This window comes from Indicator indicator, chromosome 3 (assembly GCF_027791375.1).
Source record: "Indicator indicator isolate 239-I01 chromosome 3, UM_Iind_1.1, whole genome shotgun sequence".
NCBI lineage: Eukaryota > Metazoa > Chordata > Aves > Piciformes > Indicatoridae > Indicator > Indicator indicator.
This window is the reverse complement of record NC_072012.1, coordinates 45,574,147-45,644,943: the sequence shown is the minus strand read 5'-3', so window position 1 is coordinate 45,644,943 and position 70,797 is coordinate 45,574,147. Positions and strand designations below refer to the sequence as shown.

General features: G+C 47.2%; 2 protein-coding genes across 2 annotated transcripts; both read left to right on the top strand.

Moving 5' to 3' along the window:
* Positions 1–29,490: 29,490 nt before the first annotated feature.
* On the top strand, positions 29,491–43,551 carry LOC128981187 (elongation of very long chain fatty acids protein 4-like). Its single transcript, XM_054399859.1, has 7 exons — positions 29,491–29,548; positions 31,439–31,626; positions 33,668–33,748; positions 34,627–34,683; positions 37,351–37,465; positions 41,546–41,673; positions 43,381–43,551. The coding sequence occupies exons 1-7, from the start codon at positions 29,491–29,493 to the stop codon at positions 43,549–43,551; spliced, it is 798 nt and encodes a 265-aa protein (XP_054255834.1).
* Positions 43,552–55,961: 12,410 nt separating this feature from the next.
* On the top strand, positions 55,962–57,959 carry LOC128981237 (potassium voltage-gated channel subfamily A member 5-like). Its single transcript, XM_054399941.1, has one exon. The coding sequence runs from the start codon at positions 55,962–55,964 to the stop codon at positions 57,957–57,959; it is 1,998 nt and encodes a 665-aa protein (XP_054255916.1).
* Positions 57,960–70,797: the final 12,838 nt, after the last annotated feature.

Below are 70,797 nucleotides of genomic sequence, written 5' to 3'. Positions count from 1 at the left end.
GAGGGGTGGGTGTCAAGTGGAGGGGGCCAGGCTCTTTTGGGTGGTGCACAGTCATAAGACAAGAAACAACAGGTTCAAACTTGAACATAGAGGATTTCACCTCAACAAGAGGAGAAACTTCTTTGCAGTGAGGGTGACAGAGCACTGGAACAGGCTGCCCAGGGGGGTTGTGGAGTCTCCTTCTCTGGAGACTTTCCAAACCCACCTGGATGCATTCCTGTGCAGACTGCCCTGAATGATCCTGCTCTGGCAGGGGGTTTTGGACTCAATGATCTCTTGAGGTCCTTTCCAGCCTCTGATATACTGTGACACTGTGATACTCAACTTTTAAATACCACCAAGGATGGTCACTCCACCACTTCTCTGGGAAGTCTGTTCCAGTGAAAAAAGTGTTTTCCTGGCACCCAACCTAAACCTTCCCTGGCACAACGTTAGGCCATTTTCTCTTGTCTTTTTGCTTGATACTTGGGAGGACAGACTGATGCCCACCTTGCTTCAACCTCCTTGCATGTAAGTCACAGTATCACAGTACATTAGAGGCTGGAAGATACCTCCAGAGATCATCAGATCCAACCCCCCTGCCAGAGCAGCATCACTTAGGGTAGTCTGCACAGGAATGCATCCAGGTGGGTTTGGAAAGTCTCCAGAGAAGGAGACTCCACAACCCCCCTGGGCAGCCTGTTCCAGTGCTCTGTCACCCTCACTGGAAAGAAGTTTCTCCTCATGTGGAGCTGAAATCTTCTGTGTTCAAGTTTGAACACATTGTTCCTTGTCTTATTACTGTGCACGACTGAGTTGTAGAGACAGAGAAGTTTTCTTCTCAGCCTCCTTTTCTCCAGATAAAACAACCCCAGTTCCTTCAGCCAGCCCTCACAGAACTTATGCTTTACAAAGTATTGCCTTAAAATACACAGGCAGCCTGAGTAAATAAATATCTTCTAATATTAAAGGGATGTGTGCAAACCAATAACTACTAAGAACAAAAAGAAATCACAGCCTGCTCCTGAGAGCTGGAGGCAGATTAACATCTTCCTGCTGCCCACTGTTTTGTGTGTCAAGAAAGAGACTGATTGACAGGTTCCTCCCAGAAGTTATTCTGGCTACAGGTAAAAACCTACCATTTGCAGACACCTCCCTTTGGCACACCACCTTGGTTTTGACCAGTGATTGATGTTTTAAGCTAATAGACCATATCTAAGCAATGGCAGCCAAAGAGCTAACATATTTTTTGCTTCTGATTCACTGCTGCGGGCAAACTAACCTTTGAATGCAGCATGGGTGCTGGCAATATCTTAATCATAGCTGATCTAATGGCATCTCCACAGACCAAAAGCATAGCCAAGCACAAGCACAGTGGTACTTAGACCTTCCCTCCTGTAGCAAGGAAGGGAAATGGTGTAAGACTTCCTGTACTTCACCTACCTAAATTGCTGTGAGATGACCTTTCCAATGCTAATTAAGCTGAGTCAGAGTATAAGGTGTGATATGAATCATTCTTGAGCACAGAGAAAAACCCAATAAATGCATAGACAGACTTCTGAAGGCTTGAATTGCTTCCCCTGATGCAAAGAATCTGAGTCCTCCCTGGTAAATGCCACCAAACAACGTTGGATTCCTGCCAAAGAGGCAGCTGATGGCCATTCTGGGGGTATGACTACCAATGGCTCTGCATCTGACAGCTTGGCCTTCTTTTCTTCTGTGGGATTCAGGCAGCATTTCAAGTTGGCCTCTCTCAACAGAGTTCATTCCAGAGACTGAGGAGTGGAAAATCCCTCCCATGTAACATACATTTGACACCCCAAACTTCCATCTTGCCTTGTAAAACTGGAAGGTGTCCTGTGCTTTGATTTCTGCATAGGAGGTGATAGCACTTTCCTGGCCCCCAAACACCACAAAGTCATTCAATGCCCTTTTTTCCTTTTTCTTCTTTCCTTTCCTTTCCTTTCCTTTCCTTTCCTTTCCTTTCCTTTCCTTTCCTTTCCTTTCCTTTCCTTTCCTTTCCTTTCCTTTCCTTTCCTTTCCTTTCCTTTCCTTTCCTTTCCTTTCCTTTCCTTTCCTTTCCTTTCCTTTCCTTTCCTTTCCTTTCCTTTCCTTTCCTTTCCTTTCCTTTCCTTTCCTTTCCTTTCCTTTCCTTTCCTTTCCTTTCCTTTCCTTTCCTTTCCTTTCCTTTCCTTTCCTTTCCTTTCCTTTCCTTTCCTTTCCTAACACGAGAGCACAAATTTGACGTTTTCCTTTTGTGTGTGGTTTCTGACTTTTGTCCTTTTCACAAACAACAACCATCAAGATGAATGGGCAAGTGCTTTATTGATATTGTGTTTGTGACCATGCAAAATCCATGGGGTGCTGCAGAACTCTGCAACCAAGCAGAGTGACATCTGGAGTGCAGGAGAGGGGACTTGATAAATGTTTATAAATATCTGAGGGCTGGGTGGCAAGAGGGAGGGGACAGCCTCTGCTCAGTTGCACCCTGGGATAGGATAAGGGGCAATGGATGGAAACTACAGCACAGGAGGTTCCATCTCAACATGAGGAGGAACTTCTTCATTGTGAGGATCACAGAACACTGGAACAGGCTGCCCAGAGAGGTTGTGGAGTCTCTTTCTCTGGAGACTTTCCAGCCCCATCTGGATGTGTTCCTGTGTGACCTGTGTTAGATTCTATGGTCCTGATGTTGGACTTGATGATTTTTGAAGGTCCCTTCCCACCCCTAGCATCCTGTGGTCCTATGATCCTATGAATGTGAAGAATATCACAGCATCCTAGAGAGCAGCCTTGAACCTGCAAAGAGGATCTGTTCCATTACAAAGTTAACTGAAGATTCTGGGAAAGACATTAATCACATGAAGTGAGAGCAGGGTTAAGTTACCAATTCAACAGACATCATTTGGAGGAATGCATCTCTGAGTTGAAAACAGATTGCAGCAGCAGGGTGAACCAGAGTTCATCTGAATTACGGGGCACAACATGTGGAATTAACTGAGCTTTATGCAGAGCATTTGAATGAATTGGGCAGGCAGGAAGACCTTGTAGAATTAGAGTAGTTGTAAGGTGTTGATGCACAAAGCAGGACAATAGGTTGTTATTCTTTGGGTACAAACTTGACCGAGTTGCTGGGCTGGATCTTAGGCATAGTGGAAAGAGGACCACTGCTTCCTGCAGCAGAACTGACTTGTAGCTTCTACTGTGGCACAAAAGTCACAGCTGTGCTCCCTCAGGAGGAAGAGGTGCATTGGGAAAAAGATGCAGCAATGACAGGATTACAATAATGCTTGGATGTTAAGAACAAGTTCCTTTTCATGAGGTTAGTGGAACACTGGGGCAGGTTGTCCAGTGAGGTGGTTGGGACCCCATCCCTGGAGGTATTCAAGGTCAGGCTCAACAGAGCTCTGGGCAACCTGATCTAGTTGAGGATATCCCTGCGGAGTGCAGGGTGGATGAGCTTTGGAAGTCCCTTCCAGCCCAGACCATTCTATGATTCTACTGTGGGACATATGCAGGTCAGGTAAATGTTGTTGGTTATCAGTGGACTTCCATCCACCTCCTGTTTCTCATGGGCAAACAGACTCATTCCATCTACATCGTCTTCATCCACTGCTCCCAACCACAGCTTGGTCGGTGCCACTGTATTCCAGAGAGAGACAGTTTGTTTCCCATTGGTGTTCTGATGTTTGGAAAGGTGAAGCAGGGAGAAGAAATTCATTTAGGCATATTGCTTGGTGGTCACATTCTCTGATGGGAAAAATCTGCACAGCCTCAATAAATTCAATACTGACATTAATGAATCTCTTGCTTTGAGTACTACTGCAACATGCAGAAGATCTAAAAAGAGCAATTTAACTTTATTTTTTCCCTCCCAGTTTTTCATAGGCAGCATTCAAACAAATGCTACAAAACCTGTCAGTCTTTGGGTCAAAGCTCTTGAACCAGCTATGGGATGAGCTTCAACGAAGTCAAAAGCCAAGTCCTGCACTTGGGCCACAACAACCCCAAGCAATGCTACAGGCTTGGGGCAGTGTGGCTAGAAAGCTGTCTGGCAGAAAGGGACCTGGGGGTTCTAATGGACAAGCAGCTGAAGAGGAGCCAGCAGTGTGCCCAGGTGGCCAAGAAAGCCAAAGGCATCCTGGCTGGGATTAGAAATGCTGTGTCCAGCAGGAGCAGGGAGGGGATTGTCCCCTGGTACTCAGCTCTGGTATATGAATATGTTGAATATGTTTTCAGTTTTGGGAACCTCAATACAAGAGAGATGTGGAGGTGCTGGAGCCAGTGCAGAGGAGGGCAAGGAAGCTGGGGAAGGGCCTGGAGAATAAATCTGATGAAGAGTGACTGAAGGAGCTGGGGATGGTTAGTTTGGAAAAGAGGATGCTGAGGGGAGACCTCTTTGCTCTCTACAACTACCTGAAAGGAGGTGGTGGAGAGGTTGGTGCTGGTCTCTTCTCACAGGTAATTAGTGATAGAACAAGAGGGAATGGCCTCAAGCTGCAACTGGGTAGGTTTAGACTGGATATTAGGATTTTTTTTTTCAGGGCAAGAGTGTTCAGGCATTGGAATGTGCTGCCCAGGGAGGTGGTTGAGCCCCCAAGCCTGGATGTGTTTAAAGGTGGTTTGGATGTGGTGCTTGGGGCTCTGGTTTAGGGGTGAGCCTTGTAGAGTAGGGTTGTGGGTTGGACTTGGTGATGCTGAGGGTCTTTTCCAACCTGAATGCTTCTGTGATTCTGTGATTCCATAACTATCAGCTGCTCTGGACATTCCTCTTGCCCTGCATCTCAGAGCAACCCTTACTGTAAGCTCTGCCCTGGCATCTTTAAAGGACTGTTTTCACACTAAAAAGCCCTTGAAGTAGATTAACAAATAACCAATAAACTAGTCCAAGTTTTCCTGGCAATCCTACAGGATATAGCAGTGTGGGGACATGTGAGGACTCTTGTGCCTTCTTAGAGGACATCCTGTCACCTTCTATGCATAAAGAATTGCAACAGAAGTGTCCATATGGATTCACAATGGAAATGCTTCCTGTGCATTTGAAATAGCAACAACAAACAGGATTCCCTCTTACTACTGGCACAGGAATGTCCTTCTGTAAGTGCATGGAAGTGCCAAAAGCTCTTGGTGTCCAGCACTTTGATTTTTAATTTTACGTTTTGGGTTGGGTTTGTGGGTTTGGGTTTTTTTTTGGTTTGGTGTTTTTTTTTTTTTTTTTTTTTTTTTTTTTTTTTTTTTTTTGAGTGGTTTAATTTTTTAGTTTCCAACTGCAGCAGGTCCCTTCCTGGTCACTGATAGTCAGAAACTCAGGAAGCCTGGATGTGGTTTACAGTCATTGACCATAAAGAGGGAAATGAGAGCAGCCCCATGGAGAAGGACCTGGGAGTGCTGGTGGACAGCAAGTTCCCCATGGGCAGCACTGTGCCCTTGTGGCCAAGAAGCCAAATGGGATCCTGGGGTGCATTCAGAGGAGTGTCTCCAGCAGATCCAGGGAGGTTTTCCTCCCACTCTACTCTGCCCTAGTGGGGTCCCACCTGGAATATTGCATCGAATTCTGGGCTCGCAGGTTCATGAGGGACAGGGATCTACTGGAGTGAGTTCAATGGAGGGCTACAAGGATGCTGAAGAGACTGGAGCACTGGCTGATGAGGAAAGGCTGAGAGCCCTGGGACTGTTTAGTGACAGGACGAGGGGCAATGGTTTGAAATTAGAGAGGAGCAGATTTAGATTGGATAGTAGGAAAAAATTCTTTAGCATGAGGGTAGTGGAACACTGGAACAGGTTGCCCAGGGAGGTAGTTGAGGCTCCATCCCTGGAGATACTCAAGGTGAGGCTCAACAGGGCTCTGGGCACCCTGCTCCAGCAGAGGATGTCCGTGCTGACTGCAGAGGGGCTTGGACTGGATGACCTTTGGAGGTCTCTTCCAACCCAGACCATTCTATGACTTTGGCAGTGCTCTGTCTCCGTAAATGCAGCATATCCTCCTGCCTCGTATGACTTTCAGACTGGGCTTTAGGATGCATTTCTTTACTGAGAGGGTGGTGAGACACTGCAACAGGCTTCCCCTAGAGGTGAACAATACCCCATGTCTGTCAGTTTTTAAGAGGGATTTGGACAATGTCCTTCAGAACATCCTTTAACTTTTGCTCAGCCCTGAAGTGGTCAGGCAGTTAGGTTAGATGACTGTTGTAGCTCCTATCTGACTGAAACTACTCTGTTGTAATTTTTTTGCTGTCATTGTTTCCTCTCTGAATCTGGAGAGTGGGAGGAAAGGGAGGGAGCCTTCCAAAGGGCACAGCTCTTCATTGAGGCTGTGAGTTGCAGATTTCAAGTGAAGCAGATGCCAGAACACTCCACACATGCCAAGATGTTAAGTGCAGCTCAGGAATGAAGAACATTAGCAGCACTGCAGAGGCTCCTTACCCAGCACTTGCCTGCTTTGAACCTGGTGCAAGTCAAAGACAGAATCACAGAATCACCCAGGTTGGAAGGGACGTCTAAAGGTCATCCAGTCCAACCTCCCTACAGTGAGCAGGGACATTCTCAACTAGATCAGGTTACCCAGAGCCCTGTCAAGCCTCACCTTGAATATCTCCAGGGATGGGACCTCAACTAGCTCCCTGGACAACCTGTCCCAGTGCTCAGTGACTCTCATTGTAAAGCAGTTTTTCCTAACATCCAGTCTGTATCTCCTCATCTCTTTGGCTGCTCACAAGCTATAAATCTAGCACTTAGTTTTGGGAGCCCTGTGGGAATTTGCCTTCCCTTCCCTTCCCCCCTCTCCAAGCTTTTCACTTCAGTGACTATGCCGTGAGGGCTTGGAAGCAGGGATGCTGGAAGCAGGATGCTGAATTTCTGCTGCCCACTCTGCTCCCAGATGGGAACAGGAAGGCTGCCATCATGGCAGGAGTACTGTTGCTGCCCTGTGCAGCTTCCATTTCTGATAGGAACAGAAGCTGTGTTTGCATGCAGGGAACCTCTGTGTTTCACATCTCTGTTTGGTTCAGCAGCTGCACCCTTCTGAGTCTGTGTGCTGAACAGAAGGCTGGTAGAAGCAGAACTTCCATCAGTGGAAGAAGAATGGTTCCTTAGTTACAACTGGCAGCTAAGAAATGGAAATGGGGGGTGGGGAGGGATGTGAAACTTGCCATTTTACTGCATGGATTCCTGTTATTAAATCATAGAATCATAGAATGGTCTGGGTTGAAGGGACCTCCAAAGGTCATCCAGTCCAAACTCCCCTGCAGTCAGCAGGGGCATCCTCCAATAGATCAGGTTGCCCAGAGCCTGTAGAGCCTCACCTTGAGTATCTCCAGGGATGAGTCTTCAGCCACCTCCCTGGGCAACCTGTTCCAGTGTTCCACTACCCTCATAGTAAAAAACTTGTCCCTAACATCCAATCTAAATCTGCTCTTCTCTAGTTTGAAGCCATCACCCCTCACCCTATCACTGCAGACCTTTGTAAACAGTCCCTCCCCATCCTTTCTGTAGGCTCTTCTAGGAACAAACTTTCCCTTCTTTTGTGTTTATGGTCTGGATTCATTCTGTGTAGCTGTGAACTCTAAGCAGGCTAATGACTCCTTGCCTTTCTGTTGCCTCAGAGGAAAGAGAAGCATCTGCAAAGGGCAGCTCAGACCTCATTTGTTTTCCCACCAGAGGTGTTTGCCTCCCTGTGATGGCAACCCAAGGATCTTATCTTGATCCAGTGGCTGATTGAAATGCCTCTCAGGGGTGGCAAAATCCTCTGCAACAAATAAGGGTTCAGATTCCCAACTCCCTGGTTGGTATTTTCATCATCTGTGTTGATGTCCTAATTTTAAAGCCATTCATAAAATTGACATTGAAGACTTGGTTTGTTCTGCAGAGACTGAGGAACAAGGAGATGTCTCCACAATACAAACACTTAAGCTGGTAGTCTCCAGTGAGACAGGGTGAACATCTGCCCTCCCAAAGAAGGTGAACAGAAGCAGAGGAAGTGATGCTTGCACATCAACCAGTAGTGCTTTGAGTGTGAATATCCCTCTCTGTGAGACTTCTACAAGTCCTAAAGCAAGCTGGTTGCAGAGCTGGTAAAAATGAAATTTGCAATGGCCAGCAATGTGATCTTGTGGCCAAGAAGGCCAAAGCCATTCTGGGGTGGATTAGAAGGGCTGTGGTTTGTAGGTCAAGAGAGGTTCTCCTCCCTCCCCCTCTACCCTGCCCTGCTGAGGCCACATCTGGAATATTGTGTCCAGTTCTGGGCTCCTCAGTTCAAGAAGGACCTCAGGGAACTGTTTGAGAGAGTCCAGTGCAGAGCCACAAAGATGATGAAGGGAGTGGAACATCTTCCTTATGAAGAGAGATTGAGGGAGCTGAGGGCTCTTTATCTTGGAGAGGAAGTGACTAAGGAGTGACCTCATTCATGTTTACAAAGATGTGCAAAGAGTGAGTGCCAAGAGGATGGAGCCAGGCTGTGCTGGGTGGTGCCCACTGCCAGGGCAAGGGGCAATGGGTGGAAGCTGAGGCATAGGAAGTTCCATGGAAACAGGAGGAAACATTTTTCTCCCTGTGAGGGTGACAGAACACTGGAACAGGCTGCCCAGGGGGGTTGTGGACTCTCCCTCTCTGGAGATATTCAAGAGCTGCCTGGATGTGTTCCTGTGTGATCTGCTCTAGGTGATCCTGCTCTGGCAGGGGGGTTGGACTGGATGATCTCTCAAGGTCCCTTCCAGCCCCTAACATTCTGTGATTTCATGCCTGGCCCTGGTTGCTGAAGTGTTACCCCCTTCCATTCACCTGATGGCTCCCCATGTTTATTTTAGTGCAGCATAGAGAGGGGGACAATTCGCAACTGATGTGTTCTGTCTCCATGGTTGGAAGTTTAAGTTTGCTTTTTATTCAATAAAACGGTTTAATTTTTTTTTTCATTGACTATTTAAATGCAAGAATACAGCACAGGTGGCCTGTGGAACATATGGGACCAGGAGAAAGGTCTGACCTGAGCCTCAGCTGGTGTCTCCTGACGTCAGACCAACTACACCTGCTCAGAGCAGCTGAGGGAGCTAAGTCTCTTGTGTGCAAAGCTAAGCTGTTTGCTGAAAGGGCAGCCTTGGTATAGGGCTTGGTTTAGGATAAGAAAATGGATGGGTCTGTACTCCTCATCTGAATAAGCAGCTGAATAGGAGCCAGCAGTGTGCCCAGGTGACCAAGAAAGCCAATGGCATCCTGGATGGGATCAAAAATGCTGTGTCCAGCAGGAGCAGGGAGGGGATTGTCCCCTGGGACTCAGCTCTGGGGAGGCCACACCTTGAGTATTGTGTCCAGTTTTGGGCACCTGAATACAGGAGAGATGTGGAGGTGCTGGAGCCAGTGCAGAGGGCAAGGAAGCTGTGAAGGGCCTGGGGAATAAATCTGATGAAGAGTGACTGAAGGAGCTGGGGATGGTTAGTTTGGAAAAGAGGAGGCTGAGGGGAGACCTCATTGCTCTCTACAACTACCTGGAAGGAGGTTGTGGAGAGGTTGGTGCTGGTCTCTTCTCCCAGGTAATTAGTGATAGAACAAGAGGGAATGGCCTCAAGCTATGACTGGGTAGGTTTAGACTGGACATTAGGAAATTATTTTTCAGAGCAAGAGTGTTCAGGCATTGGAATGTGCTGCCCAGGGAGGTGGTGGAGTCCCCAAGCTTGGATGTGTTTCAAGGTGGTTTGGATATGGTGCTTGGGGCTCTGGTTTAGGGGTGACCCTTTTAAGAGCAGGTTTGTGGGTTGGACTTGGTGATGCTGAGGGTCTTTTCCAACCTGAATATTTCTGTGATTCTGTGACCCTCATGTTGTTTTGGGTTGTTTGTTTTTTTTTGGCTGGTTGGGGTTTTTTTTGGTGGTTGGTTGGGTTTTTTTGCCATGTGTGCATCTGCTTACTCATCTAATCTTGAGAAAGGGAGATTGTGATTCTGTGATTCTGTGAAATGTGATGCCCATCTACAAGGGCTAGAGGAAGGATCCAGGGAACCACAGACCTGTCAGTCTGACCTCAGTGCAGGGAAAGCTATGGAGCAGATCATCTTGAGGGCTACCACACAGCACATGCAGAACAGCCACAGGGGATCAGGCCCAGTCAGCATGGGCTCTTGAAGGGCAGGTCCTACTTAATTAAATCTGATCTCCTTCCATGACAAGGTGACCAGTGGTCACCTGTCAGTGCTGGGTTAATAGCTGGGCTTGGTGATCTCTTCCAACCAAAACAATTCTATGATTCTATGAAAGCCAAACCTTCCCTGATGACAGCAGTGGTGCTGGCTTCCTATGGTGGAAATTTATTGGAGTTAGAAGCTCAGCAGGGTCACTGAGTCTTCTGACTCTTCTGCACTGTCAGAACAACTAAACACACAACAGTGCCAGGGACACCAAGACTTAGATGGCCTCACTTCCCTCAAGTTACTGCACCAAACCTACAGCTGGGCACGGGCAGCATAATTGTGTTTTGCTGCCTTCTCCTGTTTAAAGCTTCAGCCCCAAGGAGCTGTTTATCACCCATATTTCAATATGAAAATGCAGCATGCTAAAATCCTGCCTGGAATGACGTTTAATTTTAGAAGACACCTCCTTTTCTGTGTGTAGGAAGACGGGTTTTGCTGTGCAGTGAAGCACACCACAAGGCTCTTATCGAACATGCCTGTGCTGGTGTGAATTAGAAGCAGCACAGTGGTTTAAAATCTGCAGAGCTGCATCCACTTTAAAACCAGTCTGCTTCCAAAGTTGGGTTTTTTTTGTGGGATTTTTTTTGTTTGTTTGTTTTTTACAGGGGTGTTTTGCATTCACAGAGTTGTTCAGGTTGGCATCACCAAGGCCAACCATTAACCCTGCTCTACAAGGCTCACCCCTAAACCATAGCCTCGAGCACCACATCCAAACCGCCTTCAAACACAGCCAGGCTTGGGGACTCCACCACCTCCCTGGGCAGCACATCCCAATGCCTGAACACTCTTTCCATGAAAAAACTTTTCCTAATGTCCAGTCTAAACCTACCCAGTCATAGCTTGAGGCCATTCCCTCTTGTTCTGTCACTAATTGCCTGGGAGAAGAGACCAGCCACAGCCTCTCCACAGCCTCCTTTCAGGTAGTTGTAGAGAGCAATGAGGTCATTGTCTCAAGCGACCAAGTGAGTACTGAGGGTCTTTTTTTTTTTTTTTTCTCTGAATCCACATCAATTTCTATCTGCTGAGAACCTAACTCTGTGTATTCTACCAAGGGTGTCAGATTTGCTGTGTTGTTTTGCAGTAAATGCCTGAAGGCTCCTATGGTGCCTGGAGCAACGCACAATAACAGGACTTGGACACCATGCCAGGTGACTTTCTGGGGAAGGAAGGTGAAGGCAGTCATTCCCAGGGAGGAGGACTTTTTGGATCTCCTCTGAGAAGAGGGAGGGAAAGGGGTAGGAAGGAAAGACTGGCGCATGAAGCTCCCTTGTGCAGGAGCTGTGCAAGAGCTAGCGCAGAGGAGGATGAGTCACCTTCAGGCTTTGGCTTGGGTGGCAAGGGAGGTGCTTCCACCTCCCAGACTCCCCCTCCTTTGGCTTTGTCACTGCCTTTCTGCTCTCAGACTCTGCAGTGACCCTGGATTCTCTGTTTGGAGAGGGATAGTGGGATAAGCAGAGCAAGGAAGCGCAGCGCCTGCTGCGGAGATCTCAAAGTCACAGCTTCACCCTGCCTGCACTCCCTGCCTCCACTCCCTGCCTCCACTCAACTCTTGGAGGGCTGGCCCAGGGGAGGTGGGGACGGATGACTCTCCCATATTTTCACAGAATCACAGAATGTTAGGGGCTGGAAGGGACCTCCAGAGGTCATCCAGTCCAACCCACCTGCCAGGGCAGGGTCACTTAGAGCAGATCACAGAGGAACACATCCAGGTGAGTCTTGAATATCTCCAGAGAAGGAGACTCCACAACCCCCCTGGGCAGCCTTTTTCAGGGTTCTGTCACCCTCACAGGGAGAAAAATGTTTCCTCCTGTTTCCATGGAACTTCCATTGCCTCAACTTGCACCCATTGCCCCGTGTCTTGTCACTGGGCATCACCCAGCAGAGCCTGGCTCCATCCTCTTGGCACCCACCCTTCACATCTTTATAACCATGAATGAGGTCACCCTTCAGGCTTCTCCTCTTCAACCTAAAGAGCCCTCAGCTTCCTCAGTCTCTCCTCATAAGGAAGATCTTCCACTCCCTTCATCATTTTCGTGGCTCTGCTCTGGACTCTCTCAAGCAGTTCCCTGAGGTCCTTCTGGAACTGAGTGGCCCAGAACTGGACACAATATTCCAGATGTGGCCTCACCAGGCAGAGTAGAGGGAGGAGAACCTTTCTTGACCTACTGACCCCAGCTCTTCTAATACAACCCAGGACACCATTGGCCTTCTTGGCCACAAGAGCACATTGCTTTCATTTTATGAAGTCACTTACACCCACAGAAGTGGGGGAAGAAGCACCAGCAAACCAAAGCTTCTCCATCTCCCTGTGCCAGACTTTGCTTGCTTTGCATTTTGTTCCACAGAGAGAAATTACTGCACAGAGCCCTAAGCAGAGAGCTCTCAGACCTCTGAATTTGGGTGTTGCTGTCAATGAACACAAGTGGAGGCAGCAAAAGGGACTTTTCACCTGGTTTGAACTGTCTAATACTTAGACATAAAGTCTGAGCTAATTGTCTAGGCTCTTTCTGTTGTAAGTAAAAAAAAAACCTAGGCATTGTTAAGGGTGATTCATGCCACCCTATGGTAGATCTGACAGATAGGCAGAGTGACTCACCTCCTAATAACACTTGTATGTCTCCAGTGTGGCTGTGGGTTCGCTGAAGACATCTAACTTCCAAGTGGGTAAACTTAGGTGAGATGAATCTTGTCTCAGAAAACTTTTTCTTTCTTTTTTTTTTTTTTTTTTGCTGCCATTTCTCACCTTCCTCTGCAAGAACTTCCAGTGAAATATGTGTGGTGACTTGTAAAGAGAGAAGCTACTCAGTAGGAAGCAGAAGCTCTGAAATTGATATTGTGAAATGGCAGTGGCTCTACCCATGGACCTGTGGCTATTTCATGAGGGAGTAATCATCAGACCTGGAGTGGCAGCCTGAAGCATCTCAGGAGTAGAAAACCACCAGTCAGCACTCAATTTGCTTTCACCCACAGAAATCCAGTTGCAGACTTGAGATCTCAGTGGTTCCTCAGAAATCCACCAAAAAGTTTTGCCAATACCTGAGGGAAATGTTGTCCTGCCAGAGCAAAGCAGAGTGAGTGATCAAATGGCCACATCAGCATTAAAAACCTAAAACCCAACAGAGCAACCGCTGGAAAGAGCACTATCATTTTAGAAGTATCCATCTCAGGACTGCTTCAGAAGAAAAACCTAATGGCATTAAGTGTAACCTTCATGCACAGCTGAAGTACTTCTCTTCAGACTGCTAGCAACAGGGAAGATGTCATAGAATCCTAGAATGGCTTAGGTTGGAAGGGACCTTAAGACATCATCTGCTCCAACCTCCCTGCCATGGGCAGGGATGGCTCTCAACTAGATTCAGCTGCTCAAGGCTTCATCCAACCTGGCCTTGAAAACCCCCAGGGAGGAGACATCTACAACCCTCCTGGGCAGCCTATTTCAGAGTCCTATCACCCTTGTAATGAAGAACTTCCTAAAGTCCAGTCTAACCCTACTCTCCCTCAGGTTCAAAGCATTACCCTTTATCCTACTGCTAGACACCCTCATGAGAAGACTTCCTGTAGGATCCCTCTGGGTCTTGGAAGGCAGATGTGTTGTATCTTCAAAAATACAAGATTTATTCCTGATCTATTTGTTACTAACTTGAAATTAGGTGGTTGGATATCAGTCCAGTGGATCCTAATCAATATTACACAAGGGATCAGTCCATGAGTTTTAAAGAGAACTGAAGCAAGTTGCTCATGTGCATGAATAATAAATGATTTGATTATTAAAGGTCTTCTTCTAGGGTTGTATTAAACTGCTGAAGAGTTGCTTGTTTAAACTTGTTCTGTCATTGGCAGGCAGACCTGAAGGTTTTGCTGCCATTCAGCAGGACCTAGACATGTTGGACAGATGGGTGAGGAGAAATCTAATGCAACAAGGACAAGTGTAGAGTCTGCCATCTAGGAAAGAACAATCCCCATGGGCCAGTAGAGGCTGGGGCTGACCTGTTGGAGAGCAGTGCACAGGAGAGGGTCCTGGGGTGTCCTGGTGGACAGAAGGATGACCATGAGCCAGCAATATGCTCTTGTGGCCAAGAAGGTCAATGGCAACCTGGGGTAGATTAGAAGAGCTGTGGTTAGTAGCTCATGAGAGCTTCTCCTCCTGCTCTACTCTGCCCTGGTGAGGCCACATCTGGAGTATTGTGTCCAGTTCTGAGCCCCTCAGCTCAAGAAGGACCTCAGGGAACTGCTTGGAAGAGTCCAGCACAGAGCCACAAAGGTGCTGAAGGCAGTGGAACATCTCCCTGTGAGGACAGGCTGAGGGAGCTGGGGCTCTATAGCTTGGAGCAAAGGAGCCTGAGGGGTGACCTCATTCCTGTTGATAAAGATGTGCAGGGCAGTGTTGGGAGGACAGAGCCAGGCTCTGCTCACGGATGTCCAATGACAGGACAAGGGGCAGTGGGGGCAAGCTGGAGCAGAGGAGGTGCCATGGGAACAGAAGGGAAAACTTTTTCCCTGTGAGGGTGCCAGAGTCCTGGAACAGGCTGCCTGGAGAGGTTGTGGAGTCTCCTTCTCTGGAGACTTTCCAAACCCACCTGGATGTGTTCCTCTGCACCTTACTCTAGGTGCTCCTGCTCTGGCAGGGGGGTTGGACTGGATCATCTTTTGAGGTGCCTTCCAACCCCTAACATTCTGTGATTCTGTGGCTTCAGAAGTTGAAATTGAGTATGTAGAAAGTTCTTTAAAATCCTTATGAAGATTTGTATTGAAGATAGTGTTGTGACACTGCCAGATAAGGTGGGTTTTGTGAAATACACAGCACATGACAGGCCTCTAGTGGTAGAAATATATATATATATGTGTGTGTATATATATATGTGTAAGGATCTGTCCCTGTAACAGTTCCTGAGATGATGCTCAATTCCAGTCTTAATAAATTGCATCATGCTTTCTGTTTATAGAAAGTTTGCTCACTTGAGGGAAGGGAAAACCCTGCAGAGGTCAGAGAAGTCAGTGACAATTTTTCTGTTCATCATAGAATCACAGAATGGTCTGGGTTGGAAGTGACTTCCAAAGATCATCTAATCCAACCACCTAAATCAGGGTGCCCAAAGCCCTGTTGAACCTCACCATGAATATCTCCAGGGATGGGGCCCCAACCTCCTCTTTGGCCAACCTGTTCCAGTGTTCCACTACCCCCATGCTAAACAACTTGTTCCTAACATCCAATCTGAACCTGCTCTTCTCTCATTTCAAACCACTGCTCCTCATCCTGTCACTGCAGGCTTTTGCAAACAGTCCTTCTCCATCCTTCTTGTAGCCTCCTTCAGGTACTGGCAGGCTGCTATTAGGTTCCCCCTCCCCCCCCCCCCCAGAGCCTTCTCTTCTCCAGGCTGAACAACCTCAGCTCCCTCAGGCTGTCCTTACAGCAGAGGTGTTCCAGCCCCCTAATCATTTCTGTGGGCCTCCTCCTCCACTCTATCAGCTCCATGTCCTTCCTGTGCTGAGGGCTCCAGAGATGGAGTTCTTCAGGTGAGATCTCCCCAGAGCAGAGTAAATTGGCAGAATCCCCTCTCTCCATCTGCTGGCTACACTGCAGCCCAGGATGCCATTTGCCTTCTCTTCTCCAAGCTGAACAGCCCCAACTCTCCCAGCCTGCCTCCATAGGGGAGGTTCTCCAGCCCTCTGATCACCTTCATGGCTCCCCTCTGGTCCAGCTCCATGTCCCTCTTATGCCTGGGGCACCAGAACTGCACTCAGAACTCCAGGTGGGCTCTCCATCCTTGTAGAGGAGCATCCCACCCTGCTAGGCTCATCTGAGAGTATTTAACACTTCATCCATCCAGCACAAATTTATTTCTCCTGCACAAAGCACAGAGCAATGACTAATGAGCTCCCAGAAGGTTGTTGGTTTGTTTTAGTGTCCTTTTTTTTATATATATAGAATTAATTTTTTTTTCTTTGATGCTAAGAATAATACTCTGAAACATAGCTTCCCTTCTGAGATAAACATGATGTGGACTTCCATGTCCCAGGGATGGACTTCTGTGTCATTTCCACTACCTTCCTGGTTCTCAAAAAAAAAGAACATAGAAGTGCAGGTGAAGAACAGGAAGAGTGATGATTTGGAGGATGTGATGAAGTTAATCACAGAATCACAGAATGTTAGGGGTTGGAAGGGAACTTGAAAGCTCATCCAGTCCAACCCCCCTGCCAGAGCAGGATCACCTAGAGCAGATCACAAAGGAACTCATCCAGGCAGGTCTTGAATATCTCCAGAGAGGGAGACTCCACAACCCCCCTGGGCAGCCTGTTCCAGTGTTCTCTCACCCTCACAGGGAAAAAAATTTCCCTCCTGTTTCCATGGAACTTCCTATGCCTCAGCTTCCACCCATTGCCACTTGTCCTGTCATTGGGCATCACCCAGCAGAGCCTGGCTCCATCCTCTTGGCACTCACTCTTTGCATATTTATAACCATGAATGAGGTCACCCCTCAGCCTCTTCCTCTCCAAGCTAAAAAGCCCTCAGCTCCCTCAGTCTCTCCTCATCATGACTCCTGTGTTTTGCACAGTAGCAAGTGGGAAGTGACAATGAGACTCCAGGAGGCTTGGTGATGTGGGGAAATCATGTCTGCTTGGTAGAACAGAGGTAGGATCCCTTGTGTGTGTGTGTTGAACACTGGTGGTGACAAAGCTCATGTTGTTCCACAGTGTCTTTGAATGGCAGCATCTCCAAATGCTGCTCCAAATAAATGTTAGTGAGCACTCAGATGTCACCTTAGGCCCTGCCTTTGTCACCTTCTACTGTGGCAGCTGAGGTCTGGCTAAGCTGTTCCTCTTGGGGGACAGGGCTGTGCAGGTGAAGCTGTGAAATCCCAGCGTGGATCTGTTTGTAAGTGGAGTGGGGGGATGAGAGGACAATTGTGCACAAACCAACCTGATGACTACTTGTGCTGGCAATGTGCTTCCACTACGAGAGTCCTAAATGCATACCTTGGGATATGCTTTTGCAAGGAGCAGCAGGAAACCTGGAAACCTGTGCTTCTGCCTTACCTGCTTGAGATGGAACTAGATGGAACTTCTAGTGTGAGGTGTCCCTGCCCATGGCAGGGGGGTTGGAACTAGATGATCCCTGTGGTCCCTTCCAACCCTGACTGATCCTATGATTCTAACTATGAAGCCTAGGGCTCAGCATGTTCCAATTTGAGTGCAACTATTCTTTAACCTTAAGGAAGCTTGTGACTTGTGAAAGTATTTTTCTGTTGTTTGGCAAAACCAGGTCCTTTCTCTTCTGTCTTCTTTCTTCATATCATTAGTTTGGGAGTTGCTAGCTATACAGTCATTAGGTCATGTTTTAATTGTCTAAACCTCCTCACAACAGAAAATCATTTGAAAGGCTGTCTTTTGTGTTAGACATGAAGGGAACAAGCTGTATGCCATCTGTTTTTCAGTTTTAACAAGCAAAAGAGGCAGAGGTATGTGATTTTGGAGAATAAATCTGATGAGGAGTGACTGAAGGAGCTGGGGATGGTTAGTTTGGAAAAGAGGAGGCTGAGGGGAGACCTCCTGGCTCTTTACAACTACCTGAAAGGACATTGTGGAGAGGCTGGTGCTGGTCTCTTTCACAGGTAATTAGTGATAGAACAAGAGGGAATAGTCTCAAGCTGCAGCTGGGTAGGTTTAGACTGGATATTAGGAACAATTTTTTTACAGACAGGATGTTCAGGCATTGGAATGTGCTGCCCAGGGAGGTGGTTGAGTCCCCAAGCCTGGCTGTGTTTGAAGGTGGTTTGGATGTGGTGCTTGGGGCTATGATTTAGGGGTGAGCCTTGTAGAGCAGGGTTCTGGGTTGGACTTGGTGATCCTGAGGGGCTTTTCCAACCTGAATGTTTCTGTGATTTCTGTGATAATTTGTGGTCACCTTTATGAGGACTGTACTAGCCAGTAGCAACAGTGATCTATTAATGATGCTTCCCATGAACATATTGCCTTCTATCTGTAGATCACCAAGCAAATGTAAACAGTAATTAAGCCTCATAAGACCTCAGGGAGTTGCAGGGGATTCACGTCACTCAGTTTTACCAGGCAGCTCTGCAGCTGTTTGCCTGCATATGGCCTTGCTAGCTGCTGCCTGATTCCCCACCAGCCAAAGGAGTCTGTTGGAATGGAAGTCACAACTGCACCTTTTATTCTGCAATAAATTTGGGGGAGTAGTTTGTTGGGATTTCCCCCCCCCCCCTCCCCCAGTGATCATCCACAATCTGGAAGAGGGCAGAGAGTGCACTGTCAGCAAATTTGCTGATGACACAAAGCTGGGTGGTGTGGCTGACACACCAGAAGGTTGTGCTGCCATTCAGGGACACTTAGGCTGGAGAGTTGGACAGGGAGAAATTGAATGAAATTCAACAAAGGCAAGGGGAGAGTCTTGCACCTGGGAAAGAAGAACCCCATGGGTCAGTATAGGCTGAAGACTGAGCTGTTGGAGAGCAGTGAAGGGGAAAAGGGCCTGGGGGTCCTGGTGGATGGAAGGTTGACCGTGAGCCAGCAGTGTGCTCTTGTGGCCAAGAAGGCCAAAGCCATTCTGGGGTGGATTAGAAGGGCTGTGGTTGGTAGGTCAAGAGAAGTTCTCCTCCCCCTCTACTCTGCCCTGGTGGGGCAACATCTGCAATATTGTGTTCAGTTCTGGGCCCCTCAGTACCAGAAGGACCTCAGGGAACTGCTTGAAAGAGTCCAGTACAGAGCCACAAAGATGATGAAGGGAGTGGAAGATCTTCCTTATGAGGAGAGACTGAGGGAGCTGAGGGCTCTGTACCTTGGAGAGGAGGAGACTGAGGGGTGACCTCATTCATGTTTATAAAGATGCAAAGCCTGAGTTCCAAGAGGATGGAGTCAATCTCAGTAATGCCCAATGAAAGGACAAGCGGCAATGGGTGGAAGTTGAGGCATAGAAAGTTCCATGGAAAGAGGTGGAAAGATTTTTTTTCCCCTAAGAGGGTGACAGAACACTGGAACAGGCTGCCCAGGGGGGTTGTGGAGTCTCCTCCTCTGGAGATATTCAACACCTGCCTGGATGTGTTCCTGTGTGATCTGCTCTAGGTGATCCTGCTCTGGCAGGGGGGTTGGACTGGATGAACTTTTGAGGTCCCTTCCAGCCTCTAACATTCTGTGATTTTGTGATTCTGTTTTCACTGCTGTGAGAGCAGCCTTTTGAACCTAGCCAAAGCCCTCCCTGGTAAGGAAGTTACCACTCTCTCACTTTTGAAGGAAGGTGTGTTGCAACAGTCAGAGTCACTGTCACTATGCCTTTTGTTCTGAGTTATATTAACTGAAGGCAGAGTTTTCTATTTTATGGGCTGTGCACAGATAAAGGACAGGCCATGAGAAAACGGAATGTTTTTTTTTTTGCTATCCTAAATAAAAGACAATTTCAGGAAGATGTCTGCTGGTTTCCAAACAGTAACTGCATCAGAAGGGCAGAGATCAGGACGTTATGTACTACCTTTGGCTACACAATCTGCCATGAGAAGATGGAAAGTGGAATTGTTCATTTTCTGGCTCCTATAAATATCTGCTCTACTTGGCTTCCAGATCACTGGGAGCAGATTACCAGATCATTAAAGGAGGAAAGAGGATTTTGCATCCTCTGTTGTTGCTGCTGTAAGTACTTTGTTAGTCTCTGCACTGAGAATTGGATGCTGCAGAGCTTGCAATCTGCCAGTCCTGTGTTTTGCAGGCATGGGCAGGAGAATGGTAGGAGGAGGCAAAATGGGAATAGAAAGTAGAGTGGTAAGAGGTAGGGAAACATCCTGGTTTGGTCACTGACCACCACATGCCAATGATTTGCAGGCATAATTAGAGTGAGTCAGTAGCCAGACTAGTTTCTGTGGGGAAGTTTGTCCAGGTGTGGAGCTGAAGTAGAAGAGGAGGAAAGCATGATGGCATCAGAAATGCTCAGGTAAAACTACTCTGAGGTAGACATATTTACAGAAGATGATATGGGTATCTGCCAGGTCTACAAGAAGAGGGAGAGTGGCTTAGGCTTTTGAAATCCCCATGAGACTGACAGATCATAGAATCACAGAATGGTTTGGCTTGAGAGGGACCTTAAAGATCATCTAGTTCCAGCCCCCCTGCCATGGGCAGGGACAGCTCCCACTGGGCCAGGTTGCTCAAGGCTCTGTCCAGCCTGGTTTTGAGCACCTCCAGATAGGAGGCATCCACAAGCTCCCTGGGCAACCTGTTCCAGTCTCTCATCACCCTCACTGGAAAGAATTTCTTCCTAATATCCACTCTAAATCTCCCCTCTTCCAGCTTAAATCCATTATTTCCCCCCAAATGAGTCTGTTTTGACCATGGCAGTAATTGGTAAGTGATGTCCCTGGCCTTATTTCCTCCCATGAACCTTTGCATGATGTTTTCCCCCTCTCTTCTCTTGAGTAGGGGGAGTGACAGAGATGTTGGTGTGGTGATTCAGAGCATCTGATGTCCAAGATTTGCTTCTAATGCCAGCATTTGAATTACAAGAGGATCCACTTTCCTGCAGTGGGGTGTCCCCAGCCATTTTTAAGTAGCCTCCACAAAATCTATGCACCTTTTAATCTCTCTTCAGCCTCTGAGGTAGCATCGAGCCATCCAGCAGGACTGGAATGTTTGATCAGCTAGGTGCACATAGTGGAGGATAAAAGGTAGGGTGCAAGCAGAAAAAAAGAAGTAAATCAGAGAATCACACAATGTTAGGGGCTGGAAGGGACCTCAGAAGATCATAGAATCATAGAATCAGTCAGGGTTGGAAGGGACCACAAGGATCATTTGGTTCCAACCCCCCTGCCATGGCCAGGGACACCTCACACTACATCAGGCTGGCCAGAGCCTCATCCAGCCTGGCTGCAAACACCTCCAGGGATGGGGCCTCAACCACCTCCCTGGACAACCCATTCCAGGCTCTCACCACTCTCATAGTGGAGAACTTCCTCCTTACATCCAGTCTGAATCTGCCCACTTCCAGCTTTGTACCATTCCCCCTAGTCCTGTCATCTAGCCCAAGCCCCCTGCCAGAGCAGGATCACCTAGAGCAGAAGGCATCTAGGCAGGTGGGGAATATCTCCAGAGAGGGAGACTCCACAACCCCTTCTCCAATAGCAGTGGATGCTTAGTGGCAAACACAACTGTTGTGTATTTTCCCTTTGGTAGGAGCAGCTGGCCTGAATTAATTTCTCAGTTCAGTGCTGTCCGTGGTTTTGCATGGGAGTGAAGTGGAAGAGGGAAATGCCCCAAGGCACTTCGAAAAATTTGAGTGTTGCAATGAGAGAGGTTAAAAAGGTTTTGTGTTCCTGTGAGTTTTGGATAGAGAAACTAGAGACAAGAGATCATTCAAGGCACAGGAAGTTCCATGAAAACATGAGGAAAATTTTTTTCACTGTGAGGGTGACAGAACACAGGAACAGGCTGCCCTGGAGGGTTGTGGAGTCTCCCTCTCTGGACAAATTCCAAACCCACCTGGATGTGTTCCCCTGTGTGATCCTGCTCTGGCAGGGGGGGTTGGGCTGGCTGATCTTTCGAGGTCCCTTCCAACCCCTAACAATCTGTGATTCTGTGATTCCAGGTCAGCCAGCCACAGCACTGTCTTTGTCCTGCATCTGGGTTGAGGCAATCCCAAGCACAAATCCAGGCTGGGCAGGGACTGGCTGGAAACCAGCCCTGAGGAGAGGGACTTGGGGGTGCTGGTGGATGAGAAGCTCAACATGAGCTGTCAGTGTGCACTTGCAGCCCAGAAAGCCAACCAGAGCCTGGGCTGCAGCAAGAGAAGTGTGGCCAGCAGGGCAAGGGAGGTGATTCTCCCCCTCTGCTCAGCTCTGGTGAGACCCCACCTGGAGTACTGTGTCCAGTTCTGGAGCCCCTGTTACAAGAGGGATATGGACATGCTGGAAGGTGTCCAGAGGAGGGCCACCAGGATGAGCAGAGGGCTGGAGCTCCTCTGCTGTGAGGAGAGACTGAAAGAGTTGGGGCTGTGCAGTCTGGAGAAGAGAAGACTCTGAGGTGACCTTCTTGTGGCCTTCCAGTATCTGAAGGGGGCTACAAGAAAGCTGGGGAGGGACTTTTTAGGCTATCAGGTAGTGACAGGACCAGGGGGAACGGAATAAAGCTGGAAGTGGGGAGATTCAGACTGGATGTGAGGAAGTTCTCCACCATGAGAGTGGTGAGACCCTGGAATGAGTTGTCCAGGGAGGTGGTTGGGGCCCCATCCCTGGAGGTGTTTGCAGCCAGGCTGGATGAGGCTCTGGCCAGCCTGATGTAGTGTGAGGTGTCCCTGCCCATGGCAGGGGGGTTGGAACTGGATGATCCTTGTGGTCCCTTCCAACCCTGACTGATTCTATGATTCTATGGAGACTGCACTGATAGCAACAGCAATTTCATGTGTTCTGCCCACAGACCAACATGGAAATTGTAAATGCTGTGAGGTCTGAGTTTGAAGACCTATATGCTGCTTATGAACAAATTGCTTCATTCTATATGCTTTAGGACTAGACCTTGTTTTGCAGATTTGGAAACTGAGGTATTGAGAGGCTGAATTACTTTTCTGAGACCACAGAGTATGCTTCAAATACCATATGCAGAATAATTAAACTGAGAAAAAAAAAATCTATGTTGGTAAAATTTTACTTCTGGATTTCAAGACCCTAATTTACACTGCTGTAATCTTCCAGTCCTATGCACAGAGACAGGTTGCTGAGTACCTCTGCCAAAAACCTTTCTTCCTGTAATCTGTAAACCTCCCAAGGTCTGTGCAGTTCATAGGATCACAGGATCCTGTTGGAAGGGACCTCTGCATATCAGCAAGTCCAAATCCCTGCCAGAGCAGGATCATGGAATCTATTGCAGGTTGCACAGGAACACATCCAGATGGGGCTGGAAAGTCTCCAGAGAAGGAGATTCCACAACCTCTCTGGAGAGCCTGTTCCAGCACTCTGTGACCCTCCCAGTGAAGAAGCTCCTCCTCATGTTGAGGTGGAACCTCCTGTGCTGTAGTTTACATCCATTGCCCCTTGTCCTATCACAGAGTGACACAGAGAAAAGCCATTTGGTTGCATGGTGTGTAAGTGAGGCAATCAAAAACCAGAATCCCTGTGCCAAAAGGAGCTTCTTCCTTCAGCTGCCTGTCTCAGTCCAGAGGGGGAGAGACAATAGGTTCTTCTGTTGTGAAATCAAAGGCACAAATGAGGCCAAATATAGAATCAAGGCTATTTATTAACAGAATGGATGGAACAGAAGAAGGGAGAGAGAGAGAGAGAAAAAAAAAAAAGGGAGAAAGAGAGAGAGCAGGAAAGGAATTATATCACCAACCCCACCCCACTAAGATGATTTAGGTCCAAGGAGTGATGCTGCTGTTTTGGCTTGGAGGAGATGTCAGCCTTGTTGGCTTGTGCTGTCCTCCACTGGAGGAGGGGAGGGAGAGATCCCAGAGTCCAAGTCTTTGTCTGAGCAGCCTCCAGCATGTGGTGCCTTCAGTAAAGCTGTCTGTTCTTCTTTTCTTCTTAACAGCAGGTAAAATTTAAGGCAGGGCATGGTGTGGTGGTGGGGAGAGGATTCCTGGGCTGCTGCTTTCAGGCTGCATGGTGATGTCTTTTTTTCTCTGTCTGAGCTGCTAAGGCTCATTTTCTTTTATTCAGTTCCCCCTGGCCCACTCCCTAGTCACATTAATGCATATGTGACTGCCAGGTGTGCTAGGCAGAGCTGACCCATCAGGAAGGTCCTTCACAACAGCCTTTTGTTGGACATTCCAGAGGGTCGTGTCACCATCCCCTCCCTGGGGGGCTGTTGTCTTTTGGAGGAGCAAAGGTGATTTTATCTTTGTTGATTTACATCAAGAGAAACTGAGAGGGGATTTAATCAATGTCTATAAATATCTGAGGGCTGGGTGGCAAGAGGGAGGGGACAGGCTCTGCTCACTTGCACCCTGTGGTAGGACAAGGGGTAATGGATATTAACTACAGCACAGGAGGTTCCACCTCAACAGATGAGGGTCACAGAGCACTGGAACAGGCTGCCCAGAGGGGTTGTGGAGTCTCCTTCTCTGGAGACTTTCAAGACCCATCTGGATGTACTCCTGTGAGACCTGTGTTAGATTCTGTGGTCCTGCTCTGACAAGGAGGTTGGACTGGAGGATCTCCAGAGCTCCCTTCCAACCCCTAACAGCCTGTGAGCCTGTGAGACAAGATTTAGTCTCTTCCACTGCTTCATTGTGCATTTTAAAGGCTTCCATTTGCTCTAAGCAGACATGTTTGGATTCTTTTTTTTTTTTTTTTCCATGCAGAAGATCTCTGTGGAGTAGACCCAAATACATAGATAAGTTTGGTTAGGTTTTCAGAGTGTTTAATGACAGTTGATTGTCACCTGAAATCTCTGTATTTCTCCAGAAATATAGAGGAGGTGGTGATTGCATATTAGCAAAACAAACTGAATCATTCAATTAGTCTTCTGTAGGAAATTCTTCTGCTGGAAAAAACCAAAACAAAACATCTATTATTGTGTTATCCATTGTTGAGAGAGCACTCACACAAACAGCTGTTATCTGTTTCTGTGGTTAGCAATGATGTGATTGTTAAAGAGCATGAAAGAGGAGAGATTACATGAACCACCCCTGACAGATACACTCATGAAGATGTTGTTTCAGGTGTGCAGAGATTTCTTTGGAGGGCAGTCTTGCCAAGGATCCAGGTAGCATTTCATCTACTGGTAGTGTTGACAGTTGGATCCTGTCCTTGAACTTCTCATGACTTGGCTATCATAGAATGTTAAGGGTTGGAAGGGACATCCAGAGATCACTGTGGTCCAACATCCCTGCCAAAGCAGGATCACCTAGGGCAGGCCACACAGGAACATGTCCAGGTTGGCTTTGAAAGTCTCCAGAGAAGACTCCACAACCCCTCTAGGCAGCCTGTTCCAGTGCTCTGTGACCCTCACAGTAAAGAACTTTCTCCTCATGTTGAGGTGGAGCTTCCTGTGTTCTAGCTTCTATCCATTATTCCTTATCCTATAGCTGGGTGCCACTGAAAAGAGCCTGGCCCCTTCCTCTTGACACCCACCCCTCAGATATTTATAGATGTTAATAAGATCCCCTCTCAGCCTCCTCTTTTCCAGCCCCAGTTCTCTCTGCCTTTCTTCATCCTAGGAGGTCTGTTATTCCAGAAGTGGCTGTAGACCTTGTTTAGCAGGAATGCAGGTGTAGACAGGAGCTGAATGAGAAGCTTGGGGTTTGGTTTTCTTTTTTTTTCCATTTCCTATGCTGTGGCATCCACAGCTCTGACATTTACATCTTATTGAAGCCTTTATGATAGGTTGGACTTGGTGATCTCTGAGGTCTTTTCCAAGCTGGTTAATTCTGTGATTCTGCAACATGGTTGTTTTTATCTGTGTTCCAGAACAGTTCCAGGCCCATTCACCTGGATGCTGGCTAAGATCCAGATAAGATATATATCAGACCTCAAGACTCATATCAATTAATACTAATCTTGGGCACATAATAAGGTGCTTGAATCAGGGATCCATACTTCCTTTACAGTCAGTGGAGAGAGGCAGTTCACAGGTACGCTAAAGCTGCATTTTTGCACCCTCCCAGTGAGCAGGGGGATGATTAGACATCATAGAGTCATAGAATCAACCAGGTTGGAAGAGACCTCCAAGCTCATCCAGTCCAACCTATCACCCAGCCCTATCCAATCAACCAGACCATGGCACCAAGTGCCTCATCCAGGCTTCTCTTGAACTTCTCCAGGGATGGTGACTCCACCACCTCCCTGGGCAGCACATTCCAATGTACAATCTCTCTCTCTGTGAAGAACTTCCTCCTAACATCCAGCCTATACCTCCCCTGGCACAGCTTGAGACTGTGTCCTCTTGTTCTGCTGCTGGTTGCCTGGGAGAAGAGACCAACCCCCACCTGGCTACAACCTCCCCTCAGGTAGTTGTAGACAGCAATGAGGTCTCCCCTGAGCCTCCTCTTCTCCAGGCTAAACACCCCCAGCTCCCTCAGCCTCTCCTCACAGGGTTTGTGCTCCAGACCCCTCCCCAGCTTTGTTGCCCTTCTCTGAACACATTTCAGTGCCTCAACATCTCTTTGAATTGAGGAGCCCAGAACTGGACATACGACTCAAGGTGTGCCCTGACCAGTGCTGTGTACAGGGGTACAATGACCTCCCTGCTCCTGCTGGCCACACTATTCCTGATGCAGCCCAGGATGCCATTGGCTCTCTTGGCCACCTGGGCACACTGCTGGCTCATGTTCAGCCTACTTCCATCAGCACCCCCAGGTCCCTTTCTGCCTGGCTGCTCTCCAGCCACTCTGTCCCCAGCCTGTAGCTCTGCATGGGGTTGTTGTGGCCAAAGTGTAGAACCCTGCACTTAGCCTTGTTCAATCTCATCCCATTGGCCTCTGCCCACCCATCCAGCCTGCCCAGGTCCCTCTGCAGGGCCCTCCTACCCTCCAACAGATCAACACTGCTCCCAACTTGGTGTCATCTGCAAATTTACTGATGATGGAGTCTATCCCCTCCTCCAGATCATCAATAAAGATATTGAACAGGATGGGGCCCAGCACTGATCCCTGGGGGACACCACTACTGGTGACAGGCTGCCAGCTGGATGTGGCACCATTCATTGATGGTTAGGAGGCTCAAATAAGTGTTTGGAGGCAAATGGAGTTCAAGTTCCCACCTCTGAAAGATGCAGTAAAGAAGGGAGGGAGAAAGGTGACTGTGTCACCTTGGATGAAAGGCTACTATGCTTGCCTTGAGCAGGCTGGCTATGCAGAGCCATGCTAATGGAAACCAGGAATTTCACTGGAAAACTAGGTGAGAAGCAATATAGGTAAGAAAAATGGACTGTACCTGAGGCCTCCCAGAGCTGTGGCCAGCTGAAGGCAAAAGGATAAGATGACCAAGGTGACCAAGCAGAACCCCCTCACCTGAATACAATTTTTTTTGTATTGGTAGGATGGTGCCAGGGTGCTGACTCCACACAGGAACCTCCACATGGGACTGAATCATGTGCATGGCATTTACTGACCTCAGGCACTGTGTTTTTCCTTGATAGGGTTGCTGAAGGGGCAGAGAGGGAAGCTTAGTATTGCTGCCAAACTCCTCAACCATTTTTCCTCTCTCTTTAAAGAGTAAATGTGACTCCTCCAGGGATACAGGCTGGACATGAGGGGGTGAATCCATCTGAATTTGCCTTTCCTGAGTGAGTGGGTGGGTGTTCCTACCATTCTCTCCTCCCTCATTTTGTGGTTAGGATGTAATTTGAGTGCACAAAAGGCTTAGTGGGCAGCCTCTTGTGACCAGCTGGAGCAGTGCTCCAAGCAGACTGTTTACCAAAGTCTTCTCCAGGCATATTTCCTTGTCTTTTTACTGCTTGGAAAGCTGTCCTGGTATGTCCTGCAGAAACCTGCAGAAGAAATGCTTCCCTGGTTCCCACTTGGCCAGGCTCCCAAGCGTGACACCAAAGGTCAGTGGTTCACTCTCCTGGAATCCGGGTCCTCTTCCACCTCTGTTTTTCTCCTCTTTCCAGTCCCCTAATCTGATGAATCATGTGGGGAGAGGGAAGAGAGGGAGGGGGAGGAGTATGTGATGTAACCTCTGCTCTGGGAAAGTTAAGAGGCAACAACACCACAGTGCCTGTGGCTGGTGGTTATTCTCTCCTGGGCACCGCTGGGAGACGGAATCGTCCTCAAGAGGCGTGAAGATCCACCACATCCATGTGGGACCCAGCAGGTGATGTGCTCACCTGACTTCTGAAGAAGAGAAGCTGAGCACAAGGTCTGCTTAATGGCTCTTGCAGCTTCTTGTTTTGCTGCCTGCTGCATGCAGCCAGAGTGAGAGGAGCAGCGGCTGCACGCTGAGAACGCCCTGGAAGAAAGAGGACGCGGAGCCAGCTGCGGTGCTGAGGTAAGTCAGTTCCTGCTTCCTGGCTTTTCCCATCACTGCTCTGAGGGCTCAGGGGAAGCAAAGGATGCGGAATGGAGCGAGCTGGAACGTGCATGGATTGTCTGAGGGGGTGTAACCATGTGAAATCCCTGCCAGATTGACTCTGAGCCAGTTGATAATCACCCACTTAATCTCCTTGCTGGGAGATTCTGCCCAGATTACAAGGGTGTGGACCTCTGCACAGGAGACATGCATGTGCTGAGGGTCTTGTGGTATGTCTCACAGAAACACACTTAAAAAAACGGGGGGGGGGGGGGGGGGGGGGGGGCTTTGGCTGCAATGATTGACTGCAGGGGATAAATCTGTGGAAGTGTGCTTCTGTCACTGACACTGCTGTGTGTGCAGTTGCATGTCAGGTTTTATCCAGGTTTGCAAAGCCAGGAGTACAGTTGATAAACAGTGCCAGGCATGCTCTTTGTAGTTCCAGCAGAACTATGTGATCTGGCTGTTAAGAAACTGTTTATATTCATAAGGCTCCTTAAAACATCTCTACACCACTATAAGAAGCCTCACATTAGGCTCCCTAACTAACAAACTTGCTGTATTGCAGCACAAGAAAGTAGGGGACAGGGCCAGAGGAGGTGTGGGGACTCATATTCAGCAGCCTGTGAGAAGTCACAGAAGGAAATGTGCTTTTCTCAGTAGCAGGAGGAGATAAAACTGAGGAAGCTGCTCCTGTGTATTTGCTAACAGAAAAACAAACCTAGGGCAGGTAATATCAGCTGTTGACAGTAACTGCAGTAAAATGTTTCCTAGGTGAACTTCCAAAAGCCTTTGCAAAGGTGTTCCTGATAAAGAAAAGAAAGGGAGAAGCATCATATTATTTGTGAATATTCTACTTTAATATACTATGGAATATACACAAGAGAAACCAAAACAAACCTAGTGTATAAAGCCAAATGCCCATAACTTAGCTAACATCTCTGGGGTTCTGATTTAATCCCAAACTCTCTGCTAGCCCTGTGAATCTCCAAAGAGTGCCTGCAGCAGGATGCAGTTATGCAGCCTGGTGTGTGTCCTTGTGTGGATGTCGTGCCTTCAGACAAGATCTCACACAGTTGATTTCCTAAGAGCCTTCCTGGCTCTGGCATTGTGCATGCAGCTACTCAGAGTGTTTTGAGGGGTGACTCTTCAATACAGTATCTGAAAATAGAAGTTAAGCAGCTCATCATTACAGGGGAGTCACCTGCCTTTATTGTTTTTTGAAAGATGATTCTAATCCTGCTCAAAATTTGAGTGTCTACAAAGAACAAACCATTTTCTTTTCGTGATCTGTAGCCCTGAGCTCTTGTCTAAGGAAGCTTCAGTCAAGGTTAGGATAAATGAGGTTAGCCTGATCTTGGCAATGCTAATTTTAATTTCTTTCCAGAACTTGTGATGGCTTCAACTTGGCAAAAAGCTCAGGAATTCTACAACTGGATCCTTGAGAGTGGAGGTAGGTAGAGATGCTGTCTTAGAGAGGAATTTACACAGGAACAGCATGATCAGGAAGAATAAAACCTAGAAGGAACATGATCCTTATATGAGCCCACATTATTTTTGCTAGGCAGATTGTCTGTTTTCCTTTTCCATGATCATGAACTTCCCTTAAGTCTTAAAAATACATCTCAAGGCCATGCCAGCTGGTTTACAGTAAAGAAAGAGGATGGAGATTTCCCCTGCCCATAGCTGGGAACTGTAGGCAGCTTTCTATTCAGTGCACAGTGGGTTCTGACCAGATGCTGAAATGTTTGCTTGGGATTGCCTGTTAAATGTGGAATATTAAAGAAAGTGATTGAAATTAAAAAAAAAAAAACAACAAAACCAACATATTTGTGTCTCATTAGGAAACTTTAGGAGACCAAAGAGTTAATTCTTTCAGATTTAAACTCCTTGTGATGCTGGCAAAACCTATTCTCAAAGAAAATATTGACAGAAACCACTCCTCAGTGTTTTAGGAGACCAAAGAGTTAATTCTTTCAGATTTAAACTCCTTGTGATGCTGGCAAAACCTATTCTCAAAGAAAATATTGACAGAAACCACTCCTCAGTGTTTTAGGAGACCAAAGAGTTAATTCTTTCAGATTTAAACTCCTTGTGATGCTGGCAAAACCTATTCTCAAAGAAAATATTGACAGAAACCACTCCTCAGTGTTTGAGATCTGATATTTTGCAGTTGGGAGATTTCAGATCTTCAACAGTTAGAGGTTCTGCCTGTCCAGTTTGGTCTCACAGGAGTCAGTTGGATCCCTGGAGTTAAATGCAGGGAAAATGACATGAAGGTAAAATGGCAAACCTGCATGGTGGCTCTGGACAGGAGAAGGACATGGGGGATAGTGCCAGAGGTTGTAAAGACACATAGATGTGCTGCTAAGGGACATGGTTTAGCACTGGAGTTGGTAGAATTAGGTAATGCTTGGACTGGATGATCTTAAAGGCATTTTCCAACCAAAAAGTTTCTATGATTCTATGTTTTAGGACTTGAATTTCATGACAGAGTCTAAATTCAGGTTCAAGACTTACAATGGGCTGAAACAGATGACATCCAGAAATGGAGTATCAAAGAGCTCTTGACACAACCCATAACAGGAACAGCAAAGAATTGGAAGGTTTAGAAGGGATGAGGATTAGCAGAGCAATGTGGACAGGGATGGCATTAAAAAAACCCAAATATAATCCCCTGCAGGACTCAGCAGGGTAGAGAACTTCTGCAAGGATCCCAAGGCTATAACACTGAGAGGGGTGTGGAGCTTGGGACTGACAGGTCAGGAATCCTTCTGGGGGATTTTAAGCACCCCAGCATCTGTTGGGAAAGTAGCACAGCTGGCTGTAGGCAATCTGGGAGGCTCCTGGAGTGACTAGAAAACAACTTCTTAAGACAAGAAATTAACAGCCCTACCTGAGGGGCTGCGTTATTGGACCTGTTGGTCACAGGATTTTGGATCACAGGATGTTAGGGGTTGGAAGGGACCTCTGAAGATCATGGAGTCCAACCCCCCTGCCAGAGCAGGACCATAGAATCTAACACAGGTCACACAGGAACACATCCAGATGGGGATGGAAATTCTCCAGAGAAGGAGACTCCACAACCTCTCTGGGGAGCCTGTTCCAGTGCTCTGTGACCCTCACAGTGAAGAAGTTCTTCCTCATGATTCTATGATCTCTCTATGACTCTATGATTTACTCTGTGTTTCTGTGATTGATTCTGTGATTCTATGATTGATTCTGTGATTGATTCTATGATTCTGTGATTTTATGATTGATTCTATGATTCTAGGATTCTGTGATTCTATGATTCTACAGTGTATGGGATGTGCCAGCTTTGGCTGCTTGTTTTGCATTTCAGATCCAAGGACAGCACCATGGCCCCTGGTGTATTCTCCACTTCCAGTCACACTTCTCTTTGCCTCCTACCTCTTGGTTGTGACACTGGGGCCCTTCTACATGCGTCAGCGGGAAGCGCTGCAGCTGCGAGGCTTGCTGCTTGCCTACAATCTCACCATGATGACATTATCAAGCTACATGTTTTATGAGGTGAGGAGACAGGACTGGCTCCTAGGTAAGCAGCCAGGATGTGTTTGAAAGCCAGAGGCATTTCAACAGCTTTTGCTGATGGACTCAAATGAAAGAACTAGAAGCCAACTTGAACTTTGCTCTGGTGAGACTTCAGCTCGAGTACTGCATCCAGGTCTGGAGTCCTCAATACAGGAAGGACATGGGGCTGATGGAGAAGGTCCAGAGGAGGGCTACAAAAAGGATTAAGGGGTTGGAACACCTCTGCTACAAGGACAGGCTGAATGAGCTGGGGGTATTTAGCCTGGGGAGGAAAAGATTCAAGGGAGACCTAATGGCAGCCTTCCAGTACCTGAAGGGAGCCTACAGGAAGGATGGAGAGAAACTGTTTACAAAGGCCTGCAGTGATAGGATGAGGGGCAATGGCTTCAAACTAGAGAAGAGCAGATTTAGATTGCATACCAGGAACAAGTTCTTTACCATGAGGGTGGTAAAACACTGCAACAGATTGCCCAGGAAAGTAGTTGAGGCCCCATCCCTGCAGATATTCAAGTGGAAGCTCAACAGGGCTCAGGCCAACTTGATCTAGTTGAGCATGTCCCTGATGACTGCAGAGAGGGTTGGACCAGATGACCTTTGGAGGTCCTTTCCAATCCAGACCATTCTATGATTCTATGACTCCATTTTGCCACAAGAGGAGCAGTATAGCCCTGTTGAAAGTGTAGTTTCCAAAGCATACCTCATTTCCTCCCGTTTCTTGATCTTGCTCTCCCTCATAAAATTAACATTGAAAGGTTCCTGGAAGAAGGAATTTAAAGTTGAGATCTCACTGCTTGTGGGAGTGTATGGAGGTCAAAGAACCTCCTCATTTTGTTTCAGGCTTAGTATCCAGACTTACATTGTCCTCTCCAAGAGTGCCAAATACACTGCAGCTGCCTGCTGCTGAGAGTATTGCTCACCAGCCTTTCTGCAAGCCTTTCCCTAGGTCATGTAGGCCCCCAAAAACTCTCTGAGGGAACCCTGGCCAAAATAGGTTTGAAAAAAAATGCTGATGTTGACAAATTTGCTCTTTTGCTTTACATTTGAAGCAAATTGCAATTTTGGAGGGTGCAAATCCAGCTATGAAAATTCCTTGTCTGTGCTTGGTTGGTCTGTTATACCAGTTACTTGGTCCAGGTTTTGGCTTTCCAATTAACAGGCAAATTTGATCAGCAAAATCTGAACAGGTCTAGAGGAGGGCCATCAGGATGATCAGAGGGCTGGAGCACCTTTCCTATGAGGACAAGCTGAGAGAGTTGGGGTTGTTCAGTGTGGAGAAGAGAAGGCTCTAAGGAGACCTTATTGTGGTCATCCAGTGTCTGAAGGGGGCTACAAGAAAGCTGGGGAGGGACTTTTCAGGGTGTCAGGTAATGATAGGACTAGGGGGAATGGATCCAAACTAGCACAGGGATGATTTAGATTAGAGGTTAGGAAGAAATTCTTCCCTATGAGGCTGGGGAGACACTGAAACAGGTTGCTCAGGGAGGTGGTGGAAGCCTCATCCCTGGAGGTTTTGAAGGCCAGGCTGGATGTGGCTCTGGGCAACCTGATCTAGTGTGAGGTGTCCTTGCCCATGGCAGGGGGGTTGGAACTGGATGATCCTTGAGGTCCCTTCCAACCCTAACAATTCTGTGATTCTGTGAAATCCCAAGAGGATAGGATCTTGCAGAGGAAAGCAGTGTATTGTCAGAGAGATTCTGAAGCCTAGAATTCACTGTTCCTTCTGAAGTGTTTTTGAGCACTCCAGTGACTGCAGAAAGAACGACAAATATCCTCAGGCAAAATTTTCATTTCAGATTCCAATGAGGCTGTGAAGTACTTTGTTTTAGTTTTGGTACTATTTGTTCAGCTGTATATAAATTGCATGGATTTTTTCCTGTCAGTGATTACTAGATTAAGTCCCTATTACCTGAGCATTAATATGCACATCTTTTTTTTTTTTTTTTTTTTTTTTTTTTTTTTTTTTTGGAACAGATGCTGTTGAACAGAAAAATGGATCTCTTTTGCTTTTCTTTTGTTTCAGTTTCTAGTGACTTCAGTCTTGGGCAACTACAGCTACCTGTGCCAGCCAGTGGATTACAGCCAAAGTGAACTAGGAATGAGGGTACAGTTCTATAAAAGGCTTGCATGAGGCCCTGCTCTTCCCATGGGTATCCAGATTGTTTTGCTCATAAAAACAATTTGCATGCTTAAGAAGGCTTTTTGCTCCAGTTTGCTGCTTGTAAAGCTGTTCTACTAAATTGTCTGCTTCAGTAGTTGTGCTTCCCTTTCAGTTCTCTATAATTTATTCTGCTCAGTCAACACAGCCATCTAGGTTCTCTGTGATCACTGGAGTGATCCTTCAGTCTGAAGAGAGATGTCTGGTATTGATATAGCAACTATTGAAACAGATGTGACTCTTTCCACTGACTATAGAAAGATTCTGGGTGATCATTAGCAATCACAAAACCAATTTTTATATCCTCAGCTTTGCAATCTTACTCAACATTTCTTTTAGCAGGGAGATTTGACTAAAACTATTCATTTCCTGACCATCACAGAGAGGTTTGCATCTCACCAGCTTTAGCTTTCCAAAATGCTGCCTGAGTTTTTGTTGTTTTGTTTTGTTGGGGTTTTTTTTCCTGTTTGGATTCAGAGCTATTATGTTTTGCTTCCAGATACAAGCAGGCTTTGAACAGATTCAGGCATGGATATTGTCTCTTGAGTTTTTCAGGTTCTTGCCATCAGGCTAGAAACACTTTCTGAGTAGCTCACCCTTGCCAAGTCAGAGGAAGCAGCACAGCTAACAAAGTATCTAAGCAACCCTGAATGTCTTTCCCCTTCCCAGCTCAACAAAGCAAAACCACAGCCATAAAAGAGCCCTACCCCTGGGTTTTCCCCTTTGGGTGGGCAGCGTTCACATAGGGCATGGCTGAAAATCTCAGGCCGTGAGAGGAGCGGTGCCTTTGAGGTCTAACAGCGTTTCTTTGTGCTGCCCAGCAGATGGCAAGAGTGTGTTGGTGGTTCTTCTTCTCCAAAGTCATCGAACTGCTTGATACGGTAAGGAGGGCTCAGCTCGGCTCCGCCGCGGGGCTGCTGCTGTAGATAAATCACTGCCTTGTCACAAAGGGGAAGGTGCCGACAGCTGCTGTGTTTGCCTCATCCTGTATCGATCGGGCTGATGCTCTTCAGTAAATGCTGTTCTGAAGTGTCCTGCTCTTCCCGTTTGTGGGAATGAGGATGGTCCTGTTAAAGCAGTGGGCACAGCTTCAGTGTTGTGTTCTTTAACAGCATGTGGCTTGCAAGGGTCCAGCTCTACCACTGGATATCATGCTGCTAGGTTTCCTCAGCAGCCCCTTTCCAGAAAAAAAGAATCGCTGCTGTGCCAGTTTGCCTGTCTCTGTTTCAGTCGATCACAGATCATAGGATGTTAGGGGTTGGAAGGGACCTCTGGAGATCTTCAAATCCAACCCCCCTGCCAGAGCAGGACCATAGAATCCAGCACAGGTCACACAGGAACACATCCAGACAGTGCTGGAAAGCCTCCAGAGAAGGAGACTCCACAGCCTCTCTGGGCAGCCTGTTCTAGTGCTCTGTGACCCATACAGTAAAGAAATTCCTCCTCATGTTGAGATGGAACTTCCTCTGCTGTAGGTTACATCCATTGCCCCTTGCCCTATCCCAGGGCACAAGTGAGCAGAGCCTGTCCCTTCCTTCCTGACCCCCAGCCCTCAGATATTTATAGACATTGATTAAATCCCCTCTCAGTCTTCTCCTCTCCAGACTGAACAGCCCCAGGGCTCTCAGCCCTTCCTCATCAGGCAGTGCCCCATCCCTTAATCATCCTTGTAGCCCTCCAGCACCCTTCTTGTGGGTGGGCATTCTCTCCTAATCATTGTGTTAGGGAAGAAGCTTTAACCCTGGCTATTGACAGATGGTCCCCCAAAATCTTAGCTACCAGTTGATTCAGACAGTCAGCCAGAGTCAGCCAGGCTCTGCATTGCCTGTCTGGCTGAGTAATAGTGGTTAGCTGAGCCATAAAGAAGCTGCAGATGTACAGGTATCTGTCCTGCTACAAACTCTCCCTGTTGTGGGTTAAATATTTGTGTCCCATGTGAAATTGAAAGCTTCCCTGAAAACAGTACCAATTTCTAGCTGCTCTTCAGGCCTTCTCCTATACTATAAATGAACTAAGTAAATGGCTGAACTCACAGAGCAATCCCACCCCTCTGCTTGGTCAGCAGGAGTAAGCTGGCATCCTAGTCTAAGACTTTGAAGATCTTTAGGGTATAAGTTGACAGCACATTGTCTGAAAAGTGGATCACAGGATGTTAGGGACCTCTGGAGATCTTCCAGTCCAACCCCCCTGCCAGAGCAGGACCATAGAATCTAGCACAGGTCACACAGGAATGCATCCAGATGGGGTTTGAAAGTTTCCAGAGAAGGAGACTCCACAACCTCTCTGGTCAGGCTGTTCCAGTGCTCTGTGACCCTCACAGTGAAGAAGTTCCTCCTCATGTTGAGGTGGAACCTCCTGTTCTGTAGTTGAAATGCACATGAAGACCTTCTAGGCTTATTGCCAGAGGGTTGACCAATATGCTCTCTGTTTTCAGCAGCAGCAAAAGAAGCTTTGTGCTGGTCCTCTGTCCCTGAAAAGCAGACTCACTTTTTGTTATGTGTGTGTGCATGTTGAAATACAGTGACCTGACAACATGTTCATCTGCCAAAACCATTCTCTACTGGTGCCAATTCCAGAAGGGCTTGGGCATCACAGGCTCACAGGATGTTAGGGGTTGGAAGGCACCTCTGGGGATCATGGAGTCCAACCCTCCTGCCAGAGCAGGACCACAGAATCTAGCACAGGTCACACAGGAATGCATTCAACACAGCACTTTTTCTGTGGATCATTGTCTGGTACCAGTAAACATCTAACCTATGTCCTGAAAAGGATCAGACCCACAGAGCTGTGAATGGTATGCAGGATCACTCAGAGCCTCAGATGTGTCCTCTTTGGACTTTGGGACCTGAATCCAAAGGTAAAAATGGTTGGGGCTCTGTGGAAGAAATTCTACCTGCTGGTTTCACAGTATATCAGAGGTTGGAAGGGACCTCCAGAGATCATCAGGTCCAACCCCCCTGCCAGAGCAGGATCACTTAGGGTAGTCTGCACAGGAATGCATCCAGGTGGGGTTGGAAAGTCTCCAGAGAAGGAGACTCCACAACCCCCCTGGGCAGCCTGTTCCAGTGCTCTGTCACCCTCACTGGAAAGAAGTTTCTCCTCATGCTGAGGTGAAATCTTCTGTGTTCAAGTTTGTATCCATTGTTCCTTGTCTTATGACTGTGCACCACCCAAAAGAGCCTGGCCCCCTCCACTTGACACCCACCCCTCAGATATTGATAGACATTGATCAGATCCCCTTTCAGCCTTCTCTTCTCCACACTAAACAGTCCCAGGGCTCTCAGTCTCTCTTCCTAGGGGAGATGCTCAAGTCCCCTAAGCATCCTCGTGGCTCTCTGTTGGATTCTCTTCAGCAGGTCTCTGTCTCTCAGATAATACAGGACCTACTGCATTCAATTCCACCAGCTCTCATCAACAGCAGAGAAAACTGATTTGGGAGATCCAGAATCATCATTAACTGTATTGATCACTTTTTTTTTTTTTGGGTGTAAAATCTCTTTTGTGCAAACACATCAACTGAGGGTTTTCCTTTGCCTGGCTTCTTTCAGGTTTTCTTTATTCTGCGCAAGAAACAAGAACAGGTCACCTTTCTGCACGTGTACCATCATGGCACCATGCTCTTCAACTGGTGGTCAGGGGTCAAATATGTGCCTGGAGGACAAGGTATGCTTCTGGAGGCACCTTGTGGTTCAGTTTTGATTCTTCTTTGGAGGTAAGCTAAACAGTGCAGATGGGCTGATGGGCAGGTAGGAAGCTCACCTACTTCCATGTGTGTTGCAGTTGATGCCATCTGAATCACAGGACAATATCTTTGCTGTCACAGAACCATTTTGGTTGGGAAAGAGCTTTAAAGTCCAACTGTGATCTAACCCTGCAAAGTCTGGTGCTAAACCATGTCCATCAGCACCACATCTCTGTTGTCTTTCAAACACCTCCAGGGATGGGGATTCAACCACCTCCCTGAGGAGCCTGTTCCAGGGTTTGAGAACCCTTTCAGTGAAGAAATGTGTTCTAATATCCAAGTGCTAAGCCTAGTTTTCATGAAATCTGGGGAGAACCTGCATATTTATAGCCACTAAACCCTCTGTTTTAACACTGGAGATGCATCAGCATGCTCAAACATGGTAGGAATGGCAGAGAGGGGGGTGACCTCAGCTCTTTCCCTCTAGAAAAAGGGCAGGATTGATAAGAAGATGATTAATCAGACCAGCAGTACTGGTAAGGAATATAATATGTGAACATAAGGAATGGCTTTTTCCATTGTGAGGGTGACAAAACACTGGAACAGGCTGCCCAGAGAGGTTGTGGAGTCTCCTTCTCTGGAGACATTCAAAATCCCACCTGGATACCTTCTAGTGTGACCTGCTCTAGGTGATCCTGCTCTGGCAGGAGGGTTGGACTTGATGATCTTTGAGGTCCCTTCCAACCCCTGACATTCCATAATTCTGTGATTCACTGCCTCCTCCAGAATGCATCCAAAGAGAGACAACACCATCCTCTCCAAGGTCCATATATATCTCCACCAAAACAACTGCTCCCTCACTCTGCCATTCAGCTGGGCCTGGTGCAGCAGCCCAGCCTTCAGTTTTCTCCTTCTTGTTCTGTGTCCAGACCAGTCCCCAGTCCCTTTCTGGTCTGTATTCAGACTGTTTCTCCTTTTTGCTCCACTAAAAGAGGACCATCTGAGTCCTAGGCCACTATAGGTAGGCTCTATACAAGATGCTGCCATATTCTGGTTTGGGAAACCATTTTCACTACATGGCCTTGACACCAGAGGATCAACAATTTCTTCTTCTGCCTTGGAAGCTCTTCTCTGTCTCTGAACACTACATATGGGATGGATACATGCTGAAAGGAAGAGGGACAATTGTGACATGCTGCTTAGGCAGAGTCTGGATTGAAGATTCCTGCATAGCAGTGTTTTGAAACCATCATAGAATTGTTAGGGTTGGAAGGGACCTCAAGGATCATCCAGTTCCAACCCCCCTGCCATGGGCAGGGACACCTCACACTAGATCAGGTTATTCACAGCCACATCCAGCCTGGCCTTAAAAACCTCCAGGGATGAGGCTTCTACCACCTCCCTGGGCAACCTGTTCCAATGTCTCACCAGCCTCATGTGGAAGAATTTTTTCCTAGCATTCGATCTGAATCTCCCCATTTCTATTTTTACTCCATTCCCCCCAGTCCTATCACTACCCAACACCCTAAAAAGTCCCTCACCAGCTTTCTTGTAGCCCCCTTCAGATACTGGAAGGCCACAATAAGGTCTTGTTGGAGCCTTCTCTTCTCCAGATTGAACAGCCCCAACTTTCTCAGTCTGTCATAGAATCATAGAATCATAGAATCAAGAAGGTTGGAAGAGACCTCAAAGATCATCGAGTCCAACCTGTCACCCTACACCTCATGCCTATCTAAACCATGGCACCAAGTGCCACGTCCAATCCCCTCTTGAACACCTCCAGGGATGGTGACTCCACCACCTCCCTGGGCAGCACATTCCAAAGGCCAATCTCTCTTGCTGTGAAGAACTTCTTTCTAAGATCAAGCCTAAACTTCCCCTGCACAGCTCGAGACTGTGTCCTCTTGTTCTGGTGCTGGTTGCCTGGGAGAAGAGACCAACCCCCTCCTGGCTACAACCTCCCTTCAGGTAGTTGTAGACAGCAATAAAGTCTCCCCTGAGCCTCCTCTTCTCCAGGCTGAACACCCCCAGCTCCCTCAGCCTCTCCTCATAGGGCTTGTGCTCAAGGCCTCTCCCCAGCCTCGTTGCCCTTCTCTGGACATGCTCCAGCAACTCAACATCTTTCCTAAACTGAGGGGCCCAGAACTGGACACAGTACTCAAGGTGTGGCCTAACCAGTGCTGTGTCCAGGGGTACAATGACCTCCCTGCTCCTGCTGGCCACACTATGCCTGATGCAGGCCAGGATGCCATTGGCTGTCTTGGCCACCTGGGCACACTGCTGGCTCATGTTCAGCTGCTCTCAACCAGTACCCCCAGATCCCTTTCCGTCTGGCTGCTCTCCAGCCACTCTGACCCCAGCCTGTAGCTCTGCATGGGGTTGTTGTGGCCAAAGTGGAGCACCCGGCACTTGGACTTGTTGAATGCCAACATGTTGGACTCTGCCCATCTGTCCAGCCTGTCAAGGTCCCTCTGCAGAGCCCTTCTACCTTCTAACAGATCAACACCTGCTCCCAGCTTGGTGTCATCTGCAAATTTACTGATGATGGACTCAATCCCCTCATCCAGATCATCAATAAAGATATTGAACAGGATGGGGCCCAGCACTGATCCCTGGGGGACACCACTAGTGACAGGCTGCCAGCTGAATGTGGCAGCATTCACCACCACTCTCTGGGCTCTGCCCTCCAGCCAGTTCCTAACCCAGCACAGAATGCTGCTGTCCAAGCCACAGGCTGACAGCTTGGCCAGGAGTTTGCTGTGGGGGACAGTGTCAAAGGCCTTGCTGAAGTCCAGGTAGACTACATCCACAGCCTGCCCCACGTCCACCAGGCAGTCACCTGGTCATAGAAGGAGATCAGGTTGGTGAGGCAGGACCTGCCCTTCCTAAATCCCTGTTGGCTGGGCCTGATTCCTTGGCTATCCTTCAGGTATGCAGTGATTGCCCCCAAGACAATCTGCTCCATGATTTTCCCTGGCACTGAGGTCAGGCTGACAGGCCTGTAGTTCCTAGATTCTTCTGTCCATCCCTTCTTGTGGATGGGTGTCACATTGGCCAGTTTCCAGTCTTCTGGGACCTCTCCAGTGAGCCAGGACTGGTGGAAAATGATGGAGAGAGGCTTGGCCAGCTCATCTGCCAGCTCTTTCAGCACCCTAGGATGAATCCCATCAGGTCCCATGGACTTGTGAATATCCAAGTGACTCAACAAGTCTCGAACTAATTCCACATGGATTTCAGGAGTACAACACTGCTCCTTGACCCCATCGACCAGCTCAGGAGGCCAGTTATCCTGAAGTCCTCCTGCCTTACTGTTGAAAATGGAGGCAAAGAAGGTATTTAGAATCTCAGCCTTCTCCTCATCCTTAGTCACAATGTTACCCTCCACGTCCAGTAAAGAGTGGAGGCTCCTCTTGCCCCTCTTTTTAGCATTAATATATTTATAAAAATGCTTTTTGTTGTCTTTCACAGAAGCGGCCAGTTTAATTTCTAACTGTGCTTTTGCCTCTCTAATTTTTCTTCTACATGATCTAACAACATCCTTAAACATATCACTAGTTGCCTCCCCCCCTTTCCAAAGGCGATAAACCCTCTTTTTTTCCCTTAAATCCTTCAGGAGCTCCTTGCTCATCCAGGCCGGTCGTCTTCCCCGCCGGCTCGTCTTACATCATGTGGGAAATGCCATTTCCTGTGCCTTTAGGAGCTCCTGTTTGAAGTAGGTCCAACCATCCTGGACCCCTTTCTTCTTAAGGGCTGTTACCCAGGGAACTTTCCGAATGAGTTGCCTGAACAACCTGAAGTTTGCCCTCCGGAAGTCCAAAGTGAGGGTTCTGTTACTGCTCCTCCCTATCTCCCTGCATATTGAAAACTCCACTACCTCATGGTCGCTGCACCCTAGACAAGCCTCCGACCATCACATCTCCCACCAGCCCTCCACAGGAGAGGTGCTCCAGCCCTCTTATGAAGACAGACTGAGAGAGTCTCATCATAGTGGCTATGAGACCATCACAGGGTTAATCTTGAACACTGTGTGTCTTACTCATCCTGACTTCTTTACTCCTCAGCCTTCTTTATTGGGATGCTCAACTCCTTTGTACACATCTTCATGTATGGCTACTATGCCCTGGCCAGCCTGGGACCACAGATGCACCGTTATCTCTGGTGGAAACGTTACCTAACCATCATGCAGCTGGTAAGGAGTTCCATGGGTTTGTCTCTGCACTTCACCTGTCCTTTGTGATGGTTCCTGCTGTCTGTATCTTCCCCCTTACCCACCCAAGTTGTTCTCTTTGCTGCCTGTGGAAATCACCATGTCTTTGGTGTCCTCATGTACCGCTCTGAGAGGTGCACTGATTGGTGACATGCTCTGAATGGGACTTTCAGGAAACAAGAAAGAGGCCTTCAGGAACCACAGAAACTAATAAGCCTTCACCTTTATGACTGGAAGAAAAGAGGAAAAATACCAATTACCTTTCTCCCTTTTCTATGTGACAGTCTTTCCCCCTCTGGAGCCCTGAAAACAATCTGATTGTAAGAAGAGTAGTACAGTAACTCAGGGAAATTTTGGAGGCTCAATAGAGCAGATTGAGAAGCCTTCATTCTGTTTCTTCAAAAGGGAAGAATGTGTCTAACTGCAGGCAAACAGGTTAGTTAAAGAAAAATAGAACCATAGAATGGTTTGGGCTGGAAGGGACCTACAAAGGTCATCCTAGTCCAACCCCCCTGCAGTGGGCAGGGATATCCTCCATTCAGTCAGGTTGCCCAGAGCCCTGTTGAGCCTGACCTTGAATATCTCCAAGGATGGGACCTCAATTACCTCCCTGGGCAACCTGTGTCAGTGTTCACCACCTTCATGGCACTGAACTTGTTTCCTAATATCCAATCTAAATCTCCTCTGATTTGCTCCTTGTCCTATCTCTGCAGGCATTTGCAAACAGTCCCTCTGCAGCCTTCTTGGAGGCCCCCTTCAGAATCCTTTAGGACTTTCCTTCCCTCATCTCTAAGAGTTGACAAATCCTGACAGCCCTGTGGTTTTTCAAACACACAGCATAAAATCAGCACTCCAATGCTGATTATATGATTATAGTGAACATACATAGTGATATATACTGACAATGATTATAGTGAAGCATCTGCAAAAGTTAATTTGACACAATGAGATTTTTATGCAAAACCAAAATTATTTAGTTACCAGAGAAGAGGAAGGTAAAACAGTGGTGCACTGAAGGCTGGTCCAGACCTCTTTATTTATTCTGAATGGTGAAATCAGAACAAGAAAGCATTGCATGAGATGAAAAGCTATTTGTAATGCAATGTAAAGCAGAAGAAATCAGTTTTTATTTCACATGCTTTTGGTAGGTAGGACCCATTGCTTCAGAGTATTAAGACTGGGGACAATGGAGTGAAAATAGAATGAAAATAAACAAAGAAACAAGGATGAATGTTCAAATGAGTCAAAGTAGCACCTGTAGTTCTTCTCTGTAGGCTAAAATGCAAACCAAAATCATTATGGGGATAATAATCTGATTGCCAATGGGCAAGAGGAGTCTCCCACCTTTAATTTCCATGTTCTAAGATCTCAGTTACTGTCCTGTGACTAGAGAAGTGGCATAAGAGCAGCGGGCTGCTTCTAGCAAGAGAGGTTGGATTCCAAACCCACTCCCTGCAGTACTGGGCAAGCCTCAATGTCTGGTGGACACCTTTCATGTTCAGAAAACGCTGTTGGTCTTAAAAGAGAAGTTCTCAGAGATGTCTGGAGAGGCAAGCAGGCGATACTCTGGGTTGAGAACACTGCTAGGATGTTGTGACCCTCTTTATGAGGACCCCAGTAGTCAGCTGAGGCATGTAGTCTCATGTAGGTTCCCTAACCTGCCTGCTTCTTTTCTTCCCCCCCTTCCAGTGCCAGTTCGTAGCCATCGCTGCTCACTCCTCCTACAACCTCTTCACAGAATGTCCCTTCCCTGATGGCTTCAACACCGCAGTCTTCCTCTACATTCTCAGCCTCATTGCTCTCTTCCTGCACTTCTACTACTGGACCTACCTTAAAGAAAAGCAGGAGAAGCTAACTTAAAGGAAATCAAAGAGGATACAGAGGATACAGTCTGATGAACTTGCACACTCTCTGCTGCTTCTAACATAGGTGCATGAGGAAGGTGTATCGGGGTGGTGTGTGTAAGGTTCCTCTATGCAGTCTCACAGTTGCCTTTGAATATCTCAAACTAGGGATTAAAAAGGAATAACAGCCTCAGGGATTAAGGTGTTGAGGAGCAGGCTTAATTAAGCTGATGCAAAGACAAGCCAAGTAGCCATCAGTACAGCAGCCTTTGTGAAATTAGCACCAGAGGACCTTCTCCATTAGACCACCTATTAGCTTGGTTTGCAAGGTCTAGCATCCAACCATGATTCACAGGATCACAGGATGTTAGGGGTTGGAAGGGACCTCTGGAGATCTTCCAGTCCAACCCCCCCTGCCAGAGCAGGACCAGAGAATCTAGCACAGGTCACACAGGATTCCTTGGATCATTTCTTAGGCTACAGAGGATTTCTTTGCATTCATAAGACTACCTCACCTTACCATTCTAGATCAGGCAGGGTCAGGTGCCTCCAGCCTTTGAAAGCAGTGTCCAGGTAACAGCAACAGCCAGGAACCTGTGCACTGCTTCCCAGCTTTCCCAATTAAAGAAGGTCCCATGAGGAATGGGGTGAATTACAGCTGTGTGGCCCTGATGGTTTAATTCTATATTAGTTTAAGCATAAAGGAAGTTGGTTGCTATGTCAAACTGGACAGGTGCTTCTGATCTTTCATGATCCTGAAGCTAAAGAAGGCTTTGGCCCTTTCAACCTAAGAAAGGAACTAATGGAATAAGAATCATCCCATACCATTTTCTGGAATGCTTATTTGCCTTTGGTTGCTTTCATACCAACAGAGAACATTTAACGCATGAAAGCTTCTTTCTTATAGATGCCATGTTTTTGAATGGAAAGAATAGACTGAAATTCCCTATTAATTGCTCTCTTTTCCCCCCTAGCATTTCTTGTTGTTTATGATTTTGCTTCTCATCAAAGATAAAATGTTTTACACCACCATAAGACTCACCTCCACTACCGAATTTGTACAACTATTAATGCAAAATGTATAAAGGCAATTCAGTGGCTAGTGCAAAGCTGCATAGATCACAGGACCTTAGGGGTTGGAAAGGACCTCTGGAGATCTTTGGGTCCAACCCCCCTGCCAGAGCAGGACCACAGAATCTAGCACAGGTCACACAGGAACACATCCAGATGGGACTGAAAAGCCTCCAGAGGAGACTCCACAACCTCTCTGGGGAGCCTGTTCCAGTGCTCTGTGATCCTTACAATAAAGAAGTTCTGCCTTATGTTGAGTAGGAACCTCCTGTGCTGTAGTTTCTATCCATTGCCCCTTGTCCTATCACAGGGCACAAGTGAGCAGAGCCTTCCTTCCTGACACCCAATCCTCAGATATTTATAGACATTGCTTAGATCCCCTCTCAGTCTTCTCCTCTCCAGACTAAACAGTTCCAGGGCTCTCAGCCTGTGTGCTCCAGTCCTTTAATCATCCTTGTAGCCCTCCATTGGACTCTCTCCAGTAGATCCCTGTCCCTCTTGCACTGGGGAGCCCAGAACTGGATGCAGTATTCCAGGTGGGGCCTCACTAGGACAGACTAGATGGGGAGGAGACCCTCCCTCGACCTGCTGGACACACAGATCGCTTACTGGTCTTGTATGCTCCTAAATTGATTACAACTAGAATTTGGTGCTTATATTCACCTGCAGGCAGTTAAATACTGTTCAAGTTTTTGATCCTGTGATGCTTTGAAATGCCTAAATTCAAATTTCAAAAGTAGAAAGATTTAAAAACCACAGAGGTTTGTTTATTGATTGATGCCATTCTGCTTTGTTGATTGAAACAAATATTATGGAGTACTGATTTATATTTTTTCATACTTGGAGCACAAAGCTCTTGAAGGAGAAGATTAGAATTCATAACACAGTGCATTGCCATTGTCAAGCTAAGTTCACTTCACATGTCAAGAAGTCTAACACCTCTGGGAATCTCAGGATTAGATGCTAGCCTGAAGCTAGCAAATGGATGTACCTATGTACCAAAAAAAAAAGGAAAAGAAAATAAAATTGCGTGCTCCATACCAACTTGGATTTTAGTGGCTGTGCAAAATACATGCAACTTGCTCATCATGCCTTGGGGATGTGTGGTTGGAAAGCTGCAACTCAGCGAGGGACTCTGCTTGACAGTCGATTAAATATGAGTCAGTCAATGGTGGAGGTGGCCAAGATAGCCAATGGCCTCCTGGCTGGGATTAGAAACACTGTGGCCAGCAGGGACAGGGAGGTGATCATCCCCCTGTGCTCAGCACTGCTGAGGCCACACCTCGAGTGTTGTGTTCAGTTCTGGGCCCCTCACTACAGGAAGGACATTGAGGGGCTGGAGTGTGTCCAGAGAAGGGCAATGAGGCTGGAGAAGGTCCTGGAGCACCTGGCCTGTGAGGAACATCTGAGGGAGCTGGGGGTGTGCAGTCTGGAGGAAGCTGAGGGGAGACCTCATTGCTCTCTACAACTACCTGAAGGGAGGTTGGAGCAGGAGGAAGCAGCCTCTTCTCCTTGGTGGCAAGTGACAGGACCTGAGGAAATGGTTCCAAGCTGTGCAAGGGGAAGTTGAGGCTGGATGCTAGGAAATATTTCTTCACCGAAAGGGTTCTTAAACATTGGAATGTTCTGCCCAGGGCAGTGGTGGAGTCACCATCCCTGGAGGTGTTTAAGCAGTGTGTGGATCTGGTGCTTAGGGACATGGTTTAGGATTGACCCTAAACTGGGTCGAAGGTTGGACTGGATGATCTTGGAGGTCTCTTCCAACCAAACGTTTTCTGTGATTCTGTGATCATCAATCTGTGTTCAGAGGCCAAACCTTTCCTTTAGCTACCAGATGAACGTGTCTAAGATAAAACTGTATTCTGCCCTTCAGTAATTTGCCATTCCTTGCCCTCCTCCTCCTCACACACACACAAAGGATTCATTTGCACTACCACAATGATACATCAGAAATGTAATTCCATCCTTTTGAGTAGTTCTGCTGATTTTCACTGGTAGATATGAAAAGCAAGGCAGGGTTTATTTGACATCTATGTGCTAGCTGCTTTTCTTCAAGCCAAGTATTTCTCCATGCTACCTGCTAGACAAATTGTACTGCTTCTGCATGCTAAAATGCTACTCTTGTTAGAGCTTTAAATAATAAACTTCTGTTCGGTAGGGCAAGGAATACAAATCTGCTGTGTATCTATCACTGCATTCAAGTTGAGGGTTTCCCTTGGGATCCATCCAGTGTCGAAGACTTAGTGCAAGTAAAACTGTTTCATTACTCCCCTCCACTTCATGATTCCCTTACAGCCCTACCATGCTTAGACCAGCAGTGCATTTGCCCTCCTAGTTTCATGGTGGTTCATACTGCCCTGTAGTTAGCTACATGGGCTGTGTTTAGAAAGAAATCTAGGGAATTTAGATTTTTTTTTTCCAGTATCAGTAAGTCTCAACTTCAGTTTCCCCTCACATGAGCTTCTTCAGATTGTAATTCACAATTTTAACGGCTTCACTAAAAATTTTATAGCAGAGTGAGCATCGTATTTTGGGTTTCTTTGATGCATTTGTAATTCATGACTGCTTAAAAATCAGAAATGAGCAGGAAACTTGGATGAGATTACTCAATGTTTTTGCAACTCCACTGCTTTTTAAAATGCATATATTTGTAAACATGTTATTTAGCCTTTTTTTTTTTTTTTTTTTAAGCAGCCTGTGCAGCTTAATTTGTGTGTGACAGAACTTACTGCAGTGGATTCTGGATTGTGACTGGCCACTTAGCTGGTAACTAAAGATAGAATCATAGAATCACAGAGTGGTCTGGGTTGGAAGGGACCTCCAGAGGTCATCTAGTCCAAGCTCTTCTGCAGTCAGCAGGGACATTCTCAACTAGATCAGGTTGCCCAGAGCCCTGTCAAGCCTGACCTTGAATACCTCCAGGCCATCTTCCTGGGCAACCTATTCCAGTGCACCCTCATGGTAGAGAACTTATATGAATTTGCCACCTGACAACTTGAAGTAAACAAGGGATCACCTAATCATCATATAGCATCCTAGACACGCATCATCTGATCTATTCCTGTTCCTCCTCTTCACAGCCTGAGTGGCCTGCTCTTGCACTTTGGAATGGGTAAGAGTTCTTTGTCAGCATGACTTTAATAGCCATGAGACGAAAATTAAAATATTTTCAGCTGAGTGACAAGGAGAGATTAAGTTTGCCCAGAAGCATTTTGCTTTGCATACAGAAATAGGTAGTGATAGGAATTATCATAGAATGGCTCAGGTTGGAAGTGACTTTAAAGATTATCTACTCCAACCTCCCCAACATGGGTGGGCAGGGACACCTCTCAGCTAGACTCAGCTGCTCAAAGCCTCATCCAGCCTGGCCTTGAACACCCCCAGTGGGGAGGTATCCACAGCCTCCCCGGGCAGCCTGTTCCACAGTCACACCACTGCAGAAGAATGTACTGAAGAATTTTTTCCTAAGATCCAGCCTAAACCTACTCTCCCTCAGCTTAAATCCATTCCCCCTTGTCCTGTCTCTAAAAAGCCTCTCTGCAGCCTTCCTGTAGGATCCTTTCAGGTATTGGAAGGCAGCTATCACAAAAGCCATTCCAAAAGCATGGATTCAAACAAAATTCACTTGTCAGGGTCTTTACATTAGCAGTGAAGATAAAATTGCAGCAGAATAGCTGAGCAACAGACACTGCAAGTGTTCATTCTTTGCTCCTTGAGATTGCTCTCACTTGTCTTCATTCTTCTGTTTTAAATTGAGTTATCACACTTGGTAGAGACCACTTGGGGCACCCTGTTGTGAGAAGAGCAAAAACCTGAGAGTAGAGGCACATGCTCCTGGAATTGGAAAGAGAATAAAGGCACAGCATGAGATTTCCTGTTTAAGATCAAGTCCCCAGAGTTAAAGATTACCTCACAGCAATGCACTGGAAGTCAAAGGGGCTGGAAATGCCAAATTGCAAGTCAAACACGGTTCATGTGCTCTGGTAGAGTTCAAAAGTTGGAGGGTGAATGGAAAATACCCTGTCACAGCTGGAGGTATAGAAATGTCTGTGCCAAGTATTGGTTCCCCCAATGTCGATGGCAAAGCCTGCAGCTTTCACTGGAAACAGGATGGCACAGCTGTGTGGAAAACAATGCACACTGCTACCCAGCCTGGTTGGAGTGTGAGCAGAATGCAGGGGGAGCCAAGCTTAGTAAAGGACTTTTAAGGGGGCAGCTGTGTGCAAGTCTCCCCCTTCTGAAATCACAGTATCACACAGTATCACAGGATATCAGAGGTTGGAAGGGACCTCAAGAGATCATCAGGTCCAACCCCCCTGCCAAAGCAGGATCACAGCAGGAATGCATCCAGGTGGGTTTGGAAAGTCTCCAGAGAAGGAGACTCCACAACCCCCCTGGGCAGCCTGTTCCAGGGCTCTGTCACCCTCACTGGAAAGAAGTTTCTCCTCATGTTGAGGTGAAATCTTCTCTGTTCAAGTTTGAACCCATTGCTCCTTGTCTTATCACTGTGAACCACAGAAAAGAGCCTGGCCCCCTCCACTTGACATCCACCCCTCAGATATTTAAACACATTGATCAGATCCCCTCTCAGCCTTCTCTTCTCCAGACTAAACAGCCCCAGGGCTCTCAGTCTCTCTTCACAGGGGAGATGCTCAAGTCCCCTAAGCATCCTTGTGGCTCTCCATTGGATTCTCTCCATCAGGTCTCTGTCTCTCTTGAACTGGGGAGCCCAAAACTGGACACAGGATTGCAGGTGTGGTCTCACCAGGGCACAGCAGAGAGGTAGAAGAACTTCCCTAGCCCTGCTGGACACACCTTTCTTGATACATCCCAGGATCCCATTGGCTCTCTTGGCCACAAGAGCACATTGTTGTTCCATGGAGAACCTGCTGTCCACCAGCAAGTCTGGGTCATTACACATTGTTAGAGAAGTTTCCATTCACAAGATATAAAGCAGAATGCAAATGGCCTTCTGAAATGAATGAGCCTCATATCTGGTAGTGCTCAGCATCTTTCCTGCTGTCTAGGTCAATGTAAATTATGGATGTCCTGATCAAATTACTTTTGAATTAACCAGACCATTTACTCAGTGGTAATTTTCTCTCTGAAGATAAATGAGAGGGATTCTCATTTTAATCAAAACAAAAATACAGAAAAGAAAATCAATTACTATTTAATGCGGGTTTGGCTTTTTTGTTGGTTTTTTTTTTTTTCCATCACTGTCTGATAGAAAATTTCCAGAGGAACTTAGGCTTAAAATTGCAAGATAATGTAAAATGCAGGAATATGGATTGAGTATTAGCTATTCGTTTATTTTTCTTTTCATTTTACTTTTTTTGAATGCTATTAGAAAATGTGGCAAGGTGGGTAACTTTTCTTTAAAAAAAAAAAAGTCTTAGGAATGACTCTGAACAATTAATAAAGCAAAATCAAAACACAGTAGATTGTTTTACAGAATAAATGAAAATCTGTTTGCTACAGATGTAAAACACCTCCAAGCCAAACATTAAAACAAACAAACAAACAAAAGATCAGCTGGCTCTCTATATACAGAACAGTGTGAATTTGCTGAATTCATTAATTAATAACTTTTGAGGATTAGGGCTTGATAAATGGAGTGCTCACATCCAGATGTTTACTGTCATTTGTCAATGGCCTTGCACTTAATCCTGCTGAACAGGAAATCTGAGTCGTTTCTCTGGGGTCTCCCTTAGGGACTGTGGCATTCTCTCTCCCTGGCCTGAATCATCTCAACACAGGATCAGGCTGCTGGGGAATTAACTAAGTGAAGGAGGCACAGATTTGCCTTTAACCCTTTCTGTTTCTTCTCAGACTCCCTCACCATCTGCCATGATGGGAATGTTTGATCAACACATGGAAAAGAAAAAAGCCATCCATGCCATCACTTGAGCCACATTTAATGGGTCCCTGTCCCCACAAATGTGTCAAAGCAAACACATATAGTCCCACCACCACTGAGGAGGAGGAGGAGGGCTGTGGGCAGATTAAGGCTCTAGATGCTGATAACAGAATCACACAGATACATTCAGGTTGGAAAAGACCCTCAGGATCACCAAGTCCAACCCACAACCCTACTCTACAAGGTTCACCCCTAAACCAGAGCCCCAAGCACCACATCCAAACTGCCTTTAAACACATCCAGGCTTGGGGACTCAACCACCTCCCTGGGCAGCACATTCCAATGCCTGAACACTCTTGCCCTGAAAAAATGTTTCCTAATGTCCAGTCTAAACCTACCCAGTGGCAGCTTGAGGCCATTCCCTCTTCTTCTATCATTAATTGCCTGTGAGACCAGCACCAACCTCTCCACAACCTCCTTTCAGGTGGTTGTAGAGAGCAATGAGGTCTCCTCTCAGCCTCCTCTTTTCCAAACTAACCATCCTCAGCTCCTTCAGTCACTCCTCATAGATTTATTCTCCAGGTCCTTCCCCAGCTTTGTTGCCCTCCTCTGCACTGGCTCCAGCACCTCCACATCTCTCTTGTATTGAAGTGCCCAAAACTGGACACAATACTCCAGGTGTGACCTCCCCAGAGCTGAGTCCCAGGGGACAATCCCCTCCCTGCTCCTGCTCTATGTAGATCTCCACATCAAAGCACTGTAGTTTTACTTTTTGTGATTTTGCTGCTCCACAGCCACTCTCAGTGACAGAAAAGGCCCAAGAGGGACTTTTTAGGGTGTCAGGTAATAATAGGACTAGGGGAACAAAATAGAATATTTTGGAATAGGAACAAAAATAGAAATGGGTAGATTCAGATTGGATGTTAGGAAGAAGTTCTTCCCCATGAGGGTGGTGAGACACTGGAACAGGTTGCCCAGGGAGGTGATGGAAGCCTCATCCCTGGAGGTTTTTAAGGCCAGGCTGGATGTGGCTGTGAATAACCTGATCTAGTGTGAGGTGTCCCTGCCCATGGCAGGGGGGTTGGAACTGGATGATCCTTGAGGTCCCTTCCATCCCTAACAATTCTATGATTCTATGTGAGACCCTCACACGGGACAGTGTGACATTTTACTCAGTGGGAGTATCTCACTGAACAACAGCTCCCAGCAGCCACACCACTGTCACTCCTGCTATGTAATTGCAGGTATTGGCTGCTGCTCAGCAGCCAAGATGGCTCAGGGCAGCCAATTGCATCTGGCCCAGTACCTGAGACCGGAAAGAGGCCAGTGCAAAGCTGAAAATGCAGCAGATGGGGGCAGTTATAGAAGTCCCATATGTGGTGCACATGATTACACAAGTCTGAGGACAGGTGTGTATTGATCAGAGGGCTGGAGCATCTCTCCTGTGAGGACAGACTGAGAGAGTTTGGGCTGTTCAGTTTGGAGAAGAGAAGGCTCCGAGGAGACCTTCTTGTGGCCTTCCAATATCTGAAAGGGGCTACAAGAAAGCTGGGGAGGGACTTTGTAGGGTGTCAGGTAGGGATAGGACTAGGGGGAATGGAACAAAAATAGAAATGGGTAGATTCAGATTGGATGCTAGGAAGAAGTTTTTCCCCATGAGGGTGGTGAGACACTGGAACAGGTTGCCCAGGGAGGTGGTGGAAGCCTCATCCCTGAAGGATTTTAAGGCCAGGCTGGATGTGGCTCTGGGCAACCTGATCTAGTGTGAGGTTGGAAGGGGGGTTGGAACTGGATGATCCTTGAGGTCCCTTTCAACCCTAGCAATTCTATAATTCTATGATGGCTGCACAGGGCATAAGGATATGTTCCTTCGTTTTTCCCTGTGGAGGTGTTGCTAAAGCAGCCTTTAGATGAAAAGATAGACAATCTCTAGCTTGGACAGTGTTTCTTCTTCTCCAAAGCTTGTATGGGCCTCTCACAGCTGATAGCTGGTAATGTAGAGCTTCTTGAAAGAATTGCATTCAAGCAACCCCTTGATGCTGCCGAACCAGGGGAGTCCAATTTAGTAGCCACCTCTCCAGCCTCAGGAGAAGACCTGCAATTGTAGTTGTGGGATAAGGCACTCCTGGTGCTGTGTGAACCAGATTGGGGGCTACAAAAGCAACATCCCAGACAGAGAGCATGAGAGCAGGTGTTATAAGTGGAGTTGGTAGTGGAAGCTGAAGGGAATGGTAAATTTTGGTGTGGATGTGCTAGAGTGCATGGCAGTGATTGCCTGTGGCCCATGAGCTCAGGGCAGAAAAATACTTATTGCTAAAGCACATTCTTTGTCAGTAGATGTTTCATCCCCTTGAACATCACCCTCCCATTTTATTTTCACCCTTTTCTCCTCTCTCTGATATCCAGATACCACACTGGATTCTCAGACTTGTTACAGCTGGAAGTGCTTGCATTCTACTCAAAATGCTATACACAGCAGCTGCATTTTCCTGCTCTATCAATGAATATTGCACCTTTTCTTCATTAGGATTTTCACTGAAGCTTTCAGTAAGATGAATGTGAGCAACTCTGGGTTTTGTTTTTTGATGTTGTTTTCTTTTTTTCTTCCTCTGCAGTTTAGCATAATCCCATCTGCCTGCAAATTTAGAATGTGAATGCTGCAAAGCAACATTAAAAAGGACTGGAAACTTGGGGTTTAATCAAGGAAGAATTTAAATTCAGTGTAATCTCTCCCAGGCAACTGAGAGGCACTGCTCCCTGTTGTTGATGAGGGAGGATTTCTGCAAGTGCCCCTAGGATTGAGAGGGGTGGTGTAGGAAGAAGGTTTGAGAATGGATGTTTTGGTTGAGGATTTTTTTTATGAGAGGTGCTTGGAAGAGGAGATCTCTGATGGTTAGCAACCATATGTCCCTCTAGGGGACTGGGGTTTGTTCTCAGAGCCTTTGGGGACTCATCTAATGCAATGGCAAGTCACAGGGTGGTTGCAAGCAAAGTGAAAATGTCACACTTGTGGGAAGAGGCCTCTGGAAGGGAGTTTTGCTGATGGAGAGAAGGATGTGTATGTTCAAACACATGCAGAAACAGCAGGCTGAATGAAAAAGGTACAGAGGTGAGGGAGCAGACATCGGTGCTGGTGAGTCACCTGTTTCATGGTATTACTGGTTATATTTGTATGCAAATAAAAGCTCAGTTGAGTGTCTGTGAATGCCTGCCACCAGCCCTGTGGAAAGGATGTACTGAACAGACTGCAGAGGTGTTTGTTTTGACAGGCGGGTGCCACAGCTCCTGGGGTGAAATTTATTAATTTTGACTAGCATTGCCTCCAGGAGAGCTGCATGAACTCATGTAGGGATGTTCCCTCTTGAAAAAAAAGAGACATTATTCCGTAGGCAGGGTTTGAGAGGAAAATATGTTGCATTAGAGGAGCTGACAGAACTGGAGAAAAGAATAATTTTCCACTGTGCAAGTCTTCCTCCTGTAGCTATAATCCCTGGCATGCATTGATGACAGATCAGCCCTTATTTATTGGGGTGCCCAGGTGTGGTGGTTTGACCCACCACAGAGAGGGACCTGGGAGTGCTGGGTGACAAGAGCTGAACATGAGCCAGCAGTGTGCCCAGGGGGCATGGAAGGCTGATGGCATCTTGGCTTGGATCAGGAATAGTGTGGCCAGCAGCACTAGGGATGGAATTCTGCCCTGTACTCAGCACTGGTGAGGCCTCACCTCCAGCACTGTGTGCAGCTCTGGGCACTCACTGCAAGAGAGATCTTGAGGGGCTGGAGCAGGTCCAGAGGACAGCAATGAGAGTGGGGAAGGGACTGGAGGGAAAGGCTGATGAGGAGAGGCTGAGGGAGCTGGGGGTGTTCAGCCTGGAGAAGAGGAGACTCAGGGGGGGACCTTATCACACTCTACAAGTACCTGAAGGGAAGTTGTAGTCAGGTGGGGGTCAGGCTCTTCTCCCACGCAACTTGTGACAAGATGAGAGGGCATGGCCTGAAGCTGTGCCAGGGGAGGTTTAGGTTGGATGTTAGGAAGCACTTCCTGATGGAAAGGGGAATTAGACACTGGAATGGACTGCCTAGGGAGGTGGTGGAGTTGCTGTCTGTCCTCTAGGTGATCCTGCTCTGGCAGGGGAGTTGGACTGGATGATCCTTTGAGGTCCCTTCCAACCCCTAACATTCAGTGATTCTGTGATCCTGTAAAAACGTCACTGCAGTGATGCCACTTGGGAGGCAAAATGGATTCTCCACTTAATATTTTCCATACTTCTGTTAGAAACCCAGCAAATCCACAAGAGTGGATTTGTAGTATTTATACACATACTTAGTAAATTCCCCTGCAGACCTTGAAGAGGATAGATGAGTTCATAGTTTGATTATAGAAAATAAGATCTCAGCACTGATTGTATTACTGAACTGTAACTGAACTTGTTGTGTAAAGCTGCTTCGATTCCTTTTATCTAATAAAACGTGCATCGACTGAAATTTATCAGCCTTGGGTGTGGGATTAAGAATGCACCAAAGGGAAAGGGACAGTTTGCAGAGGCTAAGGTGAAGGTAGCCTGGGTAGAAATGTTCACTGCTGGCTTTGGAAGCACCTTTTGAAGCTGCACCAGTTCCGAGATAAATTGGAGGCGGGGGAAGGAGAGCATAGCAAACCAAATCCAAATACTCAATCCCTTTGTTCTCATTACACTGGTTGGGAGGGAGGGGGGGAGCACAATCCAAGAGGCGCCAGGAATCCCCGGGGCTTCCGATTATGGTTTTTCAATATAGGTGAGTGGGGGTTTACAGCCAGAGCTCTCCCTTCGCGCAATTCCTTTAAGCGAGTAATCCACGCGTGGGGGCTGCACCGTAATCCCCTGCTGCTGCTGCGGCGGCGGGGGAGTGTCCCGGGCCCGACGGGGTGGAGAACGGCCCCTGCCCCCCCGTCCCGGACGGTACCTCCGGGGAACAGCCATCCCTCGCACCCGGCTTCCCCCTTCTAGGGAGCCCCAGCCAGCCCCTGGCCCTGCCCCTCTCCCTGCCTCGGCGCGGCGATCCGGCGGCACCTGTAAGCATCCGCATCTGCCACCCCAATGGGCTCCCCAGGTGTGAGATCCGCTGACCGGAGCGTGTCCCAACCCCGCTGCGGAGCTCCCTCACGGGGCGGAGCGGGGGAGGGATGCGGTATCCCGATGCCCCGGTGAGGCTGCTGCTGCTGCTAGCGGCACAGGGGCGCGGAGGAGAAGGGATCCTCTTTGACGTCAAGCAACCATAATATAATGATCGCTCGTTCATATCCGGGTCCCCGGGAGGATCCCCCGGGCCGCGCTCGCCTGCGCGCCTCCGCGAAGTAAGGCGGTAGGCGGACAGGACAGCACAGGGCAGGGCAGGGCAGGGCAGAGGGCAGGGCGGCCGCTCGGACGTGGCCGGCGGCGGCGGCAGAGGCAACGGGGCGGCGAGCGCAGCATGCCCGCCGCCTCAGACGCGCCTGCCTCCTGCCGCCGCTGCCCATGGAGATCGCGTTGGTGACTCTGGAGAACGGCGGCGCCACGGCCATCGTGGGCGGCGAGGATGCCGCGGCCGGCGGCAGCGGTAGCGGTAGCGGTGGCGGCGGCAGCATCCGTGTCCGGCGGAGGGGCGACTTGCATATCGTGGGCTCCGGCGGGCCGCGGCTGAGCGACGGCATGGAGGGCGTCCCGTCGTCATCGCCGCCGTCTCCTCCACCACCACCGGCGGACGAGGACCAAGACCGGGAGCAGCCACCACCGGCTCCCCGGGAAGACGGCGGCGAGAGGCGCGGCAGCGGCAGCACAGGCAGCCCCAAGGGCCAGGAGGCAGCGTGCGGAGTCGCCCCGCCGCCCCCTCAACAACCGCCGCCACAACCGCCGCCCCGACAACCGCCTCCCAAACCGCCGCCCCGCGCCCCGCGCCCCACCGCGGCGGTGGACATGGGCCCTGCGGAGGAAGGGGGGCACCGCCGAGGCATGGCCATGGCGGCATCAGGCGAGGAGGAGGATGAGGCGGCGGCGGCGACGAACCGCGGTGCCATGCACCACCAGCGGGTGTTGATCAACATCTCCGGGCTGCGCTTCGAGACCCTGCTGGGCACCCTCAACCAGTTCCCTGACACGCTGCTGGGGGACCCAGACAAGCGCATGCGCTACTTCGACCCGCTCCGCAACGAGTACTTCTTCGACCGCAACCGACCCAGCTTCGACGGCATCCTCTACTTCTACCAGTCCGGGGGCAAGCTCCGGCGACCTGTCAACGTCTCCATCGATGTGTTCACCGATGAGATCCGTTTCTACCAGTTGGGCGAGGAGGCCATGGAGCGCTTCCGGGAGGACGAGGGCTTCATCAAAGAGGAGGAGAAGCCCCTGCCCCGCAATGAGTTCCAGCGCCAGGTCTGGCTCATATTTGAGTACCCTGAGAGCTCCAGTTCAGCCCGGGCCATTGCCATTGTCTCCGTGCTGGTCATCCTCATCTCTATCATCACCTTCTGCTTGGAGACCCTGCCGGAATTCAGGGATGAGAGGGAGATGCCCGTGCCCTTGCCCACACAAAGTGGAGGTCTGAATGGCACGACTGGGAACTCCTCACCCATGAAGCCACCCAGTAGCCTTGCTGACCCCTTCTTCATCATTGAGACCACCTGTGTGATCTGGTTCACCTTTGAGCTCCTTGTCCGCTTCTTCGCCTGCCCCAGCAAGCCCGAGTTCTCACGCAACATCATGAACATCATTGACATTGTGGCCATCATTCCCTACTTCATCACCCTGGGCACCGAGCTGGCCCATGAGCAGCAGCAGCCCGGGGCTGGCAGTAGCAATGGGGGTGGAGGCCAGCAGCAAGCCATGTCCCTGGCCATCCTCAGAGTCATTCGCCTGGTCAGGGTCTTCAGGATCTTCAAGCTCTCCAGGCACTCCAAGGGGCTGCAGATCTTGGGACAGACTTTGAAAGCTAGCATGAGGGAGCTGGGCCTCCTCATCTTCTTCCTCTTCATTGGGGTGATCCTCTTCTCCAGTGCTGTTTACTTTGCTGAGGCAGATGACCCTGAGTCTCACTTCTCCAGCATCCCTGACGCTTTCTGGTGGGCAGTGGTAACCATGACCACTGTGGGCTATGGGGATATGCGACCTGTCACTGTGGGGGGCAAGATTGTGGGTTCCCTGTGTGCCATTGCAGGTGTGCTCACCATTGCCCTGCCTGTCCCTGTCATTGTGTCCAACTTCAACTACTTCTACCACCGAGAGACTGATCACGAAGAGCAAGCTATCCTCAAAGATGAACACAGCAGTGGTCAGGGCAGTACAGCAGGCGGAGATGCAAAGAGAAAATCCAGTAGAAACTCTCTGAACAAATCTGTTGTGCACTTGGAAAACAGTGAGGGGCTCAACAATGACACCAGCTCCTTAGAGAAAGCCAATATCAAAGCGAAAAGTAACGTAGACCTCAGAAAATCCCTCTATGCTCTCTGTCTGGACACCAACAGGGAAACAGACTTGTAAGGAGAGGAGAGAGCTGGAGTTCAGAGATGCAGAAAGGATTTGCTGGTGTCAGAAACTTACTACTAGAATTATTATTTTGGTACCAAATAGTTTTGGGGTTTTTTTTGTTTGTTTGTTTGTTTTTTAAGTCAGGCTGTATTTTATAAATCGATCACCAGCCTGAGTAGTCCTTCAGGAGTTGGTGTTTTTATGTTCTTTTTTTTCTTTCCATGGCACAAAGGGTCACCTATTTTTAAAATGGGCTAAGAATAAGCTACGCTCCATGATGCAGGAGCTGGTAAGCTGTGACAGTGCAAAACCTAGTTTGTAGAAAACTTCATTTAGCAAGTGGTTGTTGGTTTTAAATGGTTTGTTTGTAACCAGTTTCAGTTGCTCCAAGTTTAGTGTTAAAGAGTTTGGGGGGGTGGGATGTGTGTGTGGAGAATGAATGGATTTGGGGGGAGGGAAAGGGGGGGAGGTTGAGATTTAATTTTCTTTTTTTTGTTTGTTTTTGTACTGTAGTTTCAAAATGAAATCATTCTGATATATTTTATATCTGTATTTATGGTTGGAAGGGGGATGTCTTATTCCTGTGAAATATGACATCATTAAAGCACTTAGGAACATTAGCAGCTCAGCACTTTCAGACTTTTCCACTTGTGATCAGTACTGATCCAGTCGTCTGGTATGTGAAGTGAATTTGGTGCTTTGAGTCCTCTAGCAGAGAACTTTTCGTTGTCATCAATATGTTAGTTCATTCCTGCGAGCCTTAAATGATGAAATCTTGTAGATATTCTTCTTCAGCAATAGTTTCATTCATTCCTCTTTCCGAATTTCTAAATAGTTCGATCCTGTTCTTACTATCCTCACTCAAAAAAGAAAAAAAAAATATGTGCAGCTTTTTCTTCTTTTTGGCCTTTTTTTTTTTTTTCTCCCCACTTTTGCAGTTAATGTATGTAAAGCTTTTTCTCCTTTTTTTCTCCCCCCCCTTTTTTTTTCTCCCTGCTTTTACAGTGTATGTGAAACTTTTTGTTTTGCCTTTTTCCCCCCACTTTTACAGTTAATATATGTGAAGCTTTTTCTTTTTTCTTTTTTTTCTCCCCAGTTTTACAGTTAATGTATGTAAAGCTTTTTCTTTTCTTTTTTTCCCCTTTTTTCCCTCCCCAGTTCTACAGTTAATGTATGTGAAGCTTTTTCTTTTCTTTTTTTTCTTTTTCTTTTTTTTTTCCTCCCCAGTTTTATACCTTTTGAGACTGAAAGAAAAATAAAACCAGTGTCTGCTGTTAGTGGTTTCGATCCAAGTGCACAACAGATCAAAAACAAGAGGGAGTGGATAAATACCTGAAGAAAGCAGAATATATGAGTGCAATATCTGCAAAACTCTTTTTGTTGTACACTCCAGATTACTTTGGCATGTGTGTTGGGTCACCTTTATGTATCCATACCATTTCTTCACTGGTTTTAATTATCATAGACTGGAAACGGCACTTAAGGAGTCTAACCTGGCACGGCCGTGCTACTTAACTAACCATTTTGTGGCTTATATCTTGGACTCAGACAAGGAAGCATCACCTTTTTATCAAAAGATCCTGCTTTTATTTCCAAACAAACCTTTTTTTTTTCAGTGCTGTGGATTTTACACTTCAGATGCTGTGGAGAGATGTGTGACACATTTTTCTTCCCCGTGATAACACGGCGCTGGAAAGCTTAACAGTGAAGACCGATACAAAGTTGCTTATTTAACTCAAAAGATCTGTGTTACCAGTTTTTTTTTTTCTTGCAAAGGACATCTCTGGTTTCCCCTCAAATTGTTGTTTTGTTGCTGAAGGATCTTTCATGCCTTTACCACATTGGGTGGCACAGCGAGACTAGCAGAAAGAGAAGTCTTGATTGTCAGCGCTCAAGGTTTGTTTCTAACCGATTTCCTAATACAGTTTAGTGCTCAAGCAAATTTCTAGCACATTTTCTAACACAATTTAGTGCTCAACCAGGACTAGAATTTATGGAAGCACCTCAGATACGTGTATTGTGATCAATTTATATCAGCTTTGCAAAACAGAGCTTTGAATTCTCTCATCTGAACTCAAATTCTGCTTTCCTGTCCCTTCCCACGCTGTTTAAAGATAATGCCTAAGTGCACAATGTTTTTCCTTAGTAAAACAGGCATGGTAAGTGCCAGGCAAGCAGCATTTGACATGTTTGGTATAAAAAACTGTCACACCTGGCTCTGGGGTGGAGGGGGAAGGAGGTTGGATCGGATAATAGAGAACAGGATCTTTGGTATTCGTTTTAGATGTTGGTTTAATTTAGATAGGCAATGGTACTGTAATATGCTGAGAAACTGTCTGCAATGACCCCAACAGACAAAAGTGCCCAGCCCAGCTGCTCTCCAGACTCAGGCAGATCTCCTGTTTGCTTTTGCAGGAGTTTTTGCATCGAGGTGAGGTGTAGAATTAGCCCCTGGGTGAGGCTGAATCTAAAATGAAACCAAGAAGTGGCAATGATTGCCTGTTGCACATGCTGAGATCTAGATCCCTGATGGACCTACAGTGAAGGTTTTGGCTCAGGCAAGTTGTTTGATTTACTTCAGTGTTTAAATACACCTAAGTCTCTGCACAAGGACCAAACAATTCAGTGAGTCTTTCAGGATCAAATGTTGATTGTTTCTTCCTCTAGCTTCTACCCCCAGTTTCCTGACTGCTTTTGTTTTGCATAATTCACTCTTCCAATTTGCTCACTGTGCTGAATTAGACTGTCAGCTCCTCAGAGCAGGGGCACTTGTTTAATAGAGGAACCCTGCTTATGGCCAGGGCTTCACAGAGTGTTAGGCTGGAATATCCATCTCACTTACCTAACAATAATTATTGCAGTTAGTGGAGTAGCACCAGTGTAGAACTGGTGTTGGTGAAAACAGATCAGGGCTACAGGGAGTGAGTTGAGGTGATCTTAAAAGCCCATTGCTGCTAGGAAAAGAAAGCCTTGCCTTCCTCCTTCCTCTCCAGTTTTCTTTCCTCTCATTGTGTGCCCTTTAGTTGCTTAAACTGAACTAGGTCTGTCCTTGTGCAAATACACGTGCAGGTACTGCCTCCTCTTCCAGGAGCTGCTTGAGCTCACTAATCTGGCAGAAAATGCAATGTAGCAGCAGCCACAACAGCAAAGTAGATTTTTTTTTTTTTTTTGGTGTCAGATTAGTTGAGTTGGAAAGTATGTGCCAGAGCCAGTGTAAGGAAAGGATGAAGAATATCAGTGGGGGGTGGGGGGAAGCTAGGAAGCAGGGAGGAGTGAAATCCTCACCCTTTGGTGTCAGTTAGATGATCACAACTGCTTGTTGAACTCAACTTGGTGCTTGCAGAAATACCACAGGACATGGTCTTGCAAGGTGCCTTTATCTTTCAGCTGGAATCCAGTCTGTAAAACTTGGCTCTGTATTCCAGCATATGTGCCCTCCTAAAACTGAGAGCAGAATTTATCCCAATCAACATCAACCTCTGGGAGAGCAAAATGCCCTGATTACTGCACAGGGTTTGATGCAAGCTTGTCACATTGTTCCTTGACCTTCAGTTTGAACATGCTATATTTTTCCATAATAAAGCAAGATAATTTTCCACTAAAAGCAAACCAGTGATTCTTAAAATATGGTTAAAATATTTGTCTGGCCTGGCTTTCTAAACAGTTGTCAAGAACAGTTCAGGCAAACTAGGCTTTGACACCTTCTGTACATAATTTCTGTTGGCTTATAAGGCAGTAAAGAATTTGGCTTCTAGTGAGAGAGGTTGCTGCAAGACACTGAGTAATGCAACCAGGAACATGGTTAGACCCCAATTCAGCAAAACACTTAGTGTGAACTCAGCTTTAAGCCCATCAGGTAGTTTAGATGCACTGATCTTTGAGATTGCTGCTTAAGAAGGCCAATGCTGTTCTGGGGTGTATTAGGGCTGTGATTAGTAGGTTGAGAGAGGTTCTCCTCCCCCTCTACTCTGCCTTGGTGAGGCCACATCTGGAATATTGTGTCCAGTTCTGGGCCCCTCAGTTCAAGAAGGACCTCAGGAAACAGCTTGAAGGAGTCCAGCGCAGAGCCACAAAGATGGTGAAGGCAGTGGAACATCTTCCTTATGAGCAGAGACTGAGGGAGCTGGGGCTCTTTAGGTTGGAGGAGTCTGAGGGGTGACCTCATTCATGTTTATAAAGATGTAAAGGGTGAGTGCCAAGAGGATGGAGTCATGCTCTTCTTAGTGATGTCCAATAACAGGACAAGGGGCAATGGGTGGAAGTTGAGGCATAGGAAGTTCCATGGAAACAGGAGGAAACGTTTTTTCATTGTGAGGGTGACAGAACCCTGAAAAAGGCTGCCCAGGGGGCTTGTGGAGTCTCCCTCTCTGGAGATATTCAAAACCTGCCTGGATGCATTCCAGTGTGATCTGGTATAGGTAGATCCTGCTCTGGGAGGGAGGATGGACTAGATCATCTTTTGAGGTCCCTTCCAGCCCCTAACATTCTGTGATTCTGTGAAATGAACTGCAAACCCTGCTGAAACATTGGGGCCATCAATTCCCATTGGACTTTGGTGTAAATATTTAGGTCTGTGGTACGATTTGTGAGCCTGAATTCGCGTGGTGCTGCAGGACACTGTGATCAGAATACAAGATCTTTGCTACAGAGAGAGTGCCTATTCCTGCAGCAATCTTCTGGATGTGATCAGCTGCACAGTCAGTACTAGGGCTGTCTGCATGAAGAGTTGTGACTTTGGCCTGGATGTGAGTGTAATTGCACTTTCCAGCAGTGAGAGCCTGCTTTTGCTGTAAATGCTTTTGCTATCAAGAAGCTTCATTGAGTTCAGTAGGCAGCCTGTATCTGTGCCTGACATGAGCAATGCAGAAGCCTCATAACATGCCCATGCAAGTTTCTGCTGCTAAAGAATAGGAGAGAAAGAACCAAGTTACTCTTGAGAAAGCTCTTGTAAGCCTGAAACAGGAATAGGGTTCAGGCTATGAATGCCAGTTCTATGCTCATTAAAAGAAGGAAGTCTCTCCAAACCATTATTGATCTTATGTTAGCTGACCTGGAATGAAAAGCAAGCTGAATAAAACCTCTTTGGCATATCAGAAGCCACAAGAATATCAGAGCTTAATGAATAGCTAATCATTGCAAATGCAAAAAAACCCAACTGAACAAACCCCAAAAACACAACCCACTACTTTTTATTCTAAATTCTTTTAACCAGAAGTTCCCTCACAGCAGATTTCTCACCCCCACACATGCCTATATGCCACAGTTATTAATGGCTTGTCATTTTGGTGGGGGAACAGTATGTCCTGAAATGCATTGCCCTTCCATTCCATCCATCTCGAGGCATGCTGAAGAAGTGAATATTCTTTTGGGTCACTGGTAATGCAAGTTTAGTTTGCTTAGCCTGGCCCTAAGGGGACTCTGCATTCCCATTTAACTTTTCCATCATTCTAAAAAATGATAAACCAGTAACTAGCAGTTATGTAACACCATTCATCTTCTAGTGCCTTGTCAACAATAGCACAAAGGTCTTCTATTTACAAACACCTTAAAGGAAAGGCTGTGGAAAGACAGAATGAGCCTTTCAAAGTGGGAGAGGGCTGGGAGAGGCACAAAATAATGAGTGGGCTTGGCTGGTCTGGGATATCTAAAATATGAGGTCTCAGGAATGGAGAAAAGGCTGGCAAGAGGTTCACCCTGTGATGTTCTTTCTGGTCTCTTGCATGGCTCTTGATGGCTCTGCAGGCAAGGGCTGTATGCCAGCATCTGTGCACCGTGCCCCATCTGGTAGGGTCACCAAACACAGAATGAGAATTAATGCTGCTTTAAGCAGCATGAGCAAATCCCTGCTTTGTGTGCTCTTTTGGAAAAAAAAAATGGACTTTGTAAGGAGAAAATGACACTTCTGGCTGTTCCCTGGCCTCTTATGCTGCAGATATCACTGGTGTGGTGATGGTGGTGGTGGTGATGAGGGCTTTTGGTTCATGGCACTCTGAGTACTACTCTGAAGTAGCTTCCCTTCTCACACTTGCTGCCATTCACCTCACGTTAGGTAGCACAAGAGATCTGCACTCTCAGTCTCACAGAAGATATCTATGTACACAAAAAGCCTTACTCTTCTGAAATGTGTCAGTGAAGCTAGCTGTGAGGTAAAGCAGTTTCCTGTGGCAGTGCCATTTAGTAATAGGAAGGCAGCTACCTAGCTGAGGCTTGGTCAGGTCCTTTGGTGAGATGTCACGACTGGTAGTGACATTTGACAAGGGTCTGCAGGCAGGTTGCTGCCATGCTTAGGGAATAATAGAAAGAAGGCTTTAAAGACCAAAGCAAGACTTTGGCCTTGCTCCTTGGCCACTGATGAGATGAGGATGTTAAACAGCAGTTATGTGCTGAAGAACCCTCACTGATCATAGAATCATAGAATGGTTTGGGTTGGAAGGGACCTTAAAGATCATCTAGTTCCAAGCCCCCTGCCATGAGCAGGGACATCTTCCACTAAACCAGCTCAAGGCCTCATCCAACCTGGCCTTGAACACCTCCAGGGAAGGGAAGTCCACAACCTCCCTGTGTAACCTGTTCCAGTGTCTCACCACCCTTACTGTAAAGATGATGAGGTTGATCCTGTTTCAGGACAGAGAGGCAACAAAGATACTGTGAGGTAAAGCTTTAACAGCACCTACCTGCCTTTGGTACAGCCTTAGCCTGTCCTTGTGTGACCCTCAGTTTCACTCACCTCCATCCATAGGCTACCTTAACTCTAAATATGTTTTTCAAAGTGAAATAAAAAAGGTCTTTGTAGTAAGACGACCTAGAAAACAATATGACCCAAAAATCATTGTTCCAAACTCATTCTGCCCCTTTCAACCCAGACCATTCTATGATTCTATGATTAAGCAGATGCTGGAAGAGTACCAAGAGGTGTAAAGTATCCACTATGCATACTGATAATGGAGCAGAAGCTAAAGGTTGTAGAATTTTGGATCTAGAAGGCCTGGGGACTGTACATTTAAAAATGGAATTTGCACTGTTTCTTGCTAGTGGAAAGCAGAATAGGTTCTGTTCTCAATAAGCTGGATATTCCACTAAGGAGGAGATAGGAATTCTCACAGACATCCTGACTGCATCTATATTAGAAAATAAAATCTGCTCAGGACCATTCTCTGGCACTGAGGCCAACTGGCATACAACACATGCCTGTGTTCATACTCTCAGCCTCTGCCTCTAAAATAAGGTGGCTGGAGGCAGGCAGCCTAATGGGCTCAGTTCCTGGCTTGTGCTCATTCCCAGGTTGTGCCTAGGAAATATCTAGGAGGGAGCTCTGATACAGCCTTAAAAGTGCAACCAAGAGACTTGTAACGGTATAGTTGATTGTGATTAATTGTCTGGGAACACTCCCTGAAACTATTTAACTGACTAGTGCAGATATTGATCACTTTCCCAGTCAGAGCTGAGACACATGCCCTGCTTTGATGCTACATGGCATCTTTTAATCCATAGAATGGTCTGGGTTGGAAGGCACCACCAAAGGTCATCTACTCCACCCTGCTCTGCAGTCAGCAGGGACATGCAGAATCACAGAATACCTCAACTAGAATCATAGAATTGTTAGGGTTGGAAGGGACCTCAAGGATCATCCAGTTCCAACCCCCCTGCCATAGGGTTGCTACATCAGGTTGCTCAGAGCCACATCCAGCCTGGCCTTGAAAACCTCCAGGAATGAGGCTTCCACCACCTCCCTGGACAACCTGTTCCAGTGTCTCACCACCCTCATGGTGAAAACCTTCTTCCAAACATTCCATCTGAATCTACCCATTTCTATTTTTTTTTCCATTCCCCCTAGTCCTATCATTACCTGATACCCTAAGAAGTCCCTCCCCAGCTTTCTTGTAGGCCCCCTTAAGAACTAGATCAGGTTGCCCAGAGCCCTTTTGAGCCTCGCCTTGAATATCCTGTTCAATATCTTTATTCCTGTTCAATATCTTTATTCCTGTTCAATATCTTTATGGATGATCTGGATGAGGGGATTGAGTCCATCATCAGTAAATTTGCAGATGACACCAAGCTGGGAGCAGGTGTTGATCTGTTAGAAGGTAGAAGGGCTCTGCAGAGGGACCTTGACAGGCTGGACAGATGGGCAGAGTCCAACAGGATGGCATTCAACAAATCCAAGTGCTGGGTGCTGCACTTTGGCCACAACAACCCCATGCAGAGCTACAGGCTGGGGTCAGAGTGGCTGGAGAGCAGCCAGGCAGAAAGGGACCTGGGGGTACTGGTTGACAGCAGCTGAACATGAGCCAGCAGTGTGCCCAGGTGGCCAAGAGAGCCAATGGCATCCTGGCCTGCATCAGGCATAGTGTGGCCAGCAGGAGCAGGGAGGTCATTGTACCCCTGTACACAGCACTGGTTAGGCCACACCTTGAGTACTGTGTCCAGTTCTGGGCCCCTCAGTTTAGGAAAGATGTTGAATTGCTGGAGCATGTCCAGAGAAGGGCAATGAGGCTGGGGAGAGGCCTTGAGCACAAGCCCTGTGAGGAGAGGCTGAGGGAGCTGGGACTGTTTAGCCTGGAGAAGAGAAGGCTCAGGGGAGACCTCATTGCTGTCTACAACTACCTGAAGGGAGGTTGTAGCCAGGAGGGGTTTGGTCTCTTCTCCCAGGCAACCAGCACCAGAACAAGAGGACACAGTCTCAGGCTGCACCAGGGGAGGTTTAGGCTGGAGGTGAGGAGAAAGTTCTTCACAGAGAGAGTGGTTGGCCATTGGAATGGGCTGCCCAGGGAGGTGGTGGAGTCACCATCCCTGGAGGTGTTCAAGAGGGGACTGGACGTGGCACTTGGTGCCATGGTTTAGATAGTCATGAGGTTTAGGGTGACAGGTTGGACTCGATGATCCTTGAGGTCTCTTCCAACCTTCTTGATTCTTGATCTTGATCTTGATCTCCAGGGATGCCCTCAGGCAATTTCTTGGGAGTATTTTAAAAGCTTTACACATTGTCCTTATTCCTAATTTCTTCCTTTAAACAGTAATTCTTCTCTATTCATCGAGCATAATTATGTCTGAAGAAATCTGTTCTCATCCAATTCTGCTTCCCCCCTGAGCTCATGCATATGCAACTATATAACTAAAAGTCACCACACAACTCCTTGGCTTTTCTAAATGCAGAGAAGAAGTGAATTTGATAGTGAGAGTGGGATGCTGTTGTTTTGATCTTCCTGTTTGTACAGCTCTTGCGTAGGCTACACCTTGGGTTTCAGTCACTGCATCTTGTAATTCTCCTTTGGAACTAGGATACTGTTGAGGCACTGGTGGCCTTGTTCTTCCCTCCAGCAGGCTGCACTAGAAAGTTGCCCAGGGAGATGGTGGAGCTCCTTCCCTTTATGTTTTTAAGGCCAGCCTGGATGTGGCTCTGGGCAACCTGATCTAGTATGAGGTGTCCCTGCCCATAGCAGGATGTTGGAACTGGATGATCCTTGAGGTCTCTTCCAACCCTGACACTTCTGTGATTCTTTCCAGGGAAGCTCTTCCACAGTCAGAATCAGTGTAGTTTAGCTGGCTGGTTTGAATTCCAGGACTGCAGAGCAAACATGGTTCTTAAGGCTCTGTTTGGGATTTTTTTGTCTTTCTCTTTTTTTCTTTTTCTTTTTCTTTTTCTTTTTCTTTTTCTTTTTCTTTTTCTTTTTCTTTTTCTTTTTCTTTTTCTTTTTCTTTTTCTTTTTCTTTTTCTTTTTCTTTTTCTTTTTCTTTTTCTTTTTCTTTTTCTTTTTCTTTTTCTTTTTCTTTTTCTTTTTCTTTTTCTTTTTCCTTTTCCTTTTCCTTTTCCTTTTTCCTTTTCCTTTTTCCCTTTTCCTTTTCCTTTTCCTTTTCCTTTTCCTTTTCCTTTTCCTTTTCCTTTTTCCTTCTTCCTTTTCCCTTTTCCCTTTTCCTTTTCCTTTTCCTTTTCCTTTTCCTTTTCCTTTTCCTTTTCCTTTTCCTTTTCCTTTTCCTTTTCCTTTTCCTTTTCCTTTTCCTTTTCCTTTTCCTTTTCCTTTTCCTTTTCCTTTTCCTTTTCCTTTTCCTTTTCCTTTTCCTTTTCCTCTTTTTCTTTTTCTTTTTCTTTTTCTTTTTCTTTTTCTTTTTCTTTTTCTTTTTCTTTTTCTTTTTCTTTTTCTTTTTCTTTTTCTTTTTCTTTTTCTTTTTCTTTTTCCTTTTCTTTTTCTTTTTCTTTTTCTTTTTCTATCTCCTGTTGTGTAACAAGCCCAAACACACAGGAATCAGGCCTAAAATAAGAATCTCACATACCGTCCACTTCTCATCCCTGAAAGCCACACTGCTCCCTTGTCTGATTTTCTAATGGAATAGCCAGGGATGTAAACTCCCTCTGCAAAATTTCCTCCTGTTCCTTGCATAGTGCTCAGAGGCAGGAGCCAGCGTAACATACTTTCATACTTTGAATTTGGTTTTCCTTTTTAGAAGAGGCTAACATTTTGGATTTTTTTTTCCCCCAGGGCTAATGTACATCTGATGTCAGGCTTCCCAGCTGCGAATGGTCAGACTGCTGTTGACATTTTAAGAAATATGTGCGAATGGAAAAAATATCCTGGGAGTGCTGCCAGTGGCTGATTCTGTAATGTTTTAGCCTCTCTTAAATAGGAAACATGATCCAGGTACATTTGCTGAAAAGAAGCCTAACTCCTGAAATGCCTCTGCTCAGGTGTGTTTTAGGAAAGGACAAGAATGAATTCCAGTAGGCTGTGACTCATGCAGCGAATATTCAATTCCCATTTCTGCCCATTTCTGGCCAATTAGCATCTTTACCAAAGGGAGAAATAACTATGAGGAAAAAAAAGAAAATCCTGGCAAAAAAAGGATTTTCCAAGGTTAAACTGCGAGGATGACAAATAAAATGGTTCAGACAAACCTCTTGCCTGATTTGTGGCTGTTCCTTCCAGTTTGGTGCTGACGTGTCTGGGACAAAATAGTGTAGAGCTGAGCTGATTTGCAGTGAATCAAGTCTGCAGCATTCCATTTCACAGCAAGATGGTAGAATTTAGAGAGTGAACGCAGCTGATTAATCACAGAATCACAGAATTAATGAGGCTGGAATAGACCTCTGAGATCATCAAGTCCATCCTATGACCTAACACCACCATAGCAACTAGACCATGCACAGAAGAGACCATCCTTCACACACACATACTAGGCTGTGATTGCAGGGGTCCTCACCCCTTCTGAACTAACATGGTCTGAGCCCTCTATTTGTGCTGATGAAGTTTCTTAGCATCACTGTTCAACAGGGCTTGTGCTGGGTCACCTCCAGCCACATTACTGCAGTGTTGGAGGTTTTCTACTGTAAACAATAAGAGATATATTGGCTGGGGAATGAGATTTTCTCTGTGCAGAAGAAGTAGATTCACAGAATTACAGAATTATTGAGGCTGGGATAGAACTCTGAGATCATCAAGTCCAGCCTATGACCCAACACCACCACATTGACCAGGCCATGGCACTAAGTACCACATCCAATCTTGCCTTAAACACCTCCAGGGATGGTGACTCCACCACCTCCCTGGGCAGTCCATTCCAATCTAATTCCCCTTTCCATGAGGAAGTGCTTCCTAGCATCCAACCTAAACCTCCCCTGGCACAGCTTCAGGCTGGAATGAGTTGTCCAGGGAAGTGGTTGAGGCCCCATCCCTGGAGGTGTTTAAGGCCAGGCTGGATGAGGCTCTGGCCAGCCTGATGTAGTGTGAGGTGTCCCTGGCCATAGCAGGGGGGTTGGAACCAGATGATCCTTGTGGTTCCTTCCAACCTTGACTGATTCTATGATTCTGTGATTCTATGCCCTCCTCCTCATCTTGTCACAAGTTGCCTGGGAGCAGAGCCTGACCCCCACCTGACTACAACTTCCCTTCAGGTACTTGTAGAGTGTGATAAAGTCCCCCCGAGTCTCCTCTTCTCCAGGCTGAACACCCCCAGCTCCCTCAGCCTCTCCTCATCAGACTTTCCCTCCAGTCCCTTCCCCAATCTTGTTGCTTGATGCTCCCAGCATCTCAAGATCTTTCTTCATTAATGGTGCTATGAAGGTCAGTAATTTTGACTGGCTCTGCAGTTTGCTCATTTGATATGCCCCATCAGAGCAAATGTCTCATTAACAGGGAGTAGGCTTTCAGAAAGCACAGGCAAAATGCTGCTCTCCCTTGAAAAGCAGCAGACCAGCCTAAGTGAACAGGGGGTTGTCTGGGGGTTAAAGCAGGACAGGATGTGCTCCAAGGGTGCAGGATCAGTGCTCACTGAGAACAGATGGGCTATGTATATCCAGGGCTGCAGCCACCTCCCGCTGAGTTGTTGGCTCTGTTGAGTTTGGATCTCAGTAGGAGGCTGGAGCTGGTGCTTTTCACCGAGGGAAAACAGTGCTTGGTGAGTGGCAGGGCCTTCAGCTCCAGCTGATCTGAGTGCTGAGCCCAGGCTGCTGACACCCAGTGTCTTGCCTGTGTGAGAAGCACAATCTGCTGAGTTGCTCTGAGGGTCAGTGCTCAAGAGGAGCAGCGGCTCTCCTTGTGCTTCAGTGAGCAAATCAGATGCAGCAGTCCCTCTGCTCTCCCCTGATGGATGAATGGCATCCTGCTTGTTTTGCATGTCTCCCATCATTCTCCCAATGCTAGCTCTCTTCTGCCAAGTCAGCAGAATCACTCAACATTGGGTTGGAAGGGACTCACTCAACAAGGTTGGAAGGGACCTCAAAAGATCATCCAGTCCAGCTTCCCTGCCAGGGCAGGATCACATAGAGCAGGTCACACAGGAATGTATGGGAGTAGGGAGGTGATTGTCCCCTTGGACTCTGCTCTAGTGAGGCCAGACCTCAAGTATTGTGTCCAGTTTT

Coding starts and splice junctions, on each gene's coding strand:
- LOC128981187 (XM_054399859.1), top strand. CDS start 29,491: ATGGCTTCAACTTGGCAAAAAGCTCAGGAATTCTACAACTGGATCCTT. Junction 31,627..33,667: donor CAAGCTACATGTTTTATGAG/GTGAGGAGACAG, acceptor CTTTTGTTTCAG/TTTCTAGTGACTTCAGTCTT. Junction 33,749..34,626: donor AAAGTGAACTAGGAATGAGG/GTACAGTTCTAT, acceptor GCTGCCCAGCAG/ATGGCAAGAGTGTGTTGGTG.
- LOC128981237 (XM_054399941.1), top strand. CDS start 55,962: ATGGAGATCGCGTTGGTGACTCTGGAGAACGGCGGCGCCACGGCCATC.